A 72,089-nucleotide genomic window follows, 5' to 3' on the forward strand; every position below is an offset into this window, starting at 1 on the left:
GACCAGGGTTGCACCTGCTTAGCTTCCTACTTTTGCCATGTGACATGCACCTTCACCATGTGGGTGGCCCCATGTAGGGAGGGCATAACTTGCCATTTATCTAATCTGAGATAGATACCTCCACCAGGCATTTGCCTCCAGAGAGGGGGGACAGAGAGAAAGAGACTGATCCCATTCATATATTATATATTATGTATTATCCAGTTGGGTTGGGGTCTTTCTCTCCATTGGGCTGTAGAGATAGTTTCATGCCCTCCAATCACTTTCACATGGACAATACAGCAAAAGGTTGCACCACTGATTTTGGTCCCCTACTTTGGTCATCTGGTTCCTGACCAGGGTTGCACCTGCTTAGCTTCCTGCTTTTGCTATGTGACATACACCTTCACCATGTGGGTGGCCCAACATAGGGAGGGCATAACTTGCCATTTATCTAATCTGAGATAGATACCTCCACCAGGCATTTGCCTCCATAGAGGGGGGAGAGAGAGAAAGAGACTGACCCCATTCATATATTATATATTATCCAGTTGGGTTGGGGTCTTTCTCTCCATTGGGCTGTTGAGATAGTTTCATGCCCTCCAATCACTTTCACATGGACAATACAGCAAAAGGTTACACCACTGATTTTGGTCCCCTACTTTGGTCATCCAGTTCCTGACCAGGGTTGCACCTGCTCAGCTTCCTGGTTTTGCTATGTGAGATACACCTTCACCATGTGGGTGGCCCCATGTAGGGAGGGCATAACTTGCCATTTATCTAATCTGAGATAGATACCTCCACCAGGCATTTGACTCCAGAGAGGGGGAGAGAGAAAAAGAGACTGACCCCATTCATATATTATATATTATCCAGTTGGTTTGGGGTCCTTCTCTCCTTTGGGCTGTTGAGATGGTTTCATGCCCTCCAATCACTTTCAGATGGACAATACAGCAAAAGGTTACTCCACTGATTTTGGTCCCCTACTTTGCCCATCCAGTTCCTGACCAGGGTTCCACCTGCTTAGCTTCCTGCTTTTGCCATGTGACATACACCTTCACCATGTGGGTGGCCCCACATAGGGTGGGCATAACTTGCCATTTATCTAATCTGAGATAGATACCTCCACCAGGCATTTGCCTCCAGAGATGGGGGAGAGAGAGAAAGAGACTGACCCCATTCATATATTATATATTATATATTATGCAGTTGGGTTGGGGTCTTTCTCTCCATTGGGCTGTTGAGATAGTTTCATGCCCTCCAATCACTTTCACATGGACAATACAGCAAAAGGTTACACCACTGATTTTGGTCCCCTACTTTGCCCATCCAGTTCCTGACCAGGGTTGCACCTGCTTAGCTTCCTGGTTTTGCCATGTGACATGCACCTTCACCATGTGGGTGGCCCCTCATAGGGTGGGCATAACTTGCCATTTATCTAATCTGAGATAGATACCTCCACCAGGCATTTGCCTGTAGAGAGGGGGAGAGAGAGAGAAAGAGACTGACCCCATTCATATATTATATATTATCCAGTTGGGTTGGGGTCTTTCTCTCCATTGGGCTGTTGAGATAGTTTCATGCCCTCCAATCACTTTCACATGGACAATACAGCAAAAGGTTACACCACTGATTTTGGTCCCCTACTTTGCCCATCCAGTTCCTGACCAGGGTTGCACCTGCTTAGCTTCCTGGTTTTGCCATGTGACATGCACCTTCACCATGTGGGTGGCCCCTCATAGGGTGGGCATAACTTGCCATTTATCTAATCTGAGATAGATACCTCCACCAGGCATTTGCCTCCATAGAGGGGGGAGAGAGAGAAAGAGACTGACCCCATTCATATATTATATATTATCCAGTTGGGTTGGGGTCTTTCTCTCCATTGGGCTGTTGAGATAGTTTCTTTTCATGCCCTCCAATCACTTTCACATGGACAATACAGCAAAAGGTTACACCACTGATTCTGGTCCCCTACTTTGGTCATCCAGTTCCTGACCAGGGTTGCACCTGCTTAGCTTCCTGCTTTTGCCATGTGACATACACCTTCACCATGTGGGTGGCCCCACATAGGTTGGGCATAACTTGCCATTTATCTAATCTGAGATAGATACCTCCACCAGGCACTTGCCTGTAGAGAGGGGGAGAGAGAGAGAAAGAGACTGACCCCATTCATATATTATATATTATCCAGTTGGGTTGGGGTCTTTCTCTCCATTGGGCTGTTGAGATAGTTTCATGCCCTCCAATCACTTTCACATGGACAATACAGCAAAAGGTTACACCACTGATTTTGGTCCCCTACTTTGCCCATCCAGTTCCTGACCAGGGTTGCACCTGCTTAGCTTCCTGGTTTTGCCATGTGACATGCACCTTCACCATGTGGGTGGCCCCTCATGGGGTGGGCATAACTTGCCATTTATCTAATCTGAGATAGATACCTCCACCAGGCATTTGCCTCCATAGAGGGGGGAGAGAGAGAAAGAGACTGACCCCATTCATATATTATATATTATCCAGTTGGGTTGGGGTCTTTCTCTCCATTGGGCTGTTGAGATAGTTTCTTTTCATGCCCTCCAATCACTTTCACATGGACAATACAGCAAAAGGTTACACCACTGATTCTGGTCCCCTACTTTGGTCATCCAGTTCCTGACCAGGGTTGCACCTGCTTAGCTTCCTGCTTTTGCCATGTGACATACACCTTCACCATGTGGGTGGCCCCACATAGGTTGGGCATAACTTGCCATTTATCTAATCTGAGATAGATACCTCCACCAGGCATTTGCCTTCACAGAGGGGGGAGAGAGAGAAAGAGACTGACCCCATTCATATAATATATATTACATATTATGTATTATCCAGTTAGGTTGGGGTCTTTCTCTCCATTGGGCTGTTGAGATAGTTTCATGCCCTCCAATCACTTTCACATGGACAATACAGCAAAAGGTTACACCACTGATTTTGGTCCCCTACTTTGCCCATCCAGTTCCTGACCAGGGTTGCACCTGCTTAGCTTCCTGCTTTTGCCATGTGGCATATACCTTCACCATGTGGGTGGCCCCACATTGAAATGGCATAACTTGCCATTTATCTAATCTGAGATAGATACCTCCACCAGGCATTTGACTCCAGAGAGGGGGAGAGAGAAAAAGAGACTGACCCCATTCATATATTATATATTATCCAGTTGGGTTGGGGTCCTGCTCTCCATTGGGCTGTTGAGATGGTTTCATGCCCTCCAATCACTTTCAGATGGACAATACAGCAAAAGGTTACTCCACTGATTTTGGTCCCCTACTTTGTCCATCCAGTTCCTGACCAGGGTTCCACCTGCTTAGCTTCCTGCTTTTACCATGTGACATGCACCTTCACCATGTGGGTGGCCCCACATAGGGAGGGCATAACTTGCCATTTATCTAATCTGAGATAGATACCTCCACCAGGCATTTGCCTCCAGAGAGGGGAGAGAGAGAGAAAGAGACTGACCCCATTCATATATTATATATTATCCAGTTGGGTTGGGGTCCTTCTCTCCATTGGGCTGTTGAGATGGTTTCATGCCCTCCAATCACTTTCAGATGGACAATGCAGCAAAAGGTTACTCCACTGATTTTGGTCCCCTACTTTGCCCATCCAGTTCCTGACCAGGGTTCCACCTGCTTAGCTTCCTGCTTTTGCCATGTGACATGCACCTTCACCATGTGGGTGGCCCCATGTAGGGAGGGCATAACTTGCCATTTATCTAATCTGAGATAGATACCTCCACCAGGCATTTGCCTCCAGAGAGGGGGGAGAGAGAGAAAGAGACTGACCCCATTCATATATTATATATTATATATTATCCAGTTGGGTTGGGGTCTTTCTCTCCATTGGGCTGTTGAGATGGTTTCATGCCCTCCAATCACTTTCAGATGGACAATACAGCAAAAGGTTACTCCACTGATTTTGGTCCCCTACTTTGCCCATCCAGTTCCTGACCAGGGTTGCACCTGCTTAGCTTCCTGCTTTTGCCATGTGACATACACCTTCACCATGTGGGTGGCCTCACATTAGGAGGGCATAACTTGCCATTTATCTAATCTGAGATAGATACCTCCACTAGGCATTTGCCTCCAGAGAGGGGGGAGAGAGAGAAAGAGACTGACCCCATTCATATATTATATATTATATATTATCCAGTTGGGTTGGGGTCTTTCTCTCCATTGGGCTGTTGAGATAGTTTCTTTTCATGCCCTCCAATCACTTTCACATGGACAATACAGCAAAAGGTTACACCACTGATTTTGGTCCCCTACTTTGTCCATCTGGTGCCTGACCAGGGTTGCACCTGCTTAGCTTCCTGGTTTTGCCATGTGACATGCACCTTCACCATGTGGGGGCCCCATGTAGGATGGGCATAACTTGCCATTTATCTAATCTGAGATAGATACCTCCACCAGGCATTTGCCTCCAGAGAGGGGGGACAGAGAGAAAGAGACTGACCCCATTCATATATTATGTATTATCCAGTTGGGTTGGGGTCTTTCTCTCCATTGGGCTGTTGAGATAGTTTCATGCCCTCCAATCACTTTCACATGGACAATACAGCAAAAGGTTACACCACTGATTTTGGTCCCCTACTTTGCCCATCCAGTTCCTGACCAGGGTTGCACCTGCTTAGCTTCCTGCTTTTGCTATGTGACATACACCTTCACCATGTGGGTGGCCCCACATAGGGTGGGCATAACTTGCCATTTATGTAATCTGAGATAGATACCTCCACTAGGCATTTGCCTCCAGAGAGGGGGGACAGAGAGAAAGAGACTGACCCCATTCATATATTATATATTACATATTATGTATTATCCAGTTGGGTTGGGGTCTTTCTCTCCATTGGGCTGTTGAGATAGTTTCATGCCCTCCAATCACTTTCACATGGACAATACAGCAAAAGGTTACACCACTGATTTTGGTCCCCTACTTTGGTCATCCAGTTCCTTACCAGGGTTGCACCTGCTTAGCTTCCTGCTTTTGCCATGTGATATACACCTTCACCATAGGGAGGGCATAACTTGCCATTTATCTAATCTGAGATAGATACCTCCACCAGGCATTTGCCTCCAGAGAGGGGGGAGAGAGAGAAAGAGACTGACCCCATTCATATATTATATATTTTCCAGTTGGGTTGGGGTCTTTCTCTCCATTGGGCTGTTGAGATATGTTCATGCCCTCCAATCACTTTCACATGGACAATACAGCAAAAGGTTACACCACTGATTTTGGTCCCCTACTTTGCCCATCCAGTTCCTGACCAGGGTTGCACCTGCTTAGCTTCCTGCTTTTGCCATGTGACATACACCTTCACCATGTGGGTGGCCCCACATTGGGTGGGCATAACTTGCCATTTATCTAATCTGAGATAGATACCTCCACCAGGCATTTGCCTCCAGAGAGGGGGGAGAGAGAGAAAGAGACTGACCCCATTCATATATTATATATTATATATTATCCAGTTGGGTTGGGGTCTTTCTCTCCATTGGGCTGTTGAGATATGTTCATGCCCTCCAATCACTTTCACATGGACAATACAGCAAAAGGTTACACCACTGATTTTGGTCCCCTACTTTGGTCATCCAGTTCCTGACCAGGGTTGCACCTGCTTAGCTTCCTTCTTTTGCTATGTGACGTACACCTTCACCATGTGGGTGGCCCCATGTAGGGAGGACATAACTTGCCATTTATCTAATCTGAGATAGATACCTCCACTAGGGGGTATGGAAATGGGAGGGTCATGGGCGGAACAGGGGCGTTCCTAGCATTTTTGCAGATTGTTATATAATAAAGGAGGATATGCACCTAATTTAGGTGTGAAGATTTGCACCACCTTTCAGTTGATGCAAATGGCCACACTTAAAGTTAGGCGCGATTCCTGGGTTTAAGTGCTATTCTATAAATCACACCTAAATTTAGGCACGGCTTATAGAATAGCGCTTTTTTGGCACCATATATAGAATTCACCCCTTAGTGCACAGCATCCTGGCACCTAAATTTTGGTGACCTTTTCAGAATTACCCTCTTACCTTCTCCCATGCTCCTTTTCCACCCCAAAAAGAATGCTGCGCTTAGTAGGATCAGCTCTGGAGTATGCAGTCATCTCCCCTGATCCCATCTGTAAAATCTTTGGGCCCTGTTTACTAAGCCGCGCTGTAGGCATGCTAACGATAGAGACACCCATTATATTCTTATGGGTGTCTCTAGCATTAGTGTGCACTAATTTTTAGCATGAATTAAACAATTTGCTGGCCTACAGTGCAGCTTAGTAAACAGGGCCCTTTGTGTCATGTCCAAACTCTATTGGTCTTGTAGGACAAAAGATTCATGGAAGCTGAGTCAACAAGCCACAGAACTAGCATGTGATTCTGCACACTGAAACTACTAGGGGATAAAATTATTTCCCTGCATGGTTTACTTCTCTCCCTCTTGCTTTTTTTGCTTTCTGATTCTATAAACATCTACATATACTCTTTCCAGCCATCTGATGTAGGCCAGGGGGCAGCAGACTGGTGTAAAGGAAGGTTTCAAGAAGTGTGCATGCTGCAGTACTAATGGTGCTTCTCACCCTGTGCAGAGTTGTTCCCACTAGAAAACGAAAATGCTTTTGAAGGGTTGCTGTTACCTTTCTCCTCTCCTCTGCAGCTTTCATTTTATTTTCAATGTCCTCCCGTGTTAAAGTCTTCTTCTTCTTCTTTTTAATCTTCAGTTTTTCCAGCTTTGCAGGTGGCTTCTTCAGGGGTTTCTCTAATGTCTCGACCTGCCAAAGAAAAAAATAATTATTAATTCCACAGGACAGCGCAACTTGTGCCAGAACTTGAAAACAAATTTGCACCTAAAGAAAGAAATCACTGGGTTTCAGTAGCCCCAGTTTCCCTCTATTGCCTGGGCTCGAGACTCATTGCTCATATGTGAGCACTTTGGGTCATTAAAGACTCTTGATTGCATCAATAGTTTAGAAATGAATCTGGTTTCCCAGTAACTGCAAAGAGGTGTATGCTTCCTGGTTTTGGCAATCAAATCCATTTACCCAGTTAAATTGCAAGTAATTATTCTGGTAAACCAGCCTGTCTGAAAATCACCCTCCTCTGCCTGCTAAAGGTATGCACAGGCCTCTATACTACTACTACTACTATAAATCATTTCTATAGCGCTACCAGTCGTACGCAGTGCTTCACAATTGAACATGAATAAAAGACAGTCCCTGCTCAAAAGAGCTTACAATCTAAATCAGGACAGACAGAAGGACACATAGGGAAGGGACTATTGAAGAGAGGAAGAAGATAAAGGTTATGAGCAAGTGACAAGTTAAGAGTCAAAAGCAGCATCAAACAGGTAGGCCTTAGCCCGGATTATAGTGTGTGCACTTTCAGCTAAATTAAAAAGAGGTGTTTATTTAGATTAGAGAAGGAAAACAGCACATATGCTCAGGATTTCCAAAAGTCTATTTGCTATTCTACTCCTCCTCTCCCTTGATCATTCACACATATAGTAACTATAATAATAGATCCTATAGGGTAAAATTAGCAGGAGAGCATTCCTATTTTCACCAATTATATTTAACATCCTAATGGATCCTCTTCTACTTCTATCCCTCTGCCTGTCGGCGTACCTCAGGGTTCTGTTCTTGGTCCCCTCCTCTTTTCTATCTACACGTCTTCCCTTGGTTCATTAATCTCATCCCATGCATTTTCCTACCATCTCTATGCTGATGACTCCCCCTGATATCTACCTCTGATATCTCACCTTGCATCCAAACCAAAGTTTCAGCGTGCTTGTCTGACATTGCTGTCTGGATGTCTCAACGCCACCTGAAATTAAACATGACCAAAACCGAGCTTCTCATTTTTCCCCCCAAACCCCACTCCCCCCGTTTTCTATTTCTGTTGATGGCTCTCTCATTCTCCCCGTCTCCTCAGCTCGAAACCTTGGGGTCATCTTTGACTCTTCTCTCTCCTTCTCCGATCATATCCAGCAGATCGCCAAGACCTGTCGTTTCTTTCTTTACAAAATCCGTAAAATCCGCCCCTTTCTTTCCGAGCACTCTACCAAAACCCTCATCCACACCCTTGTCACCTCTTGTTTGGACTACTGCAATCTGCTTCTTGCTGGCCTTCCACTTAGTCACCTCTCCCCTCTCCAGTCGGTTCAAAACTCTGCTGCCCGTCTCGTCTTCCGCCAGGGTCGCTTTTCTCGTACTATCCCTCTCCTCAAGGCGCTTCACTGGCTCCCAATCCGTTTTTGTATCCTGTTCAAACTTCTTCTACTAACCTATAAATGTACTCACTCTGCTGCTCCCCAGTATCTCTCCACACTCGTCCTTCCCTACACCCCTTCCCCTGCACTCCGCTCCATGGATAAATCCTTCTTATCTGTTCCCTTCTCCACTACGGCCAACTCCAGACTTCACGCCTTCTGTCTCACTGCGCCCTACGCCTGGAATAAACTTCCTGAGCCCCTACGTCTTGCCCCATCCTTGGCTACCTTTAAATCTAGACTGAAAGCCCACCTCTTTAACATTGCTTTTGACTCGTAACCACTTGTAACCACTCGCCTCCACCTACCCTCCTCTCCTCCTTCCTGTACACTTTAATTGATTTGATTACTTTATTTTTGTCTATTAGATTGTAAGCTCTTTGAGCAGGGACTGTCTTTCTTCTATGTTTGTGCAGTGCTGTGTACACTTTGTAGCGCTATAGAAATGCTAAATAGTAGTAGTAGTAGTAATGTTTATATTTGGGGAATATCTACCACAGGAAGGAATTGATTTATATTCTGTGCTTATCAGTCTCTCATTCCCTATCTTGTACATCTTCTTTGGATTTCTACACCCCAAGTACATCACTCTGCATTTCTTCACACTAAATTTTAACTGCCAGATCTTAGACCATTCTTCTAATTTTTGTAGATCTATTCTCATGTTTTCTACTTCCTCAATGATGTCCACTCTGTTGGATATCTTTGTATTATCCACAAACTTTTCTTTCTAATACTTTGGCAATGTCATTCATAAATATATTAAAATAGAATTGGCCCCAGTACCAATCCTTGAGGCACTCCACTACTCACCTTCCTTTCCTCCAAGCAATTTTACTCACTCACTCTGTTCCCTTTTATTTTGGCATTCACTCTGCTCCCCCCCCCCCCCTCAAAGCAAATGCCATTCACACCATCCTCTGTCATCTGTCAGTCAGCCAGTTTCTGATCAGTTCACCACTTTGGGTCCTAACTTCAGCTTGCTCACTTTATTCAGGAGCCTCCTGCGAGAAGCCGTATCAAAAGCTTTCATGAAATCCAAGTAGATTAAATCTAGTACGTGTTCTCTATCCGGTTCTCTGGTCATCCAGTCAATGAAATCAATCAGATTCATTTGGCAGGATTATCCTTTGGTAAAACTATATTGACTTATTTATTTTCACAATTTCTACTCCACGCTCTTTATAATTCTAGACGGATTGCAACTTGAATCTTGCAACCTGTTGAATTCCAGAAAATTCACTATCCTTTTCTTGATCAGTGCCTCCACTAATTTTCCAACCACCAAAATGAGGCTTATCAGCCTTTAGTTTCCCACTTCTTCCCTGTGTCCACTTTTGTGAAGCGGAACCACATCCACTCATCTCCAGTCCTGTGGAACTTCTCCCATCTCCAAGAATCTATTAAATAAATCCTTAAGAGGTCCCACCAAGATTTCTCAAGTTCCCTCCATATTCTTGGATGTATCCCAACCAGCCCCATGGCTTTGTTTACCTTCAGTTTTTCATTTCTTCCTTGAATAGTGCAATATCTACTCCATTTCCATATATACCCTTAGCAGTCAACTGCAGTCCTTTTACAGAATTTTCTTTGATGAACACAGAAGAGAAATATTTTCATCTGCTTTTTTCTCATCTTTCTCCACATAGGATCTAATTCTATATATGTCTCCTAAAAAATCGGCGCTAATTGAAAACACTCTTAGGTGTGTTCTATAAGCCGCGCTTAAAATTAAGCACTGTTTACAGAATATGCATAATGCCATCCACATGACTAAACTTTAGGTGCAGCTTATAGAATACGTGTAACAATGTGCATGCAACTAAAATCTAGGCACAGCAAATTATGCTAATGAAAACCTATAAATGCTCACATCTAAATTTAGGCATAGAATGGATTATTCTATAACACTGCACATAAAAGTTAGGCACACTCACAGCCCACCCATATTCTTTCCATGGCCATGCTCCCTTTTGAGAACCATGCAGTATGATTTGCACGCACTGCTTTATATAATACATTTCAAGAACTATGTGTGTAAATCCCAATTAGTGCCAATTAATACCAATAACTGCTTGCTAACATCCAATTCTTGGCACTGATTGGCTTGAGAACCAACTGAGTTGCGCACGTAAATCAGACTATCCCAGATTTGCGTGGGGGATAGTGGATATCATCATCTTTCAGTCTTACAATTCCTTTTTTCTTCAACATATCTGAGAAAAGTCTTGTCACCTCTCTACATCTTTAGCCATTTTTAATACTGCCTGTACTTTTGCTAGCTGTATTTCCGCCTTTGAGTTTTTCCAGGTAATCTTTTCTATGTTCCTCTTGCTGCGTTCTGTATTTCTTGAATGCTGCCTCTTTTGCCTTTATTTTTTCAGACCCTTGTTTGGAGAACCATATTGGATTCCTTTTTCTCTTGCTTTTGTTTACTTTCCTTAGGTAAAGATCTGTTGCCATATTTATAGCTTAGCAGGACAATGATGCTAAGCACAAAGCAAAAGCAACAATGGCACATCTCTGCAAGAAGAAAGTGAATGTTCTTGAATATCCCAAGCAAAGCCAAGACCTGAATCTAATAGAAAATCTGTAACAAGACTTGAAGACTGAAGTCCACAAATAAGCCTAAGGAAATCTGAAAGAGCTTGTGCTAGTCTGCCAAGAAAATTGGGCAAAAACTGCACCATTCATCTGTGCACAGTTGACACTTGAAAACTTATACAATCAAGACTTTTTGGTTTCTTATTCTTAATTACTTTTTTAATATATTGCTCATTCATAAAGAATGTGTAGTGTAGATCACAGTGAAACAAATTCTTACTTTAATGCATTTTAATGCATTTTGAATTGCAATTTTTACAAGAATGTGAAGGATGTGTAAAGGAGTGAAAATTTACAAGCAATGTACAATATCATTCATGTACTGAGTTGTTTTCTTATTTCCACAGTTTTACTCCATAAAGTATTTCATTGTCTCTTTTACCTCACACTGCCTTACCTTCAAGAATGAAATAGTTTTTTATTCAGCATGAGTAAATTTTAAACCCACACACATATCTGTGCTATATTCACATGCTCCTCAACAATCTTCACAGAAATTTACAAAACATTCTCTTTAAGCCATGAGAGAGCTGTAACATTTCAGCCTCCTCCACTTTCTCATTCACCCCTTCGAGTAATCATCGGTTCTCTATACTACACTCTAGTTTTGTCTAGCAACACCAGTGACTTGCGTCATTCTGCAGCACAAGATTCTTACCAGCAAACACAGTGGGCCAGCTCAATAAGCCATGTATTAGAACTATGCGATGAAGCTTAGTGCATGGTTTCCTAATGCATCTGTAAAAAAACATTTTCGTTGACAGACAGAATTGAGTCAGACAGGCAGACAAGTGGGTCACATCATCTGATTGTATCAGGATGGAATTGCTCTTGCAGACCTCAAAACATGGTGTAAAGTTCTAAGTGTGCATGGTCCTTCCTACATGCTGCAATCTCTTCATCTCCTTAGTTTTGTCTCTTCTGCTCTGCTGAACAGATGTGCAACAGAGCACGTCCATCAAAGTTTTTCTTTTATTAATTGTTATTTAACTTTTCAGTTTGCTGTTAAAGTTCTTCAGTGTTATCAGCCTTTGAATAAGGGGCTCATTTTTGAAACAGAAAAATGTCCAAAAAGTGGCACAAAATAGCATCCCCCCCCCAAAAAAACCCCCATCTAAATCACAATTTTCAAAGCCCATTTTCTTTGTGATTCATCTGATGTGCATCCAAATCACAAGGGGGCAGGATTTGGGCATTCCTAATATTTAGACATTTTTCTGCCATAATGGAACAAAGCAAAAACATTCAGGGCTAAAACCTAGATGTTTTGGGCTAGACCTGTTTTAATAACAACTAAGTCACAAAATGGTGACCCAAATGATCAAATGACCACTGGAGGGATTAAGGCATGACCCCCCCTTACTCACCTAGTGGTCACTGACCATCTCTCACCCCCCCCCCCCCCAAAGATATAAAAGAAACAATACATATGACAGCTTCAGGTGTTATGGTCAATCCTATTAGATCAGCAAGCAGGTTCCTGGAGGAGCCAAAACCCACCAAAAACCTATTGTACCTACATATAGCTGACACTTGCAGGCATAAGGGCTATGGCAGTGGTGTGCAGTTGAGTATAGTAGGTTTTTGGTGGGATTTGTTTCTTGGACTATCTTCCATAGGCGTCACTACAGTGTGGCAAGAGGTAGCAAAGGGTGGCAAAAAAAAGGGCATGCCACCCCAGTTCTTGAATTTGCAGGAAATGCCCCAACACTTAATCGGCTGCCATCAGCCCTAGCACTCGGCTCCAGTCCTGCTAAGTCGAATGGCAATAAAGTTAAGAGAAATATGGGGCCTTCCCTCTTGCCTGTGTAACTGTTGGCTCTGCCGGTCCTGATCCTGCCCTCAAGCTGACATCACTTCCTGTTTTTGAGAGACGGGACTGGGACCAGCAGAAGCCAATAGGAGCGCAGGCAACAGGGAAAGCTCTGTGGTTTCTGTTTCCTTTATTACCATTCGACTTAGCGGGAATGGAGTTGAGTGCTAGGGCTAATGACAGCTGAGTGAGGGTCAACAAGGAACAGAAGAAACCAATCCCTGCAGGTGCAAACAGACAAAACAAACACAGTGAAGGTGGCAAACTAACAGGAAAATGCTCTCTGGTGCTTCAGAATCTTTCAGATTTTGAAGCACCAGAGAGCATTTTCCTGTTTGTTTGTTTGTTTGTTTGTTTGTTACTCTCGCTGTGTTTGTTTTATCTTTTAGCTGAGTGAGGATGCCACTGCTGAGGGAATATGTTTGTGGAGGTGGAAGAAGGGGAGATAGTGGTCATTGGGGGGAATAGAGTGACAAGGGAGAAGCTAGACTGGGAAGACAGGGGGTAGTGGAATGGGATGGGAAGATGGCTGGATGGCTGGCTTACGGGAAGGAGAGAGAAGAGATAGAGAGGTAAAAAAAAGGGAGGATGTTGGGCATGGGTGTTGTAGGGTGAAGGAAAATACCGGATATGGGGTTAGTAGGAAGACAAATGGGAGATGCTGGACATGGGTGGGGGCAGCAAAAGGCAAAGGGAGCACTGGACATAGAAGGAATAAGGAGATGGGGGAGATGCTGACACAAAAGGGGGAGAGGGACACAGAGGGATGCTGGATCATGGGCGTAGCTTGGGGGGGGGGCGAGGGGGGGCATTGCCCCCCCAATGCAGGACCAGAACAACGCGCTCTCAGTCCCTACTTCCTGCCCTCCTCTCCCCGACAGCCCTCTTCTCTGTTCCTTCCTGCCTCCCCCCGCACATTTAAATCTTTTATTTTCAGCAGCGACGACAGTGAAGAGCAGAACAGCAAGCAGGCTCGCCTCCAGATTTTCCCTTCCCTCACAGTCAGTGTCCTGCCCTTGACAGGAAATACATCATCAAGGAAGGTGGGACACTGTCTGTGAAGGAAGGGAAAGGCTGGACCGGCGAGCCTGCTTGCTGTTCTGCTCTTCACTGTCGTCGCTGCTGAAAATAAAAGGTTTAAACGCACGAGGGGGGGGGGGCAGGAAGGAACGGAGAGGCAGAGGAGGGCTGTCGGGGAGAGAGGCAAAATCACTGGACATGGAGGGGAAGGAAGGAGCAGAGGAGAATCGCTGGAAGGGAAGGGGACAGAAATTGCTGGACATGGAGGGGAAGGCAGAGGAGTTAGGAGAATTGCTGGACGGATGGAATGGAGGGGGCAGGGGGAGAGGGCATTTGCTGGATATGGATGGAGGAGAGGGCAGGGGAGAATAGAGAGTTGCTGGACATTGATGGAGAGGAGGGAACTAGAACTCAGGGACTGAAAAGAGGGAGCTGGGAAGGGGGAGCTGGGCAAGTCACTGGACATGGATGGGGGAGGGTGGGGGTCAAAGGAGAATTGTTGTACATAGGGGGAGGGCAGAGGAGAATCGCTGGACAGGGAGGGGAGGGGGAGAGAAGAGAAATCGCTGGACATGGAGAGGAGGGGAGGGCAGGGAAGAGAGGATAATTGCTGGACATGGATGGAGGGGGCAGGGGAGAGAGGAAATTTGCTGGATATGGATGGATGGAGTAGAAGGCAGGGGAGAGAGGAGCGTTGCTGGACATGGATGGAGGGGAGGGAAGAGGAAGGAGATGCACATGGATGGAGGGGAGGGCAGGGGAGAGAAGAGAAATCGCTGGACATGGAGGGGAGGGCAGGGGAGAAAGGAGAATTGCTGGACATGGATGGATAGAGGGGAGGGAAGTCAGGAAGGAGATGCACATGGATGGAGGGGCGGGAACAGAGGAGAAATGCTGAGCATGGATGGAGTGGAGGGAAGAGGAAGGAGATGCACATGGATGGAGGGGAGGGCAGGGGAGAGAAGAGAAATCACTGGACATGGAGGGGAGGGCAGGGGAGAAAGGAGAATTGCTGGACATGGATGGATAGAGGGGAGGGAAGTCAGGAAGGAGATGCACATGGGTGGAGGGGCGGGAACAGAGGAGAAATGCTGAGCATGGATGGAGTGGAGGGAAGAGGAAGGAGATGCACATGGATGGAGGGGAGGGCAGGGGAGAAAGGAGAATTGCTGGACATGGATGGATGGATGGAGGGGACAGGGGAGAGAGGAAATTTGTTGTATATGGATGGATGGAGGGGAGGGCAGGGGAGAGAGGAGAGTTGCTGGACATGGATGGATGGAGGGAGGGGAGGGAAGTCAGGAAGGAGATGCACGGATGGAGAGGGAGGGAAGAGAGGAGAAATGCTGGACATGGATGGAGTGGAGGGCAGGGAAGAGAGGAGAAATGTTGAACAAGGATGGAGGGAAGGAAAGACAAAGGAGATGCACACGGATGGAGGGGAAGGGAGGGAGGAGAAATGCTGGACATGGATGGAGGGGAAACTGCTGAATTTAAGGGCTGGACCGGAACACTTTGAGGGCAGATACTGAAACTTGAGGAAGGATAGGGACAGGGCTACAGATGATAGACAGGATGCATAAGGACACAGGAGGATGGTGGACATGGTGAAAGAAAAAAATATCAAATGGAAAAAAGACACTGTATAAAACAGAAGACACTGGGACCAAAGCGAATAGAAAAACTAAATGATCAGACAACAAAGGTAGAAAAAAGTATGTTATTCAGAATTTATTAATTGGAATATGTCAGCAATTGGAAATGTGCATCTGTGATATTTTGCATGTAAGTTTCAGTTTTCATAGTATTGTTGCATGCCGAGTCTAACTTCGTGAGGTAACTTTCCAGTTCAGTATTTTGCCTTCATATTTTTTTTATTTCTTGTTCCATGTGTCATATCTGTTGTGTCATGTGTTTTTCATGTGTGATCATGGTGCAGTATTCTGCTAGCGTGTAGTATTTGCAGCCCTTTTTGTTTTTTTTTTTCACTAGGTAGTGTACTGGTGTTTTAGAGCCCGGTGTAATTACAGTGGTGCCTTTCCACGCATAAGGTTGTTGCTTGATCTGTCCTTGGAATTAGTGCTGTTATGGTTTGGTAAGGTTATGAGTGTGTTTTTGCACAAGTTTGTGTATAGTGTTTTGCAGTGGAGAGAATGTGTGTTGGTCTTACTGAGGTGACACCAAAACATCAGAAAGGGTTTTAGAGCCTAAATCATGACACTACCTATTGAAGGCTCTACATATAGAGCTTATGCATTTCTAAGGTCTACACTGGCATGGTATGGTATGGTATGGGAAAGGGGGTGGGGAAATACTACTGGAGAGGAAGAGGGAGTGCTGGGTAAGGAGGAAGGAAGGAAGGAAGGGAGAAAGAGCTGACCTTTTTGGGGAATAACCATAATGTATATGTATGAGATCTCATACATATTCATTATAGTTATTCCCCAAAAAAGCCAGCTCTTTCTCCCTTCCTTCCTTCCTCTGTATTAGCATATTCATTTGCATATATATATATATATATATATATATATATATATATGCAAATGAATATTCTAATATGCCCCACTCCATCCTTTGCCCCCCCAAATGAAAAAGTCAAACTGGATATAAGGAAAGAGTAGGGTGATGGGGACAAATGCTGAATGGAGTGGAAAGAAAGTAAGTTGAAGTGTTGGATGAAAGAGGGGAGGGAGGATATGTTGAATGGAGGGGGCAAGAGAGAGAGAGAGAGAGAGAGAGAGGACATACTGGTCAGAAGAGTGAAAATAGAGAGTGGGTTGTAGAAAACTGAGTGTTATACTAGCCACTGAAACTGGCCATTTTAGTGCTTAGTGTACACTAACAGAGAGTCCTAAAATGGATACAATACTAAAGGTGAAGACTGAACCAAGAAGAAAGGTCTCTAGGGCATTGTGCAACCTGTCGGGGAGGGCAAAGCAGAAAAATCCACAAACACAGCCTGTTCTGTAGAGAAGCATAAATTTCACAGGGGCATTCTGGGTCGCGTAGTGAGAGAAGCATACAGGAAGCAGATGGCTGGCCTTAAAAGTTTGGAAGGGGATGGGATGTAAAAGCAGGGGAAACAGAAAAGAAAGTGATAAGCAGAAGAGTAAATTAGAAGAAATACAGATGTAAGATTCTGCCGGTAAACAGGACAGACTGTCCAAATTATAGAGTATAAAGGTAGGAGAGAATAGTTGGGCAGTGGGAACTTATGAGGCAGACTGACTAGTGTCTTGTGGTTGTCTGCTTTTACAACTTCCTTTCACAGGAAAAAGGAGACCTGTATTACGCTTTAAAAATCATTTACTGATCTTTCTGTGCTACAATCTATTGATTAATAAAATTGGCTGCTGCCTTGCAGAATATATTGGTGGTACTTCTATTTTAAAATGTATTAATTTTTTTTTTTCCTTTCTAAAAGAGAACTAAAAGGAGTTAACCTTTTCCTGTGACACAAGATAAGGTTACGGTAATCTGGGGAAAAGCACCCAAAGGTTTAGCCTTCATTGGCCTTCTGAATATTGCACCCTGCTGGTAAAGTGAGGAGGGGGGATAAACAATTGGTGGCTTCAACATTTGAGGAAGATAGGGTGTCTTTCGACTCCTATTTTCTCTACGAGTTAAACTCCTTGCTGGACAAGGGAGGACATACGAGTTAGCCACGCGAAGGTCCAGGATGGACATAGAGTGAAAGTTGAAAAGAAAACATCAGACTGTAAGTATAGTACTTAGTTATTATTATTATTATTATTATAGATAGGTAGTGGTCTAAAAAATAAATGACGAGTACTCCGCTTGAGCAAGTTTGTGCTGCTCATCCATTGCTTGTAATGGATATTAAGACATATAATGATAAATGGGTTAAACTGACAAAGAAAAGTGCCTTTGTAGCTTGGCCAAAAGAGGGCTCTCTGGCTACAGCTACATTGTTGAATTTACTGAATCAATTGGAGCCAGAAAAGAAAGATAAAAGTTTAGTTAAACATTTACAGATTTTTGATTTAAGGCAAAGGGAATGAGATAGGATTAATCTAGCCACTGCAGAAAAGAGCAACATACCTATAAACAGTCATGCCACTGGAGCCACGGCACCTCCGTCAAACTCACCTATCACTGGACAATCATTGTACCCTGTTTTGGGAACAAATCCAGAGGTGCCTGTAAATATTTTATCCCAATCCGTGGCAGATAGATTTAAGCCAGTGCCTTTGGATAAGTCACCTAATCCTTAGGCCCCTAGAAAAACTTCTACACCACTCCCTAGTCCACCTGAGAGCAGCAGGGACCCACCGACTTCCCCAGCAGATATCAGGTGCATTTCAAACCTTGCCCATAAATGATCCCATTCAGTATTTACAGGAAAAATATTATTGGATGGAATTTAGCCCTTATGCACAGAATGAATTTGAAAATGCTTATGAATACAGTGTAAATTATGATCAACCAGCTCCTCAACCATAGTGCAAAATTCTCCTATAGCACAGGAACTGAGAAATACATGGTATTCAGCCAGCATTGATACCCCAAGTGGTTCGGATTACCCCTACACAGGCAGTGGCACAAGAGGAAAAATCAGATTATTTTGATGATCCATGGGTAGACAATGTCACAGGGTGGTCTGAATGAATGGCAGGTCAAGTGATTCCTTTTCCTTGAGAAGGTTCCTTTGACCCTCAACATATGAATACTGCTAGACTCTGTATTAGAAAGGGTATGCCCGACCCACAGTGGAACATGAAATATATGACAGCAGGGCTAAAAGTATGGAAAAAATATGAACGTGGCTACTGGTCAGTTCCCTATGATATTTGGGAAATGGCAGTCTAGCCAGCGTGTAAGGGATAAGCCAAAAAAATACGTACCCTGTAGTTTTACTGATCTAACAACCCTGATCCAACAATTGCTACCTCTGGAAAAGGGAGCCAAATTTGTGGATTGTTGCTTTTGAGAAAAACACCGCAGGGCAGACCAGGGCTGGCCCAAGGCAAGATGCCACCTGAGGTGGAGCTGACATGCTGTCCCCCTGGGCTGAGATGCCGCCCCTCCTTCCCCTTTGTGGCGTTCTACCTCATGGTGCCGTTCCAAATCTGGCAGTGATTCCCATATGCTGCCCTGCTGCCACCAGCATCTGCTTCTTCCCTTTACTGCGGCTGCCTGAGCTTCTGAGGAAACAGGAAGTTACATCAGAGAGGTGGCCACAGTAAAGGGAAGAGGTGGGTGCTGGCGGCGGCAGGGCAGCAAATGGCAATTGCTGCTACTTCCAGGTTTGGAATGTCACCATGAGGTAAAACACCGTGAAGGGGGAGATGCTGCCTTTCCGAGGTGCCACTCCTAATGAGTGCCGCCTGGCCTAATGGTCGGGCTGCCCCTGGAGCAGACCCTCTGTTTGGGTGGTATTAAAGCCCTGTTAGCCAAATTGCCTGGGATAAATTCAGACACTGTATTCCGTAATGCAGGAATGAGTGTAGTCACTATGGCAAACTCCATGCATGATGATGTAGATCCCCTATGGGTGAGGTTCATAAAAGAGGGTGGTACAATAATAAAATCATGGTGTAGGGTCCCACGGTAAACACTCACCACTTAGGGAAGGTACAAAGAAAGATGGGGAAATTCTATATATTATACAGTGTGCAATTCAAGATGTTAAACGAATTTCCCTAGATGTTACAAAATTTTAATGATGACAATTTTGCACACTAAATGTTGGATTTAAATAATTTATTGCACAAGATGGTTTTAAAGTGCAATGAATGTTTCAGAATAATAAGCAAGTGTAACACACAATAACTTTCAACTCTTGTATAATTTCAGGAAAACATACGCTGTGAAGCGATCAATTTCTGTTCAAACCACAACTTAACACGTCAGATAAGTACATTTATCAATTTTTCCTCTCTTTACCCAAACTTTCACCAGTTTTCATACACTTAAACAAGGGAATTGATTCTTTGTGTTCAATTCTTTGTTTCAGAACCCAAATTTCTACTTAAAGTGACTCAGATGGTTTATGGACTACTGTCAGCAATCAGGTAAGTACCCATATTTATACATAGTCCCTTAAATTACTGAAGGAGATGATGGCTGGAACACTTAGCTGCTCTGTAGACCTTTCTTGTATGATGGTAACTTTGGTCTTTTGTGGTAGTTGGTGCACGTGTCGCTCCTGCGATGGTCCTCCTGCGTTGCCCAACAGCCTCTGTACCTGTACTCTAGTTAACCAAAAGAAATTGAAACCCTGTCTCCCTATCTTGTGGGAATTTTTATAAGGATTTTTGTTATTTTCAAAACAGTGGCCAACCTGCCTAGATTAAATCAACAGATAATTAATGTTCCCTATTGCAGAACCTGCCTTGTTACTTTTCCCTGCCTAATGAGGAATGCTCTTCTGCTTATATTGACACACCTTAGGGTCAATCATCCCTTTCATACTTCTGACAAAAATCATTTAGGAAGAAACTTCAATCTCACCAAAATTTGTGTTTTTTTTATTTCTTACACCTCACTGATGTCAGGTTCACTTTCTCACTTTCCACACCTTTTACACCAATGCCCTATTAAGCAGTGGTTCCACCAAGGACAACAGTCTCGTCCAGTCTCTTAATCAGCACAGATTCTCACTACAGTCAGGTGCACTGTGGTCACAACCCTGCTCCCCAGCAAGTCAGTGGAAATACACCAGAGTTCATGCACACTCACTGCCACTAGCCACCTTCACTTGTTACCAGCCGGTTATTATACATCTTATAGCCTATTTCAAACTCAGGCAAGCCTTTCTGTATAACCACTTAGCAAATTAACACATATGCACTCCCTCAGTGCCAGTCAGGTGTACTGTGGTTATCAGCTTGTCTCTTATACAGTGGTGGAAATAAGTATTTGATCCCTTGCTGATTTTGTAAGTGTGCCCACTGACAAAGACATGAGCAGCCCATAATTGAAGGGTAGGTTATTGGTAACAGTGAGAGATAGCACATCACAAATTAAATCCGGAAAATCACATTGTGGAAAGTATATGAATTTATTTGCATTCTGCAGAGGGAAATAAGTATTTAATCCCTCTGGCAAACAAGACCTAATACTTGGTGGCAAAACCCTTGTTGGCAAGCACAGCGGTCAGACGTCTTCTGTAGTTGATGATGAGGTTTGCACACATGTCAGGAGGAATTTTGGTCCACTCCTCTTGCAGATCATCTCTAAATCATTAAGAGTTCTGGGCTGTCGCTTGGCAACTCGCAGCTTCAGCTCCCTCCATAAGTTTTCAATGGGATTAAGGTCTGGTGACTGGCTAGGCCACTCCATGACCCTAATGTGCTTCTTCCTGAGCCACTCCTTTGTTGCCTTGGCTGTATGTTTTGGGTCATTGTCGTGCTGGAAGACCCAGCCACGACCCATTTTAAGGCCCTGGCGGAGGGAAGGAGGTTGTCACTCAGAATTGTACGGTACATGGCCCCATCCATTCTCCCATTGATGCGGTGAAGTAGTCCTGTGCCCTTAGCAGAGAAACACCCCCAAAACATAACATTTCCACCTCCATGCTTGACAGTGGGGACGGTGTTCTTTGGGTCATAGGCAGCATTTCTCTTCCTCCAAACACGGCGAGTTGAGTTCATGCCAAAGAGCTCAATTTTTGTCTCATCTGACCACAGCACCTTCTCCCAATCACTCTCGGCATCATCCAGGTGTTCACTGGCAAACTTCAGACGGGCCGTCACATGTGCCTTCCGGAGCAGGGGGACCTTGCGGGCACTGCAGGATTGCAATCCGTTATGTCGTAATGTGTTACCAATGGTTTTCGTGGTGACAGTGGTCCCAGCTGCCTTGAGATCATTGACAAGTTCCCCCCTTGTAGTTGTAGGCTGATTTCTAACCTTCCTCATGATCAAGGATACCCCACGAGGTGAGATTTTGCGTGGAGCCCCAGATCTTTGTCGATTGACAGTCATTTTGTACTTCTTCCATTTTCTTACTATGGCACCAACAGTTGTCTCCTTCTCGCCCAGCGTCTTACTGATGGTTTTGTAGCCCATTCCAGCCTTGTGCAGGTGTATGATCTTGTCCCTGACATCCTTAGACAGCTCCTTGCTCTTGGCCATTTTGTAGAGGTTAGAGTCTGACTGATTCACTGAGTCTGTGGACAGGTGTCTTTCATACAGGTGACCATTGCCGACAGCTGTCTGTCATGCAGGTAACGAGTTGATTTGGAGCATCTACCTGGTCTGTAGGGGCCAGATCTCTTACTGGTTGGTGGGGGATCAAATACTTATTTCCCTCTGCAGAATGCAAATAAATTCATATACTTTCCACAATGTGATTTTCCGGATTTAATTTGTGATGTGCTATCTCTCACTGTTACCAATAACCTACCCTTCAATTATGGGCTGCTCATGTCTTTGTCAGTGGGCACACTTACAAAATCAGCAAGGGATCAAATACTTATTTCCACCACTGTACATACACAGGCAGAGCATCTTTCATGCAGGTATATCTCCCCTGTACCTTCAGTCTCTCAGCTTTACTGAATTCCACTCTCTCTGTATCACCAGGTGTTTCCACAATGTGATTTTCCGGATTTAATTTGTGATGTGCTATCTCTCACTGTTACCAATAACCTACCCTTCAATTATGGGCTGCTCATGTCTTTGTCAGTGGGCAAACTTACAAAATCAGCAAGGGATCAAATACTTATTTCCACCACTGTATATATGCCCCAAACTTAGACTGCCCAGAATTTTTCTTCTCTGTTGCAGATATTATAAGTCAAGAAGGCCAATCCAAAGATGTAATTAGGGAAGACTAACTTAATCATTAACCCCTCGTTGGATAGGAAATCTTCATTCACATTCCGGAAAACAAAATCCTGGCACGTCTTACAAGACATCATTACAGAATTATCATTAACTGATATCTGGAGTCTACATCACAGTTTAGATCATGATTATACTTTCTACTCCCATCCACATAATACACATTCACGTATTGATTTTTTCTTAATAACTCTCTAGTAGACAAGGTTCAGCAGGCTGATATAGATACAATCTGTCTTTTGGATCATGCCCCAATTACCCTATCACTACATGGTATGGATTACTCCCCTCATAAATCCTCATGGAGATTTAATACCTCACTACTAGACAATCCTAATTTCCATTATCATATAGTAGAAGCCATTAACGATTTTTTTCAGTAGAACACTCTAAGTGATATCAACTGGATTACACTTTGGAACACCTTCAAGGCTTATATTAGAGGTGTAATCATATCATACTCAGCCTCCCTAAATAATGAAATAAATAAATACATCACTTTATATGAAAATACCATTCGCTTTTTAGAATCGACATACCAAGCTAATCCATCTGATATGCAAACATTCCTGCTATTAAATAAAACCAGATTTAATTACAACTCCTTATGAAGTAAAAAAGCAATTTTCATGCAAACTGCTCAATATTATTCAGAAAACAATAAGCGCGGCCATCTACTAGCTAATTGAAATCCAGAACAGAGAGGAATAACATTTCAGCCATACTAGATAGCAATAACCGCTTATTTACCAATAATAAAGATATTACCAAATGCTTCTGCTCCTTTTACACTACTCTGTACTGCACTGAAACTTTTCCTAATAGTGATGGTGAATTATTTCTAGCAGACCTTGAGCATTCTATCCTAGAACCCTCTGACAGTAGTACACTGAGCAAGCCCATAACACCATTGGAAATTGACCTGACTCTAAAGGGCATGGTGAAAAAAAAAAGGGTCCTGGCCCTGATGGGCTTACCACTGAATTTTATTCTGCTTTTAAATCAGTTCTATCCCCAATAATGGCTTCCTTTTTTCAAGACCTCATACAATCTAGAGACATAAGAGGCTCCTTCATTGAAGCCACAATAATAGTTTTACCTAAACCTGTCAAAAATCTATTATTAGTGCAAAATTATTGGCCCTTTTTCTAATTAATATAGATGCCAAAATTTATGCTAAACTAATAGCAGAATGTCTGCAATCTATACTCCCAAAACTTATTAGTCCTGACCAGTCAGGTTTCATGCATGTTCATCACCATAGGAACCAACTTTTCAAAATTATTGGGGGTGCTAAGCCCAATGAGAATAACCCCTCCCTGGACACATACAAGGAATTTTCTCACTATTGGGGGTGCTCCAATGTTCATCACTCCTATAACAATACAAGGCTTTTCACAGATGTTCTTTTGCAGGCTAATTTCTGTCCTAACCCCATTTTGGCTATAGGGTTAGATGCTGAAAAGGCGTTTGACTGTGTAGCATGATCTTTGTTATTTCAAATGTTACACTGGTTTGGTTTTTCCAATGATATCATCAATATGATCAAAGTACTATGTTCTTCCCCTTCCACTAGAATACAAGTGAATAATATCACATCTAATCCTTTTAGCCCTACCAGAGGAACTAGACAAGGATACCCCCTATTCCCTCTTCTTTTCAACCTGGTTTTAGAACCTCTCTTAATAGCAATTAGATCTTTCCCATCAATATCGGGGGTGGATTTGGGAACCATTACTGCTAAAGTATCTGCATACACTGACAATATCCTTATTTATACTTCTTCCTCCTCCATACCTACCTTAATGAACATTATTGCTCATTATTTGGTTGTTCCTGGATACAAGCTCAACACAAACAAATCTGAAATTTTGCCCCTCAATTGCTCACAGATTAAAGATGAGATAAATCATTTCAGTTTTCACTGGTTTCCCAAACACATAAAATATTTAGGTATCCTTTTTGGCCCCACTATTGCAGACACTCTAGTCTTAACTACTTATTAAGTTAGCAACAGATCTCACCTCTAAATGGGTCCCACTACGTTTGTTGTGGTGGGGACGTTCAGAAATTAAGATGATGATAACTCCAAAGTTGAATTACACTGTCATTAGTATGCTGCCATTCTTGCTACATGCTAGTGTTTATAAATTCTTAGATAAAATATTATTTGCATTCGTATGGGCTCATAAAACACAACGCATTGCCCTTAGGGGATTAAAAGGGCCCAAAATGCATGGTGATGTTAATTTTTCCAGTTTTCACAAATACCACTCTACATTCATTCTGCGTCAATCATCCACCTGGATCACCATCACAGACAATTCAACTGCACCCCTTTGGTGGAGATGTGAGGCTGAGTACTGGAACGTGATACCACTACAGTTTTTACCAATTTCTCAAGTAAATAAAGAATATTCAAGTGAGATGTTACAATCTACTCAATCCATATTCAAAGAAATTGATACCTTCAAGCAAACACCTTGGTTATCGATGAATCGTATTTACTTATGGTGCAATAAGTTGTTTAAAATGAAGAATGAATCAATTTTGTGGCCTATTTGGCAAAAAGTGGGTATATACTCACTATTCACCATCTTATGGACTGATCATCTTGGTTACCTTTCCAATCTCTTTGTCAACGATATAACCTCCCTTCTCATCAGTACTTCGCTGGCTACAGCTAAAACATTGTATAACCTTGCAACTCAACATCTCTAACCTAACCATCTAATAGCCCTAGCTGCAGGGAGCTTTGCAATATCATAGATGCAAGTACTAAGCCAGCCTCCAATTGGTATAAGTATTTTCAAAGTTGGAAGTTTGCTTCAACTTCGAGCTGTGAACTTGCCTAGTCCAAAGAGTTGGACAAAACTATCCCTCCAGATCAATGGAAATCTCTTTGGCTTGGCATCTTCATGTTTACAAAATCAGCCTCTATAACCCAATCCATTTACTTTTTTGTTCACAGAGCACTATGGACACCCTCTAAACTTGCTAAAATGGCTAAATCTGAAGTAGGGGATGTGAAACACTTATTATTTGATTGTATCTTTCTGAAGCCTTATTGAGAGGCAATTTGAAAAACTATATGTCAAATTTACCCATCATTGATCCAATAAGCTACAATCTCTTGTTGTTGGGTTCAGATAGCCTCTCGTTGCCCCTAGAAGATCATGAGGCGAAACTATTATGCATCTTAATCAGTGCATTTTGTCTAGCAAAAAAGGTGCAGGTACTCAAATCCCAGGCCACCCTTCAGGGGTGGAGTGATCATTGAGGGACTCACCCCACAATAGCTAGGACCCCTGCAACCAGTCATAGAATCTATGACAAGGCAGAATTTGTATGTAGAACCTGAGATCTTGCATTAAAATATGAGAACCATGGGTCAAGTTTATCAGACAGTGGAAAAGGTGGCGGTACTCAGTACCCCCAAGTACCCCCTCAAAAAAAGCCCTGATCTTAATCCAGCTGGCTATCAAACTAATACTACAACACAGGAAAGACTTTTCCAAGCTGGATTATATTCAATAGTGGAACACTTTATGTTTAGTTGCTAAATATGAACATTTTGTAGCTGAGAAAAATAGATCTCTAAAGTCTTTCAATAAAATCTGGAGCCCTTTACGTGATTACTCTAAGCCTCCTTAATATGTTTAAACTTTTCCTTATACATTAAGGTACTTAAATTACTGCTAAGATTTTGTTTATGTATGCTCAATTTTGTAACATTGTTTTCAGTGCTGACATTTGTGTGCTTTGTTGTTCTTTGTTACTGCTAATATTGCAACAACAACAAAAAAAGAACAAGTGCATTTCCATTTCAGAGGGAACAGAATCAGGATCTTACGTATTTGGCCTTCTAAAAAATATAAAGAGGCCCCAAAATGACAGTAGCTGTATCTGCTCATTATGGGGCCCTTTTTACTAAGCCAGGTAGGCGCCTTCGTGCTCCAAACATGTGCCAAATTGGAGTTACCACCCGGTTACTGCGTGGCCCTTGTGGTAATTTCAAATTTGGCATGCATCCGCTACGCACGTCTGAAAAATATTTTTTATTTTCGGGTGTATGTAACGGATGTGCGCAGTTCAATGGCTGATGGTAAGGTCTCAGACCCAAAATGGACGTGCGGCAATTTTGATTTTTCCCTACGTCCATTTTCGCAAAAGGGCCTTTTTTACAGACCCGCTAAAAATGGTTCGTCGCGCGTCTAAAACCCACGCCACTAGTGTAAGCCATTTTTCAGTGCGCTTTTGTAAAAGGACCCCTTACTTTTCAACTTGTTTCCAAAAAAAACAGAGCACGGACTATAAAAAATTCCATCCAGTCTAACATTCTTCAGTAGAGGTTGAAGCAACCGTGAGAAAGGCAAAGAAAAGGCAGAGGTTTCTCTAACATTTCTTAGCAAAAAGATTCTCATTTGCTAGATCATTTGGAGAACAAGGTTTTCTAAGTAGCTATAATACCTCAGCTCTACATGTTTTGGTACATACATTCCATGGTTTAAAGGGTGCCTAGCGTAGATGTAGGCTTCCAGTTTGCATGAAGATGACCACTTCAAGTTAACAGATGCTCCTTATATGGGAGACTCTCTATTAAAAGTGAAGATGAACGACACAATTGATATGACTAAACAATTGTCTTTAGTCATATCAATTGTCATCCTTTCTGAATATTGACCAGGTAGTAACTGCAAAATTTTAATACAGATTAGTAAAGGTGCCTTAGTAATGATGTATATCCCAGAAGCATACTGCAGGTAAAACAACATTCACTTTTCACTGACCTACTGCTTTAACATGTTTCATAGCTGTTTGTAAATTTTTTGCTTGTAAATTATTCAAACACATTTTCATATATTTTAGGATTTGAAATGAGAATTCTCTCATGTACTAACCATGACATCATATGCTTCCCCATTTCTAACAAATCGAGTTTGACTCTGGATTATGCCTTGCAACATAAGCTCTTTTAGGATGTCATTTGATGTCTGTCGCTCCCTTTCTTGCACATTTCCATATTTATTGATTAATCCATCACCAAATAACATGGCATCTGAAAATAAATAAACAAAGCCAAATTTGCCTACCATAGCAAAAACAATGATACAGTACAAATGGTCATTATGTTTTGATTATAGCTCAAGGAATGGACTTATATCAGATCATCATCAGACTCATAAATAAACTTCGTTCAAAAGAGTTGCTAAAACTCATATTTTAAAACAAAAATTTAGTAAGTGGTTTAATCTCACACAACTGTATGGTGTAAGGGGAAAGTCTTATAAAGCCACCGGGACTCAATATCTGCGGCTGGTATAATCATAGACAAAACCCCAGTCAACCAAATATTTCTTTCACATTATGCTCACACTCCATGTGCACATATATTTTTTGTTGAAAATTTTCAATATAATTTTCTGTTATAGCATTTCATACAGACGTTACTTTTGTTTAGGCAGGCAAAAACTCATATTTTGTCATTGAGATTCCATCATCATCTTCACATTTTGATATAAATATTGTCTTATTTCTGCCTCCATGTGCCTTCCTGTTTTCCTTCAACCTTACTTTGTCTCCTTCTGACAAGCCCCATAAGATGATATTTTCTATTTGCACTGCATGAAATAAAATTGAATATTGAACATTACTTCCTGGGGTGACATCATTTGCAGGCCACAACAAAGAGAAACCAAGGGAGCTGTGGGGAAAGTGCTGAAGAGGAAGCTGCACTTTTTGCTGTCAGTATCCATGATTCCCGCTGCATCCTCGCCTATCGAGGAGCTGGGACTTGCTGCAAGGGAAGTCCATGAAGAGTTACCTTGGTCTACCAGGCCAGCTCTGATGTGGCAGGAAGGAAATGCTTGCAGTGGAGAAATAGTCAAAAGGGACCAATGAACAAGTTGCTGATGAATCAGATCTCCAGTTCTGAGAGCCAGCCGTCTCTAAGTACTGGAGATTTGAAAGAGCAGTACCCTATAGTCACAAAAGCCCACAGAAGAGTCTTTTAGTCACTACCCCCTCACTGCTGCTGCAGCCTGGATCAGAGTTGGTGCCTAAAACACTGAAGGGGTCCCAGGAGTATCTGTTGGGGGGCCCAGAGGGGGACACTAAAGAGAAACTACTCCAGCTAAAATGAAAAATATTAAGAACCTCTGAAAATGGATTGCTGGTGACTGGAAGAGTTTATGAGGCCAGAGGTCAACAGATTTCCTTGGAGTCAGTCCCTAGACTCCCTCTGGTATTCAAGGGGACCCTGCAGTGACAAGTCTAGTTTTGATACTGGTTGGAATAGGTTTTCATTTTTCTGCATTTGAACTGCCACAGTGAGAGAAAATAAAGTTGCAGATTATGGGAAACAGTAGACTAGAACCAGAGGACTATGGAAATCATTGTCCTAATCTTGCTGTTCACAGGAGGACTGTTCTAACAAAGCTGGATCCCAAATACTATTTTCTGAGAAAAACTCTGCTGCTACTGAAACTGAACTGTATCCAGTCTTCAAAGACTAAGGCAGATAGATATCAAGGTATGTAAAAATTGGTCTTTTACCGCACCTTGATTTCCTATGGGAGTCACCAACTGGCAGTAGCTCAGGATTAGAGGTTAAGAACTCTCATTTTAAACGAACAACCCTGCTTGTGAGCCACTCCCCCTCTCTATGCCACCTGGCATCTTTCATTCCCCACCTGTCCCTGTGACCCACCAACCTTTTGTGGGCAGCAGCCCTGAAACATGCTGCCACTGGCTGGCACAGGGCTTCATGTTCTGCCCCCATATTCATGGAGGCAAGGGTGCAGTGTTATGTTTATTTAATATGAGTATTATTTGTATTTAATTTCATTATCTGTGTATTAGATAACACTGTGTACTGAAGCGTCCCACCTCCTTATAGTTTGCAGTATCCTGCGATTGACTCCTTGTGAACTTTCCCTATTGGCTTATAGGTCTGAGTTAGAGCCAGCCCTCCCTCTGCCCCTGCGGGCTGTGTGAGAGAGCCTAGTCTTGCTGGCATGCTTTTGTGCACAGCAGCTGTTATAGGGGCTGATCCCTCCTGAATCTTCTGTGATTCCATCAAAATTCTTCACCTCTTCCCAAGACATTTGCCCAAGTGCACATTTCTTAGGGCATCTCCCCAAGTCATTCCCCATTTATTTTCCCTAAGTTTCTCCCCCCTTAATCTGCTTTGCGTGTTATATCTTTTCCTCTCAACTGGGCTGAGGTTCTGGCCATCTCCTTGCCTTTGGAGTGGCTAGATACAGATTCAATGTGCAGAAAGCAACAATTCTCTTCTAAGCAAATGAACTGTAAGTTGGATTTTGTTTATTATAAGTGGTACAATAAAGATTTGCTTAAGAATTGAGAGTCTACTGGTAAAGCTTCTGCTTGGCGATGGTTTAAGCTAGCTGTTGAAGCTACTCTATATTTTGCCTAGAACAGCACGCTTCTCTTTGCCACATCCTGCCCTTTTTCACACAACATCTTGCTTCTGGTAGGCAGGACACAACAGAGGAAAGACCTGTGCCAGCCAGCACCAGCATGTTTCATTGCTGTCACCCACATAAACAAGGTTGGCGGGCTGGGAGGGGGGGAAGAGGAAAGGGAGAGGGAGAGAGAGAGATGATGGATCTCTAAGGTGGGGGGAGAGGGAGCGGAAGAGATGCTGGGATTTGGAGAAAGAGGCAAAGGGAGCGATGCGGAATCCAAAGGGGGGTGACAGAAAGGAGGAAAGAGAGAAGAACAGTTGCTGGATTCCTGGAAGGGGGAGGGGTAGAGGTGCTGGGACTTTCTGGAGAAGACGGAACAAGGAATAGAGAGAGAAGTAGACCCAAGGAGGTAGTGGTGGTATGTGGAATAGGAGAAAGGGAAACGTGTTGCCCCTCTCCCACTTTTCTATAATTGTATTTTAGTTCCTCCTCCAACCATTTTTTTCATATCTTGTCAGTATTTTCTTTATCCCTCTTTTTTAGCCTGTGAGCTGACCAGATGGTTTGTCCACAGAGCAGTATTGTAAGTCTCGAATAAACTTCAAACTAGAGAGAGAGAGAGCCATGGCTCTGGTGGGGAGGGGGGGGGGGGGAAGGATGAAAGATTCTGGGGTTGAGGGGGCAGAGACAGAAGGAAAGGAAAGATGCTGGCCCTTGGAGGGGGGAGTGGACTGTGTGTTAGGAAGAGAAGAGTGAGGGGAGAAGCTGGACATGAGGAGGGAAGTTACATCAGAGAAGGTGGAGCAGGCAACCTGTTTTCATCAGTGCCGCTGCCAGCAAATTTGGAGGACCACATGGCTTTGGAGAGGGAATCCCACAGTGGCCAGAAGGGACATCCAGGTAATTATACCTAAAAATTGTCAAAGAGGTAAATCCATATCATTTCAATGTCCACATTTTTTCCAGGACAAAAAACAGCAAGACAGGCGGTCCGCCAAATCCAATGTGGAAGGTAAACATTTTATGTTGAACTTCTAGGAGCGTTTAATCTATTAATAAAGACTGTTTTTATTTACAAGGTCTGCCTTGTTGTTTTACCTCATATTTTTTCCAGAACAGCATTGCTCCACTCTGTATCATTAGGAGGGAAAAACAAGCATTTTAAAGAATAGAAAATTATCTGGCAAGTCATCTTTCCTTGCCAAGGTCCACTAGAAGTGCCTGTGCTGCAGGGGTCACCTTTAAAGAAACTCTAATCATAATATTGAAATATGCTGCAGGTAGCAACATGAAATCTAATGTGGTATAGCTACCAAAGCAAACCAACGACAGTGGGAAGGTGGAGATGGCTTGAGAAACACCAGGTACGCAGGATGATCATAAATTGCTAAAACACTTTATTTCTTATACTCGCAATGACATCGTGCTACATTCGACATGGCACCGTGTTTTGGCACTAAGTGCCTGCCTCAGGGGTCACAAAATACTGATGTGTCCAGAGAAATATTAAAATATAGCAATGGAATATTGCTTCAACAATCATGTAGTTGGTCTTTAAAAAGACCTTTGTAGTTGTGATACTCCTATGGCAAACTGTTTACACCAGGAACGTAACTACGGGGGGCCACGGGGTCTGGGCTCTCACAAATTTCATCCAGGCCCCTGGTTTGGCTGGCGGGGGTCCCCAACCCCTGCCAGCCGAAGCCTTCTTCAGTGCCGGTCTTTGGTGCAGCCGCGTTCGCTGCTCTGCTCTTCTTTCTTCTTGCTCCTCCTGTCCTGTGCACGCTGATGCTCCTTTACGTGAAACTGAGAAGGAGCATTAGCGTGCACAGGACAGGAGGAGCAAGAAGAAAGAAGAGCAGGGCAGCGAACGCGGCTGCGCTGGAGACTGGTGCTGAAGAAGGCTTCGGCTGGTGGGGGTTGGGGACCCTTGCCAGCAAAGGTATTTGTTTGCAAGGGGAACTGGCAAGGCGAGGAGGTGAAGCAGGGGGGCGAGGAGGCGAGGCGGAGGCAAGGAGGTGAGGCGAGGTGTATGGGGGCAAGGAGGCAAGTCATGGTGTGGCGGGGGGCACTCAAAATGTGCCCCCAACCTCAAGCTCTGGCTCCCTCCCACCATAAGGTCTGGGTATGCCCCTGGTTTACACTGTTTACACAGACTACACAATTGTTGAAGCAATATTCCATTGCTATATTTTAACATTTCTCTGGACACATCAGTACTTTGTGACCCCTGAGGCAGGCAATTAGTGCCGAAACATGGTGCTGTGTCGGGTGTTGCATGATGTCATTGCGACTATAAGAAATAAAGTCTTTTACCAATTTAAGATCATCCTGCATACCTGGTGTTTCTCAAACCATCTTCACCTTCCCACTGTCATTGGTGTGACTACGTTCTAAATGGGATTTTTTCGGTTGTCTTCTTCTTTCATAGCTACCAAAGGCACAATATAAAGCAACCTACAGTGGACTTCGAGAATAATTTCTATGGTTAGCTAAACAGTTATGAAATTAAAATGAAATTTTCATAATTCATTCTTAGCTTCAGTTTGATCAATCTCAAACTTATTTGGCATAGAAAAATAAATAAATAAAACAATATTCTAAAAGATCCTGCAAATCAACTAATTCTAGTATATCTATTGTACATCTTTACTTTCCTTCCTTCTTGAAAAGTATTTCCCAAGCATTAGCACAGTACCTGCACTTACTGCTTGCTCGCTTTCTCTGGCTGGTAACACGCATGTTACGATACCAGGGATGTCTCCTATGGCAGGCTCATCTTCAAGTCCTACTCCACTGTCCATAGTCCCTGTTGACAATGCTGACCCATCCCGCACACTTGGACCAACCTGTCTGCGAAATGAATCATGATTAACCTGCAATGGAAGGAATGCATGAGATAGAAAACAGGATGTGCCTGTAAAGTATCATGACTGTAGAATAGGGCTGTCCAACTGTAATGGTATCAGTTTATTATTGAAATATGTAGCATGATATTTTGCTGGATCATATATAACAATATAAAAATACAGCTTTGAGATCAGCTAGCCTGAATTTCATCTCCCCTTCCCCTTTTCCTGGGGACTTCTGATAGCAGGACTAGTTAATTACAGACATTTAAGAGACAAAAGGGTACTGTGCTTCAAATAGAAATAAAACTCTCTCTGCCCTCCCACCTAAAAAGACTGAACAAAAGCATGACTAAGGTGGATACTTGAAGAATCACATAGACATCTCCACCAGCAGACAGATAGTCTGGAAAAGGCATAACTCCAGCTATTGATAACAAAGACTTCAGAGGGGAAACCATAAACAAGACATTTGCTTGTCAAAGGTATACCTGCCCCTCCCATCAGCTTTCAGACATGTGCAGAAAGGAAGGACTTGTAATGTGTATCTGCTCCAGAGACTGAGCAGGAAGCCTTTTCACATCAAAAGACCATTTGTCAGCAAGATCCAGACAGCAAGTCTTGTGATGTCATAAGACATGAGACCAAGATACCATAATGCCTTGCAAGTTATCCAGTGCAAACCAGGAAGCAGGTGCTGGGACTCTGTGATCATATCCTCCTGCAGCTTGCAAGATATAAAAGCAAAAGCTGTTTCCCCAAGATTCAGATTCTCTCTTCAGCTGCAAGCAACTCAGATCCACTCACTGCAGAAGCCCTGCTCCTGTCCTGCAAACATGTGCTTACCTCATGCTGTAAGGACTTGTAAGTAACATAACTTTTGATCTAGACCTGCTACTTTACTTTACCTTACTTAAGCACAGATTATCTGTAAAGATCTCTTTAAAAACCTACCTCTCATGTGCAATTGTATATTAAATCAACCTTTTTGAAGCTAAAAATACGGTCTCTTTGTGTTCTGAGTATATGGTATCTTTTATATATACTTAATTTATTTAATTTATTGCAATTATCACCTTTGGTGATTGGTGGAGAAATTAATATCCTAAAACTTATAAATACAGCACCTGCTCTTAAATTATAAACAGTAGCGAGTGCTCTAGAGCTCTTTCCCCCAAGTAAATCATTTTTTGTAACACAACCTTGGTCCTCAAGGGCTGCAATCCAGTCAGGTTTTCAGGATTTTCTCTAATAAATATGCATACGATCTATTTGCATGAATAATGAAAACCCAGCCTGGTGAGGACCAAGCTTGGACACTCCTGCAGTACAGCATCATAGGGCATTCTCCCAAACAAATTATTTGATTGACTTGTCTTCTCCCTGCTTTCCCTTTCTCCCCTCCTGCCACTCAGCCTGTCTTCCAGATACAGTGACAATGCACACAGTACATGCTCAATGTGGTGATTCCACCATAAACCTTGCAGGAGGACCTTCCCTGTGGCTTGTTTTCAGTAATTAAAGATGCTTACTATTTAAAGCATCTCAAAGTCTAAAATTTTTCAGTGCTTACCATAATATAACAGATGTCTCTCTTTTTCTATAAGAGCATCACAATGAACTGATTTGGTTGTTAGAGCATTCATTTTATTTCAGGGGCAAAGTAATAAAATATCAGTAAAAATCTGTACTGAGTTTTATTGTGGCTTGTTTACTTTCATATGTTTAAAATTTAGTACCAGATGCAGTAAGCTAAGGATATGCTTATGCATCAAGTGTTAAAAAATCAGCATTAATGGGAGGGGGGGGGGGGGGGGGGGAGAAAGTGCCCTAGAGAACAGACCTGTGCTCAGCTCTCTGTTTCTTGCAAGCGATGCCAAAGAAAAGATCGATGAAAGTTCCCCCCCATGGCTTCAGTGAAGGAACTAGTACTCAGTTCCTTAATCAATGTAAAATCGATGATGTCGCTGAACACTTACCAATTACCAGGGTATTCCTGCTCTAAATGAGGCATGGTGTGGCTGGGCCTTCCTCATCTCGGGAAGTAGCATTTTGCTATTCCCCGAGAGTGCCTTCCACAAATCCTGCATTGCAAAGGGAAAGTCACCTGGAAGAGTGTGGCGTGGGTTTATGAGAGCTTTGTGGTGGACTCCCCGGGTTTGGTGCCACTGACTGTGTTGGTGTCCTCTGGTCAGGGTGCAGCATTTGCAGGGAATTGAGTGGAAGGCATTGGTACCACCTTTAGGGGTGAGCAAGAGGGGACTTTTGGATCTGTGACGATGGAAGCTCTGTAGAACCTCAGATAGTCGTGTTTGAACCAAGAAGACCAACATCCTTTATTCTTGAGGAAATATGGAAGACAATAGTGTCACTGGGCCAGACTATAACATCTCAAATCTTGAGTCAAGCTGGTAAAATTAAGAGTTTGGAACAGAAAGTGGATATGTATGTATGAGTCATATTAAACTGTGTTTCAGGGAGGAGGCAAGATGGCGTCCGAGTGAGACGTGAAGGAACTAGCTCCTGTCCCAGCTTCTATCTTTTGTGGGAAAAAAAAACATATTCTTCAACACTAATGCCTAAAAGGAGAGGAAGACAACGCGCCAGCCCCGCGACGCCAGTCTTACCTGTTGCTGGAATGATGGATCGATTCCTTATTCCGGGTGGAGTGTCGGGAGCTGCCTCGTTGTTGCAGAGTTTGGGGAGAGGGTTGCCAGCTCTGCAACTTGAGCTTGAGACATCGTTTAGCCCCGAGCGGAGAGCACCACCTCCTATGCCGGCAGGGAACCCGAGGACGGACCAGGAAACCCCAGAGGAGGAATCTACGGGGCTTCTTGGCACGGGCGCCGACTCGAGTGAAACGCCGACTTTCCCCGCAATGGAGAACGCGGGTGTAGCAGGAGGATATCCCAGTCTTGGGGAAAATCGTGAATCACATCAGAGGCAGCCAGGGGAGACTTCCATTACAGACTTGGGCCTACTGAGTAAGTCCTTTTTACCTAAAAAACCTACAGTGATATCTTTAGAAAACATATGGGAAGCTCTGGTTGGTCTCGAAGCTTCTTTCTCGCAGAAGTTTTTACTTCTCAATCAACAACATAATTCTGAATCAGAAAAAATAAAAATGATGGACAACACATTAATAAAAATGGGAAAAGAAGTAGAAAAGAACTCACAATTGATACAAAACACTCAAAAGATACAAGCTGAGCTTATTAAAGAAAATCTTTTTCTACATAATAAAATTGAAATCTTAGAAAACACTCAAAGGTCTAATACCCTCAGATTAACAAATTTTCCAAAGCAATTGTCAATCTCACCATTAATAACTTTTAGAAAGTATCTTACTGAGATACTAAAAATTCCAGAAGGATCATATCCTCCAATCTCAAAAATATATTATATTCAACCTTTTCTTAAGAAACAAGTACAAGAACATGGAGAAAGATCTGATCAACATTCAGTGAATTTGGATTTGAATTTAACACAAATTTTGCAAGATGACAAAATAGGAATGACAACTGCTACTCTTAAAGTTGTTTTTATTTTACAACCGGATCGAGACTGGGTATTAAAACAATATTTTCTTAACAAAGACCAACTTTTCCTTGATTGTAAAATAAGAGTTTACCCAGATATCTCCAGAACAACTCAGAAGAAAAGACAAGAGTTCTTAAAACTGCGTCCGAAGGCAGTTCAACTGGGTGCATTATTCTGGTTGAACTTTCCTTGCAAGTGTGTTTTAAAACTTAATGCTGTTAAATATGTTTTCTATGAATCAAACCAATTAAATTCTTTTCTGGAAGCTAAACTGGCTGCTTTGCCAGTGACACAGCCAAGTACGGTAATAACATCGACTCCGCAATAGTATGTAAAATCCGGTCACTCTCCTCAGATGTCTTTTCTTTTTTTCTTTAAGTGATAGATGTTGTTAATCTACCTTAAATATTTGATTTCCTGAGAATTGTGAAATGCCTCCAATTGTTGGACTAAAGATGAGTAATAGATCATTCCTTAAGAGAAAACAAAGTTTAACTATTATTTTGATGTATCTATTTTTGACTTAAAATCATCTTTTCGACTTTCAAATGATATGTTGAAATATATTTGAAAAATTCAATAAACAAATTAAAAAAAAAAAACAAAAAAAACTGTGTTTCAGAATTCATTTGAAACTCTTATTTCAGTGCAATGAGTGGATACTTTTGCTTCTATACTGGTTAAGGGGCCACATTAACCTTGAACTTAAATGTTAAAATTTGGAAAATCAGATTCACAGGAAGAATCTTCATTTAATTAATTTTCCTCAGATACTGGGTATATTAGCACAAGAAGGGATAGATTCTATATATGGCGCTTGAAAAATCCATGTGGGAAAAAATATACCTAGGCGTATTCTCTAAAGTATGCCTACATTTTATAGAATAGGCTTAAATTTCTGTGTGGTATATAGAATATGCCAAGCGCCTCTCCACATGACAAAATTTGGTCACAGCCATTTACAGTGGGGGAAATAAGTATTTGATCCCTTGCTGATTTTGTAAGTTTGCCCACTGACAAAGACATGAGCAGCCCATAATTGAAGGGTAGGTTATTGGTAACAGTGAGAGATAGCACATCACAAATTAAATCCGGAAAATCACATTGTGGAAAGTATATGAATTTATTTGCATTCTGCAGAGGGAAATAAGTATTTAATCCCTCTGGCAAACAAGACCTAATACTTGGTGGCAAAACCCTTGTTGGCAAGCACAGCGGTCAGACGTCTTCTGTAGTTGATGATGAGGTTTGCACACATGTCAGGAGGAATTTTGGTCCACTCCTCTTTGCAGATCATCTCTAAATCATTAAGAGTTCTGGGCTGTCGCTTGGCAACTCGCAGCTTCAGCTCCCTCCATAAGTTTTCAATGGGATTAAGGTCTGGTGACTGGCTAGGCCACTCCATGACCCTAATGTGCTTCTTCCTGAGCCACTCCTTTGTTGCCTTGGCTGTATGTTTTGGGTCATTGTCGTGCTGGAAGACCCAGCCACGACCCATTTTTAAGGCCCTGGCGGAGGGAAGGAGGTTGTCACTCAGAATTGTACGGTACATGGCCCCATCCATTCTCCCATTGATGCGGTGAAGTAGTCCTGTGCCCTTAGCAGAGAAACACCCCCAAAACATAACATTTCCACCTCCATGCTTGACAGTGGGGACGGTGTTCTTTGGGTCATAGGCAGCATTTCTCTTCCTCCAAACACGGCGAGTTGAGTTCATGCCAAAGAGCTCAATTTTTGTCTCATCTGACCACAGCACCTTCTCCCAATCACTCTCGGCATCATCCAGGTGTTCACTGGCAAACTTCAGACGGGCCGTCACATGTGCCTTCCGGAGCAGGGGGACCTTGCGGGCACTGCAGGATTGCAATCCGTTATGTCGTAATGTGTTACCAATGGTTTTCGTGGTGACAGTGGTCCCAGCTGCCTTGAGATCATTGACAAGTTCCCCCCTTGTAGTTGTAGGCTGATTTCTAACCTTCCTCATGATCAAGGATACCCCACGAGGTGAGATTTTGCGTGGAGCCCCAGATCTTTGTCGATTGACAGTCATTTTGTACTTCTTCCATTTTCTTACTATGGCACCAACAGTTGTCTCCTTCTCGCCCAGCGTCTTACTGATGGTTTTGTAGCCCATTCCAGCCTTGTGCAGGTGTATGATCTTGTCCCTGACATCCTTAGACAGCTCCTTGCTCTTGGCCATTTTGTAGAGGTTAGAGTCTGACTGATTCACTGAGTCTGTGGACAGGTGTCTTTCATACAGGTGACCATTGCCGACAGCTGTCTGTCATGCAGGTAACGAGTTGATTTGGAGCATCTACCTGGTCTGTAGGGGCCAGATCTCTTACTGGTTGGTGGGGGATCAAATACTTATTTCCCTCTGCAGAATGCAAATAAATTCATATACTTTCCACAATGTGATTTTCCGGATTTAATTTGTGATGTGCTATCTCTCACTGTTACCAATAACCTACCCTTCAATTATGGGCTGCTCATGTCTTTGTCAGTGGGCAAACTTACAAAATCAGCAAGGGATCAAATACTTATTTCCCCCACTGTATGTCATGTTTTACTTGGTGTAAATCCTGATGCCTGAATTAGGTGCAGAGTAGGTGTATTCTATAACAATACGCACAGATTTTAGAAACGCCCATGTCATGCCCAAAACCTCACCCCCTTTTCAACTATGCAACTTAGAATTTAGGAGCACCACATTACAGAATATGCTTAGCAAGTTGTGCAAGTAAATTATAATGGCAATTAGTGCTGATAATTGCTTATTAACATCCAATTAACAGCACTGATTAGCTAGTTAACCAATTAAGTTATGCACATTATTATAGAATACGCTTTGATTTCCATGTGGAAATTAAGGTACCAAATATAGAATCCGGAGGGAAATGTTTAAAAGATATCTTATTGGGATTCTTTGTGTTCCAAAAGAGTCAATGCCTCCTGCCTCTAGTTTTGTTTAAATCTTCCTCCATATAAGAGAAAACCTGGAGATAGAGACTAGGATCATTTATTACCAATATCTGAGAGAGTGAGTGGGGGTGGGTTGGGGGTAGGGTGAGTGGGGGTAGGTGAGTGAGTGGGTGGGTAGGTAAGTAGATGGGAAGGTGAGGGAATAATTGGGTCAGTGGCTGAAATATAACAAAAAAAAAAAAAAACAAGAGGATATGGGATCCCAGGAGTCATTCAGACCTTTTGGTCCTGGGTTAGAGGCTGGTTAGCTCAGGGCTCCCATATCAGAGGGTTTCTAACTCAGGGGTCCTTAGGCAGATTCCTCTGGCTTGGAAATCTTGGGCTTAGATGTGCTGGGATCTGAGTTCCCTTTCTGGGAATCCCCTGTCTATGGGTTCCAACTTGGGGAGCCCAGGTCTCAGGATGCTGTGTTTTTGTTTTTTTATTTTCACTTTCTAAGAGGCCAATTTAAAGGGCTTTTTTCAGCATTAATACTCATATTAAATATAGGAGTAAAATTAGCATCAGAAAATATGCCTTAAAATTTAGGCAAAAAGTGAACTAGGGTTTTGGCATATTTTATTACACTGGAGCCTTTGCTTGTTTTGCAGTTCTCAAAAGTTCAATGATACATGTTGACTGATACATTAAAGTAACAGAAGAAAGGGTTCAAGAGTACACAAACAAGAACAGCAAAACAGAATCACAAATGGGCCTTCAAGAGTAGAACAATCAGGAGTCCTTTAATAAATCAATTCAACATAAGCTGTGTTTTGGCGTGTATACGCCTGCGTCAGGGGTCTGACAAAAGACATTAAAAACAATATAAACATATTGAAAAGTACATCAATACTGCATATGAGCTGGAGTTGATGCAAAAAGTAAACATACATCCAAATACATAAATAAATAATATAACATGTTCCATAAATATACATGCAAATATAATATGTATAGATAAGAGCAAAACACTATAAAGTGAACATGTTGAACTACGTTAGAGATCTTTGAAAAGTTCTAACTTTAGTGCTTCTGCCTTTTGAATTATTAGTGCAATTTAACCCTATTTTAATTTTTCACCTCAGACTTACAGGAGCACAGCACATCATAATTTATTATATGATTTTTGTTAGGGGTAGTTTAGGTTTTGATTTCTTATGTTTTATTATAATATATTGAACTGATGTATGGTTCTGTATTGTATGATGCTGCATTTGTACTGATGTTTTATTTTGTTTGCTGTAAACATTTTGGATTGAATTTTTGTTTGAGGAAGGTAATACAAAACAAGTATATTTTACCATAACATGGTAAAGTATAACATAGGCACCTGATGAGGCAATTAATTTTCCACCACTTACTGATAATTTATTATTACTGGCTTTGGATGTAGATATATTTTAAAGGCAGGATATTATTAAGTCGGACTAAATAACAGTATTCCTGTTTCTCCTAGAGAGAAGCTAATGAGATTTTTCCTTTTGTTCCAAATGTTGACTGTTTAAACAAAGGCTTTATATTCCACAGTGAATGTTTTAGCAGAAAAAAAAAGGACATTATGTTCCGATCTGATGAATGGAAGACTCAAAGCAGGGACTAAACTGGGGACTGTGCATTCAAGCCACTGAACTGGCCTTCACATTTTCTTGTAACATATTTCTGCTGAAAGTAAAAATGTCATGTCCTATATCAAATGAAATACAAAATACTGTATAAAATAACAAAAATAATGTAGGGAACTAGACAACAGTAATCATGTTTAATAAGTCAGGTTCCATAGAAGCCATTATGTTTTTAGAGTGTGTGTGACACTGTTTCTTGCACCTTGCAGGATCTAGGATGAGGTGAGAAAAGTCCTGAAAGCTGCCAGCTCAGAGGAAGAGTGACTAACACCATTTCCCCTTGGTGAAAACTCACCTATAGAATACATAAGTCCTTTTGGAAACTTTAACACGCTACCTTTTAGAAATCTAACTAGTTTCAAATCAGAAAGGATTGACTGATCTTCACAAACTGAACTTTTGTAACCTAGGGGAAATGGGACTTGATATACTGCCTTTCTGAGGTTTTTGCAACTACATTCAAGGCGGTTTACATATATTCAGGTGCTTATTTTTTTACCAGGGGCAATGGAGGGTTAAGTGACTTGCCCAGAGTCACAAGGAGCTGCAGTGGAAATTGAACTCAGTTCCCCAGGATCAAAGTCCACTGCACTAACCAATAGGCTACTCCTCCGCTCTCAAGCACTGATGATGCATTAGTCAGCTCCAGACCTTACACCAGTTTCTTTCCTGATATACCTTTTCGAATAGTTATATTACCGACTGGTATACGGGTACTGGAGGGAATCCCTCTCTTTACATTCGACTTCATTTATTCACTATTTGCCAGACAATCGAGAAGTTTGTTTTAGTATGCAGACTTTACCTTTGGTTTCTTTCCTCGGTTCCGTCCGCTCCGCGGGTCTCCGGTTGTACGCACAGCTGTAGATTCGCTGCAACCCATCTGTGCGCTCACAAGCGCCACCAGCCGGCCAATGCCTGCCCCCAGCTCCCGCTTCTTATAGCTTCCCAGGCAGCCGTTGCTAGGGACTCCGCTGTTGCTAGGGGCGGTTGCTACAATAAATGACCTCATTATGGCGCGCTCGGAATCTTTAAAAGTGAAGGACGTGATACTTGTGTCCGCTCTCCCAGGGTGGAATCTCCCATGTATGCGTCAGCATGATCTCACCCGTGGGGAATATAGCAAGGGGGGCGGGGGAAAGAGATATTAGAGGCCAGATTTCATACTGCCCGGGAAAATGTACTGGGGGAAGTTTGCAGTAGGGAGACAGTAGATCAGCAGTGTGAGAAAAAAAATCGTTGAACATTTTGTATAATTAGATCGGGCAAATCTGTGAGTGTCCAGAAAAAGGAGGACGGATTGAGCCAGCCGGGTTTTACTTCCATTGGTTTCAAGCAATGGAAGTAAAACCGGGCTGGCTCAATTACTTCCATTGAAAGCAATTGCTGTCCATTGAAAGCAATGGAAGTAAAACCCACTGGCTCAATCCGTCCTCCTTTTTCTGGAGCCATATGGTAACCCTACTCAGAATTATAATTTCTCTTGTGGCTGGAGGCTGAATGGATTTGTTTTGTCCCAGACCCAAAAGTTCCACAATTTAGTAAGAAGGAAAATTCAGTCCTTCAGTTTCAAAGATTCTTTGAATTCAAGATTGTGAAATGACCTTGAAATGACTGAAACAGCAATCATGGAGATGAAGTAGTAAAGGGGCTTTGTGATTTCTTGCTAGCTTTTAGTACCAGGCAAAAGTCAATTGTAACTGGTGTGTCAAAAGAAGGAGGTACAACAGCACTATTATCTTTAATCCTCCTTCCCCATCCCATGGCTCAATATCTTTCAACCCTTCCTCTCCAGGTACTAGTATATCATCATAAATCTCAACTGAATCAGCAAATATGGACTGATCACATATCCACTGGGACACAGGTGTCCTGGAGATGATGCCTTTAAGGTGAGGAGGAGCAAGGGGGGTGCAAAAAGACTGCTGCATTTGGGGGTGACCCCTTTGTCCTTAAGATTCAGTTGAGGAGACTTTCCTTCCAGCCCTCAGTGGAAAGGAGTTTGTGCTACTTAGGAAAGTCAGGATAGGAAGGAGAGAACATGAGAAAAGAGAAGAAAAGTTATTCCCTACTACTGACAATCTCTGCCCCTTCCAGCAGATAACCATGACAAGACAGTATTAAGAAACCCCAAGTGTTTTGCCTGGCCAGTGTAATCAAACACTGTTGCATTTGAACTGTTGACTTCAAGGAGATGGGCAGGAAATACCATCACCCTGTGCATACCCACAAAATTGTAACAGGGTGTGAAAGATGGCGCTAATATACCCATTAGGTCATGTGAGTTAAGGTAAAAAATAAAAATATGTACAGCACAATAGATATCTCAAATAATTCAAATAAAACTAAATTTTGAAATAATTGAAAACTTTATAGTCACTATGATAATGTGATGAGACCCTGTTACAGATAATGCAGCCTTAACAATTAGCGCATAGTAATTTCTGTGCTAACCACCTAATGTAAAAGGGGGATGGAATACAAAGGACACATGGGTAGTTACTACAGGTTAACTGTTAACATGGCAGAATACTGTTGCTATGCAGTTAACAAAACTAACCCTCCTGTTTACTAAGCCACAGTAGTGCCGACATAGCCCATACAGGGGGTTAAGTTTTATGTTAAACTGTACCTCCTGTACACCGCCTTGGGTGAATCTGCATAAAGGCGGTTAATAAATCCCAATCAATCAACAAATAAATACTGATCGGTTAATGTTACCTCAAGAAGTGTCACTAACTACATCATGTTATCTGCAATTCAATGAACATTACTTTGCATTAACTGACTGGCAAAATATTGGGAGCACCCCTAACAATTAATGCAGAGATTTGTAGATACCACGGGTTAGTGTTGGCAGTTAGCTACATTGGCTTCCACTTAAAGAACGTATTACATTCAAAGTTTGTACCTTTGTTCACAAAATCATTTACGGAGAGGCTCCGGTCTACATGTCAGACCTCATAGACTTACCACCCAGGAACACCAAAAAGATCAGCATGCACATTCCTGAATCTCCATTTCCCCAGCTGCAAAGGACTAAAATACAAATTAACAAATGCATTCAACTTTTCATACATAAGCACACAGCTATGGAATGCACTACCATTTGGTGTGAAAAAAATTCCTGACTTAACCAACTTTCAGAAAACACTGAAGACCTTCCTCTTCATCAAAGCATACCGCAACGATCCATCATATAAACCCTAATGCAATACCACTTTTTCTCTGATCCCGAATTGTAATCTCTTCATACTTGTTTGATTAATTTTACTATGTTATTCATGTTCTTTATGTATCACCACTTGTATCTTTAACTCTGGATTGGCGATAGCCATGATGGAACAATGTAAGCCACATTGAGCCTGCAAATAGGTGGGAAAATGTGGGATACAAAGGCAGCAAATAAATAAATAAATAAACCCACAATAACTGCAAGATCCTTATCACACTTCAGTAAGCAGGGGCTTTAATGAAGTATTTAATCTGAATGGTTTCTACCTTTTTTTTTCCTTCTCATTACTGTTCTGCTTTTATTTTGGCTGTGTTCTGATGCTTTTTTGTGGTTCCTCTTTCCATTTCTCTTTCATCTTATTTAAATGCTACCTTTTCCCTTCTGTCTCTCCAGCAACTGTTGACACTTTTAGTGCCACTTCACTCTCTTATCCACATCTCTCACATCTCTCCCCCTCACCATTTCTTCTTTCCCTCATCTCCATCTCATCACATCTTGTACTCCCCCTTGACCCTCTCTGGTCTTACTACTACCACCACTAAACATAAAGATACATGTTGTACACAATGCCGTACAGTCACACATAACAGACAGCCCCTGCTCTGTCTAGCATACAATCTAATTGAGGACAGACAGACAAGACATATATGAGCTTGGAAAGAATCCAGGGAAAAGCTCTGTGACTGGATAAAGCTCCAGAAAAAAAAGTCCATATAAGAAAAACATGAAATAGGAAGATAGTCTTTTCTCCTCCAGAGTCAGAAATCTTAATAAAAAGACACCAGGTTTCTTACTGTTCATCAAGGGACTGAATGAGACCCCATCAGCACACAGGAGAAAACCTCCAGAATTTGGAAAGCAAGAGGAAACATTCTTTAAACAAGGAAAAACAACTGGCCAAAGTTTTTATTTATTTATTTGTTACATTTGTATCCCACATTTTCCCACCTATTTGCAGGCTCAATGTGGCTTACATAGGACCATAGTGGTGTTCGCCAGTTCTGGAATAACAAATACAGGTGTTATTGTAGTAGAATAGGTTCATGTAAGGTAGGTAAATTAGGGAACTTAGGGAGGGAGAGGGGAATTGGGGTGTGTCCATTGCGATTTTTGGTTTTGTTGTGTTGCAGGTTCTCAGGTTTTTATGTTGAGTTGGTGGAATATGCCTTTCTGAACAGCTTTGTTTTCAGTTCCTTGCGGAAATTTAGGTGGTCGTACGTTGTTTTTACTATTTTTGGCAGTGCGTTCCATAGTTGTGCGCTTAAATAGGAAAATTTGGATGCATACGTTGATTTGTATTGAGTCCTTCGCTGTTTGGGTAGTGAAGATTTAGGTATGTTCGTGCTGATCTCGTTGCGTTTCTGGTTGGCAGGTCTATGAGGTCTGTCTTGTATCTTGGGGCTTCGCCATAGATAATTTTATGAACCAGGGTGCAGATTTTGAATGCAATACGTTCTTTGATTGGGAGCCAGTGCAGTTTTTTCAGAGGGGTTTGGCGTTTTCAAAACGTGTTTTTCCAAATATAAGCCTGGCTGCTGTGTTTTGAGCGGTCTGAAGTTTCTGAAGTTCAAGGTCAAACTTCAAGTAGCTCAAAATTGGACACAAGAAAGGTAAACTAAAATATAAAGATAAAAGATTGATCATTGCAGCACATGAAAGTGGACTACAGACATAATGCATTCACAGCGCCTAACTTGTTATATTAGGCACTAATTGATGTCAATCAGTAATTGGCTATAATTGAAGTTAACGGGTGTTAATTGGGACTAATTTGCAGTTATGCATTGCACATTTTTGATATGACATCTAAGTCCAACTTTGGACGGTTTGATAAAAAGGTCCAAAATTCAAATAGGGAATGTAGCCATTTTCAAAACAGAAAAATGTCTCTTTTTTTGAAAATGGCTATTTGCTAGATATTTTTCTGCTCTGTGTATTTATCTTTTTGGTCCATTTTAGAAAAAAAATGTCCAAGTGAAAAATGCACAAAATCAAGCCAAATGGGGTGTAGGAGGAACCAGCATTCTTAGTAGACTAGCCCTACAGACATCCCAGGAGAGCAATGGGGCACTGCAGTGGACTTTAAATAAATGCTCCCAGGTACACATCTACTACTACTACTATTTAGCATTTCTATAGCGCTACAAGGTGTACGCAGCGCTGCACAAACATAGAAGAAAGACAGTCCCTGCTCAAAGAGCTTGCTCCCTTATCTTGTCTGCTGAGTCCTCCAAAACCCACTACCCCCAAATGTATACCACTACAATAGCCCTTATGGGTGACAGGGACACCTATATGTGGGTACAGCAGGTTTCTGATGAATTTTGGAGGCTCACAGTTTTCACCACAAGTGTAACAGATAGGGTGAGGCATGGGCTTGGGTCCACCTGTCTGTAGTGCATGGCACTCACCATTAGACTACTCCAGGGACCTGCATGCTGCTGTAGTGGACCTGAGTATTATATCTGAGGTTGGCATAGAGGCTGGTAAGCAATTTTTTAATCACATTTTGGGGGTGGGGGTTAGTGACCACTGAGAAAGTAAGGGGAGGTCATCCCTGATTCCCTCCAGTAGTCTTCTGGTCATTTAGGGCACTTTTTTGTGGCTTATTCGTTAATAAAACAGGTCTAGACCAAAACATCCAACTTATAGCTCTGGATGTTTTTGTTTTGTTTCATTATGGCAGAAAAATATCCAAGTGTTAGGAATACCCAGATCCCACCCTTAACATGCCCTTGACATACCCCCTTGTGATTTGAACGCACTTCTGATGGACTTCATAGACAAATGTCTAAAAATTGGTTTTGAAAATAGCAATTTGGACATTTTTGTGAAAAAATTATTTTTTAATGCAGATTTATGCTACTTTTTGGACGTTTTTCTCTTTTGAAAACCAGCCCCTTGGCATTCTGTCATCTGTAAAGCCATTTGTGCACAACTGCTAGGGGGAGTGTGGGTGTGGGAGGGGCATGGTTGGGTTAGTGGCCTTCCTAGCACATAGGGCCAGATTCAGTAAATGATGCCAAAACTTAGTCGCTGCTATGATCAACACTAAGATAGTATTTTGCAATGGACGCTCTGCAAAGAGCACCCATTACAGAATACTAGCATGGTGCATTTCTCATGCCTAATTTTGACCGTGAGCACTTATGCCTGCCAAAAGTTGGTGTAAATGATCACACTCAACTGATGGCAGTTAGTCATGGAAATGTATGTATTCTATAACATCACACCTGGAGTGGAGGAGTAGCCTAACAGTCACTACAGCAGGCTTTGATCCTGGCAACCTGGGTTCAAATCCTATTGCAGCTCCTTGTGACCTTGGGCAAGTCACTTAACCCTTTATTGCCCCAGGAACAAAAAATGTAGATTGTGAGCCCCCTAGGGACAGAGAAAGTACCTGCATATAATGTGTACAGCACTGCGTATATCTAGTAGTGCTATAGAAATGATTAGTAGTATACCTAATTTCTGGGAACATCCTTGACCCTCCTATGGCCACCTTCCCTTTGGAGCTGCACACATTCTATAGAATAGGGCATGCGGATCCACATATAACTGCTAATTAATTGCTTTTAACATCAATAATTTTTTTCCTGAAATTCTATTACACATTTTTAAATAGAAATGCAATACAAGGGAAATCCAACAACAACAGGTTAAATGGGGGGTGGGGGGACAAGATGGCATCTGAGCAGGACATGTAGTTGAGGACTCCTGTTGTCTTGGCGTTATTTTTCTTTGTTACTCACCCAATTATTGATTTTCTATGCCAAAGAGAAGAGGAAAACAGAGGGTTTCCCCTTCAGCCATCTCTGTGACTTCATCTCGTCTTCAGACAGTAATAACATCATTTACCGTCCCTGCAGGATTGGCTGTATCCGCTGCCGGGCTGGAAGAAGAGCCTGGCTTGGACAGCGATGTTTCACGGAGCCCTGGAGGATCTTGCCCCCCCTTTCCCTGTCTGTATTCACTGATGGTGTCCTTGAGGGCACGAATTGGAGGGTCCTGGAAGTGAATCCAGTGAGTTATGCCTGACCCTGCAGTTAGACCCGGAACTATTGGTGATGTCATCGCCGGTGTCAGGAGATGTGTGGCAAGCCCGGGGGGATGGGGGGGGGGGTGAGAATTGCAGTTGGCAAGCCATGGTGATGAGAGTGTGGAGCAACAGGAGAGCCAAGGTGATTCTGGACCTATAGCCTCTGGGAATCTGGCCATAGGACTCTCCCTCAAGCTGCTGGAGAAATTGACGATAGTCACTATAGATGCACTATGGTTTGCTATGGAGAACCTTTATTCAGTACAAGCTAATTTTGTGACTGTTTCCTTAAATTCATCAGTTAAGTTACAAACCCTTGAGACACTGGTTCAACAGCATTCTTCAAGATTGGAGCAGTTGGAGAAATCATCTTTGGATGCTAAGAATACAATGGTACAAAAGGCATATGCTAATTTTGTGACTGTTTTCTTAAATTCATCAGTTAAGTTACAAACCCTTGAGACACTGGTTCAACAGCATTCTTTCAGATTGGAGAAGTTGGAGAAATCATCTTTGGATGCTAAGAATACAATGGTACCAAAGGCTGGTGATAAAACTTTGTTTTTGAGAAAGATTGAGAACCTGCAGAATTATAACAAGAGTTTGAATTTGAGGTTTCTTAATTTTCTAGTTTCTAGATTGTTGAGTCCCCAGGAACTCTTTAAAAATTTTCTGATAACAATTTTGAAGATACCAGCCACTAGCATCCCTCCTATTCAGAAGATTTATTATTTGTTGCATACTGATTCTGAATTAAAAAGTGATGAAAAGCCCCTCCGAAGGGACACCACCTTGTAAGTGGTGGAGGGGCTTCCGTGTTTCAATGACTCAGAGGGCTATGTTGAAGGGTTACCCATATCAAACAGGCCTCTGAGGAGAAACCAGACAAAGAGTGTCCCAAATTAGGGAGAGGGGAAAGATGGTGACCTGAAGCTCGTACACTCAACGGCCCAGCTGTCCTCTGAAGTTCAGTTTTTGTTCACTTGAAATTTCCTCTCTGCATTAGCAGTTGCCTTGACAATGGGGGGTCAGCCACCGATGACCAGCATTTTGTCCCCTGTGCAGCAAGTGTGGGACCGCTGTGTGACGAGCTGTGTGACGAGCTGTGTGACGGGTTGATGAGTCTTTTGATTAGCGCCGACGAAGGAGCGTCGATGCTCTTGGACCTGGAAACAACTTCATCGCTCAAAAATCATTTAACCACCATGCCCAAAGGAGTGGAGGAGTGAGTCAGGAGTGTATGCTGAAACGGAAGTCGTTTACAGCTGAACTCGTGTCGGCGGTGCTACTCCTAAACCCATAAGAGTTATCAGCTTGGAGTTTTTGGCTCCCGTGGAGGTTGCATTGAATGTCATCTGGAGGGTGCTCCAGGACCTGACGGTGGTAGAGAATGACTTTGCTTCAGATATAGTCTTGTTAATGAGCCACATGGATAATCTAATCGAATCCTTTGAGAATATACAGCAAATGAAGTTCTACTGAAGTAGGAAACGGTTAAGATTTGAAAATGATAAAAGACCAGAAAAATTTGAACAAAATGAATATTGTTACAGATGATTAATATCGAGATTGTTGTTTTCCCAGAGTTCCGGGTATGACTCCTAATGTTTTTTTCCTCTGAAATGATTCCTCTTAATATATTAATTCAAAATGAGTGAAGCCTGTGAAACTGGGACTACTTTAATCAGCGGGAATTGGATTGGAGATTCAAGGGTCTGTATTGTTAAACAATTTCTGGTTTTAAAATGGAAAAAAAAATGAAATCAGGTGTATTACTTTCACTAATATTGGACAATAAGTATGTTTCCAATGAAATTGATGGACTATGCACCGTTATGGTCTTGAAGAAACCAACCAGATGATCAATGTGGAATAATGATTTAGATAAATAATAACTGGGGATAATCGGGTTAATACCACGTTTTCTTTGTTTGCTGTTGTTTAAATTGATCTCCTTGTCTTGTTTCACTCTCCCTATTTATTTTGTGGTCTAAGAAAGAGAAAGATTGTATAAAATCCATTTATCTTGTTGAGATTGTTTTCTTCTAATATTGTTTTAATGTACAATCATCTCTGTTTTACTGTTTTGCAAGTGATCCTTGTAAAATGAAAAAATTATAAATAAATGATTAAAAAAAAAAAGTGATGAAAAGGACCTGAACTTATCTGAATTATTAGAATCATCGCAAGTAGAAGTATCTGGAAGGGCTACTTTGCTTGTTTTCTTTGGTTTATTTTTTACAGGATAAGTTAGAATGACACCTTTTTAGGTGATAAAGAGGGGCATTTTCGAATGGGGACGACCATCTCTAAGGGCGCCCATCTCTAAGGACGGTGCTGCGAAGGAGCGTGGCAACGTGTATTATCAAAACAAGATGGACTTCCATCTTTCGTTTCGATAATACGGTCGGGGACGGCCAAATCTTGACATTTAGGTCGACCTTAGAGATGGTCGTCCTTGGTTTTCGGTGATAATGGAAACCAAAGATGTCTATCTCAAAAACGTCCAAATCCAAGCCCTTTGGTCATGGGAGGAGCCAGCATTTGTAGTGCACTGGTCCCCCTCACATGCCAGGACACAAACTGGGCACCCTAGGGGGCACTGCAGTGGACTTCAGAAATTGCTCCCAGGTGCATAGCTCCCTTACCTTGGGTGCTGAGCCCCCCAACCCCCCCCCCCCAGGTCCGCCTGCCTGAAGTACAGTGCACCCACTACACCTGCTCCAGGGACCTGTATACTGCTGCGATGGACCTGAGTATGGCATTTGAGGCTGGCATAGAAGCTGGCAAAAAAGTATTTTTAAACTTGTTTTTATGGTGGGAGGGGGTTAGTGACCACTGGGGGAGTAAGGGGAGGCCATCCCCGATTCCCTCCGGTGGTCATCTGGTCAGTTAGGGCACCTTTTTGAGGCTTGGTCATGAAAAAAAAATGGACCAAATAAAGTCGGCCAAGTGCTCGTCAGGGACGCCCTTCTTTTTTCTATTATCGGCCAAGGACGACCATCTCTTAATCACGCTCCAGTCCCGGCTTCGCTACCCTGCCGACACGACCCGTGAACTTTGGTTGTCCCCGCGATGAAAAGCAGTCGAGGGTGTCAAAAAATCAGCTTTCAATGATGCCGATTTGGACAACCTTGTGAGAAGGACGCCCATCTCCCGATTTGTGTTGAAAGATGGGCGTCCTTCTCTTTCAAAATTAAGCGTGAAAGTATCAGTTTTTCCAGATGTCTCAAAATGGACGTAACTTAGGAGAAAGCACTTTCTATCATATAGACAAGCTACTCTTTCATTGGGGCAGTTTTTCAATTGCGGTTTCCTTGCAAATGTTTTGTTACCTATGAAGGGAAAAGATATATTTTCTATAAACCTGCCCATTTATTGTTTCTTCTTTTTTTTTTTTTAGGGTAAGGGGATTTCTGTAGCTTCTTCAAGTGCATCCTAGCTGCTAGGTTATTTTATGTAGTCTGCAGGGTACTGCTCCTTTTTGTTTATTTATTTTCTCCATTTCCTCATAGAGTTTTCCTTAGTTCCTCCACCTTAGTCTGTGAACTATAATGCTTTGTTTATTCTTGTTTAACTATTGCCTACCTAATGACATCAATAAGCTAGTTCAGAACTTTCCTTTTCCTTATGTTTATTTAGCTAATGATGTTAGTTGGCATGTTTAACTTTGTTATTATTTTCTTTCAAAGTTGTTTTTTTTTGACAAATAAAATACCCAGAAAAGGGGTAGAAACGGGGAAAAAAAGACTACATATCAGACATACTGCATCAGGGTCCAAGAATATCACAATAATAACTACGAAAAGCAAACAAGAAGTAAATAAAGATCAAGATATTAGTTTACACACAGATCTGGGATCCACATTCAAATTTGGGTGACCTATAGTGAATCTAGGGATTAATACTGTTAGTTACACACCTGACAGCAGTTAGGCAAAAGCGCTTACACCAGCCATTAAGCTAGCGTAAGTGCTGCAGCCTTCGACTAAAGTTAGAAGCGTAATCTCAGTCTTAGGCTAGTATTTCTATAACAGCAATTAGATGCATAATTGGCATTATAGAATTCATGCTTACCTCACACACTTTAGGTGCCTTATTTTAGACAACTTTGTGAGAATTACCCCCTATATCAGTTGCTTCCAAATCTTTTGTGGCTGTGACCCCATAATTACAGTCAAATAAAATTGTGTGACCCCCCTGGAGGTGCAGAATAATGATGCACCCATGGAGATCCCACCTAAGTCACGACCACAGATCTGGGTTTTGGGTCCACACTTGAGGTCCCAACCCACAATTTGGGAATCTCTGCCTATATGCAGAAAGATCACACTCTTTCACAGTGTGCCTTTTTTCCATATATCCCTGGATTCTATAAAGGGTACCCAAATTATCTATTTGTTGTGGAAATATTTTTGCATTCAATGAATAGTTAAACTCTGGAATTCATTGCTGGAGGATGTTAGTGTATCTGGATTTTAAAAAGTTTTGGACAAGTTCCTGGAGGAAAGGTCCGTAGTCTGTTATTGAGACAGACATGGGGAAGCCACAGCCCTGGGATTAGTAGCATGAAATGTTGCTACTATTTGAGTTTCTGGCAGGTACTTGTGACCTGGATTGGCCACTGCTAGAAGCAGGATACTGGGCTAGATGGACCATTGATCTGATCCAGTTTGGCTTTCATGCAACTTAATAGGTTAATGAGCCATTAACAGTCAATAATTGGATGCTAACAATCAATTATTGACATTAATTGGCACCAATTTAGATCTACGTGTGCATCTCGCTGTGCACTATTTTATAACACAGGGCGCCCAAACCCCATAGTGTGCAATCCAAAAGGGGATGTGGACATGGGCGTTCTGAAAAGTTGTGCACAGTGTTATAGAATACTGGGGATATGCACTCAACGTATGCACCAGGATTTACCACCAGGTTTCAGCTCACTGAAGTCCTTGGGCCCAAAGTTGAGCAAGGGAGCCCATGCTCAGTGCTGTGCTATAAAGAGAGCTCAACCCGGTGTGTTCTTTATAGAATAGCGCTGCGCGTGGATTCTTCCTAGCGCCTAATTTTCCGCACCATTTACTGAATCTGACCCATAGCGCACACTTTTCACAACATTGTCCATCACAAAACAAGCAGTGCTGCAGATCACATAGGAAATTAATTGAAATGAAAAATTATGGGCTGCCCATAATTATGATTAGACAAGATGAATTTAAGATAAATGATCTTCTGAAGATTCTGGAAATTGCTATCATGGGGGGAGGGGGGATGAATTATTGTATTACTAGGATCATTTTTGTTTTTGCATTGGTTTGAATGATTTTTGCTTCTTGGCATAGTTAGGAATTCTACTGTATTAGAAATAAATTATTGTTACCGTAATGTATATTGTTTTGATGATTGATATCTATAAACTGCCTTGAACCTCTAGAGGAATAGATGTGGGTTACAAATGCCTGATTAAATAAAAATAAAATTATCTGGAGAAACTACTGCATATTCCTGGAAGGGCCACTATTTCTCAGCATATACGGTAAACCTCCATTTTAATGCGTCATTTTCCTTCTCTCTCTTATTCCTCTATCTCTCCCTTTTCCATCTCTTACGCTGATTGTCCTTCCCAGTTCTTACTTCTTTTTCTGCCTCTTGCCTTCCTCATTATCCGTATGCTATAGCTCTTTTGTGCATGCCCAGACAAACTTGGAAGTGAAGCATACATCAGCGCCATTCTTCTGCACTTTTAAATATAAGCTTTTTAAAAAATATTTTCATAAGAACATAAGAGTAGCCATACTGGGTCAGACGAATGCTTCATCTAGCCCAGTATTCTGTTTTTTCAAACAGTGGCCAAGCCAGGTCACAAGTACCTGGCAGAAACCCAATTAGTAGCAACATTCTATGCTACCAATCACGGGGCAAGAAGTTGCTTCCTCATGTCTGTCTCAATAACAGACTATGGACTTTTCCTCCAGGAATTTGTCCAGACCTTTTTAAAACCCAGATACGCTAACCGCTCTTACCATATCCTCCGGCAATGAGTTCTAAAGCTGAACAATTCATTGAGTGAAAAAATATTTCCTCCTATTTGTTTTAAAAGTATTTCCATGTAACTTCCTCGAGTCTTTGTACTTTTGGAACAAGTAAAAAATTGATTTACTTCTACTAGATCTACACCACTCAGAAATTTGTAGACCTCAATCATATCTCCCCTCATCCATCTCTTTTCCAAGCTGAAGAGCATTAACCTCCTTAGCCTTTCCTCATACGAGAGGAGTTCCCTCCCATTTATCATTTTGATCGCTCTTCTTTGAATCTTTTCTAATTCCGCTATATCTTTTTTGAGACACGGTGACCAGAACTGAACACAATACTCAAGGTGAGGTTGTGCCATTGTCACGTCTGTGGTCGTGACCCCTCTCCGACTCACCGTATTTCCTATGGTCAGTTTCTGAGCTGGCTTCTGTCTGTTCTTTGTGAGTTAGTTCTGTCTCTGTGTCTGTGTGCTGTTTCCCGTTCCAGACTTCAGCCTAGTCCAGTCCGGATCTTCCGGCCTGCCAGACTTGCTTGTTTTGTTTGAACCTGCACAGCACCCTTAGTTGCCTGGTGATTGCAGCAGCTGAGCCTCAGCTGCTGCTGGGTTTATTAACCATTTTGAAACTCTCTGCTTTGCCTTTGCATTGCGTCTATGGCCCTGGTATGTTGGTGCTTGTTGCACTTCAGCCTGAGTTTGTTTCCTTGCTCTTGTTCTTGCCTGAAGTCTTGCCTGTTCTAGTTAGTCTATGTTTAGTTTAGGGTATTACTTGTTTACAGTATTGCTTGTTTCCCAGTCTTGTGTCTTGTTTGTATGTCTTTGCCTAGTTCTGGGTTTATCTGTGTTTGTTCCCTGCTTCAGTGGCTGCTGGCAGCTTTCAGTTCAGTCTCCTGTCTAGCTGTGTTTGTTCCCTGTTTCAGTGGCTGTTTTCAGCTTTCAGTCCTGTCCTTTAGCCTATCCTTTCCCTGCCTTGCTGTCCCTGTGCTGCCTAGCTGTTATCCAGTCCTGCCCTGTCCAGTAAGTCCTGCCGGCCACCTGAAGCCTGGAGCTCAACTCTTGGTGAAAAGTGGCCAGGTGCAGGTGAAGACTAACTGTTTGTCAGAGATCTGCCCTGTCTCTAGCGTGGGGTGATTTTGCCTGCCACTGCCGCTCCTCGGCAGTGGTCCAAGGGCTCACAAACCCAGTTCCAGCTTTGTAAACGTGAAAGCCATGGAGTGAAACAAAGGCATTATAGTATTTTTGGTCTTATGCACCATCCCTTTCCTAATAATTCCTAGCATCCTGTTTGCGTTTTTGGCCGCCACCGCACACTAAGCAGAAGATTTCAGTGTATTATCTACAATGACACCTAGATCTTTTTCTTGAGTGCTGACCCCCAAGGTGGAGCCTAGCATCAAGTAACTATGATTTGGATTATTCTTTCCGTGTATCACCTTGCGTTTTTCCATATTAAATTTCATCTGCCATTTGGATGCCCAGTGTTCCAATTCCTAAGGTCTTCCTGCAATATTTCACAGTCCGCACGTGTTTTAACAACCTTGAATAGTTTTGTATCATCTACAAACTTAATCACCTCATTCATCGTTCCAATTTCCATATCATTTATAAATATGTTAAATAGCACCGATCCCAATACAGATCCCTGTGGCATACCACCCTCCTCCATTGAGAGAAATGACCATTTAAACCTATCCTCTGTCCGATAACCAATTCCTAATCCACACCAGAACCTTGCCTCCTATCCCGTGACTCTTTAATTTTCTCAGGAGTCTCTCATGAGGAACTTAATCAAAAGCTTTCTGAAAATCTAGATACACTACGTCAACTGGCTCACCTTTATCCACATGTTTATTCAAGCATTCAAAGAAATGAAGCAAATTGATGAAGCAAGACTTCCCTTAGCTGAACCCATGCTGACTCAAAGAAATGAAGCAAATTGGTGAGGCAAGTCTTCCCTTGGCTAAACCCATGCTGATTAATGACAAAAAACACAGTATGGGCTGTCAATCCCAATGAGGTAATCTAATACTGCACAAACTGATAAACAGCCAGTCAAAATCCTAAAGGGTTGTGTAAGGTGAGCACATAACAATAAAGAACTGGAAAAAACCATCAGAAACCAAGGTCTGACTAATGGGACATTGATATCTATATAAGATTTTATGTCCGTGGTCTAGTCTCTTTCATAGGGTTAATTTTCCCACTTTCTTACAATCAAAAAATGCCCATATTAGAGCCTATATTTCAAAACATTACTGAGTATACACACTTCTAACAAGCCAAAACAAAGCACAGATTAACTTAGCTTGTAACATAGATGGCTTGATAACCCCAGTTCAACTGCACATTTTTTTCAACGGGGCCCAAAACGTTTCACCCACTTCAGGGCTTCATCAGGAACCACCAGTTTAATCATAGTAGGGGTTTCGATTTCCCTGACCACCCCTAGACCCCTTTTTAAAACTCAGCGTCACATTGGCCACCCTCCAATTTTCAGGTACTACAGACGATTTTAATGACAGGTTACATATTACTAACAGCAGATCAGCAATTTCATGCTTGAGTTCGTTGTGTACCCTTGGATGTATGCCAAGCGGTCCAGGTGATTTACTACTCTTTAATTTGTCAATTTCACTCAGTTTTACTGAGATTTCTTGCAGTTCCTCCACATCATCACCCTTGAAAAACATTTCCAGTACAGGCAGATCTCTTACATCTTCATCCATAAAGACTGAAGCAAAGAATTCATTCAGTCTCTCCGCTATCGCCATGTCCTCCCTGAGTGCCCCCTTTGCCCTTTCATGATCTAATGGTCCCACGGATTCCCTCGCAGGCTTTCTGTTTCTGATGTACCTGGAAAAGTTGTTACTGTGAGTTTTTGCCTCTGCGGCAAGTTTCTCTTCATATTCTCTTTTAGCCGCCCTCATCAATGCTTTGCATCTAACTCACCAGTGCTTATATTGCTTCTTATTTCCTTTATTTGGGTCCTGTTTCCATTCTTGGAAGGACGTTCTTTTGCCTCTAATAGCCTCTTTCATTTCACCTTTTAAACATGCTGGCTATCGTTTTCTTCTCTTTCCACCTTTGTAAATAAGTGGAATGCATCTGGTCTGGTTTTCCAAGATGGTAGTTATAAACAATGTTCATGCCTGATTTAAATGTTCTAACCTTTGCAGCTGATCCTTTTAGCTTCTTTTTAACCATTTTCCTCATTTTATCATAGTCGCCTTTAATAAAATTAAATGCAGCTACAGTAGATTTCCTTTGCAGGTTCATCCCAGATAGTAAATCGAACTTGATCATGTTATGATCACTGTTTCCTAGGGGACCCAACACTGCTACCTCTCACACTATGCCCTACGTGCCACCAAAGACCAGATCCAAAATGGCTCCCCCTCTTGTCAATTCCTGGACCAGTTGCTCCAAGAAGCAGTCGTTTATTACATCTAGAGATTTTATCTCCCTGGCACTCCCTGATATAACATTTATCCAGTCAATATCGGGGTAATTAAAATCACTGAAAAGGCTTATATTTAAGGGCAGAAAACAGGTGCTGTGTGCTTCACTTCAGTCTTGCTCCTACTCGCACACATTTGGTTTCTCAGTACCAGCATTTACAGGCTTTCATGGGTTTCCTTCTGCTTCTGAAACAAACCTGGACAGGACAGGAAAAAAATCATAAGAAATCCTCTCTTCAAACCCCCCAATACCAGCTCCAAGTTGACAGTAAGTTTCTAGTGGTAAGAGTAAGGTTGGTTTGTGTGCTGTTCTGTGAAGATTGGGAGGGCATAGCATATGACCTCATTAACATCCATTTGACTACATCTGAAAACAATTTGTGGTTATCTTTGGCATGCATATTATTTCCTGCGCTAAAGCCTGCTGAGCATTCTGCACAGATTAACGCTAACGCTAGTCCAGCGCTAATCAGCTCTAGTGCTGGTGTTAGGTTCTGAGCATCTGCTTCTGAGAATGTATGCTTGCATGGGGGCCCCTCCTCCTCTTTTTTGAATGGGCAGATGCTTCAAAGCAAAATCATGTGTCATAGAGAGAGGAGGAGGAGAATGGGAAGGAAAAAAAAGCTCCTATCAAGATCTTGAAGGCCAAATTTCTATCCTATCCCCATGCCCACACTTCAGTTTTTGCAATTCAGAGACTGTGAACAAAGGAGTAGCAAGGGCCACAGACTGCTTCCACCAGACCAGGAGACTTGGCAGGTACGGCTAGTGTGAAAGTCTCCTGAAGGATCCAGGAAACCCAGACAGTCTGGTATAACATTTTAATGGTGCTTGACAATCCCGGGTTGTCTGGTGTTACACTTTACCGTGAATTTGTTGGAGTGGTCAGGGTAACATTTCCTGACATATTTGAATGTTATAATTAGGGCTTCTGGATAAACACCGGAATAAAAGCAATTCCCATAGCACTGTCTTCTCTGGCTTGGCTTGTATCCTCTTGCGTCTTTTCTGCGCTGATGAGCCCAGAGTGACACAAACATATATATTTCATTCCATCAGATAAAGTACCCAGCAGTAGTGCCTGTGATCAGAAGTGGAGCCAGGATGAGGCAAGTTGATGGCACGGGGTGGAGCGAGAGCGGACTTCCAATGGCGCACATTTTCACTGCAACAGGACAAAAAAAAATAGGCACCGGCAGAACTCCGTTTGGGGGAGCGGCCACTCCCCTGGCGACCCACTTAGCTAGGCCACTGCCTGTGATGCTAAAACACCTACAAACACTGATTTTTTGGTACCTTCAAAGAACACTTAATTAGCTGGAAAGTAAATACCTGAATTTACATGGGTCAACATTTAAATTCCATGGCCAGTGACTTTTTAAAACATGGAACATGGTGTTTACATAAAATCTAGCATTCGGCGCCATTATCCCGATAGTGAGCAATGCCGAATATCTGGATAGAGCAGGCTGTGCGAGTGTTACCTGGATGGAAAGATTATGTCTTACCTGATAATTTTCTTTCCTTTAGTTGCAGTAGATGAATCCAGCAACTAGTGGGTTGTGTCCATCTACCAGTAGATGGAGATAGAGATTACTGACTTTCAACAGTGACATGGGATGGATAACTCCTCAGAGAGTCAGTATGTCATCTACCAATGCAGCCCACCAAGACAGGTCCCAACAGTCCCCCAGCATCCACTGGGATGGGCCTGTTTGGTCCTCGAACCATGTTGCAGTCCTCTGTTTCAGCCATGTCACTTACGTCCTGGCCTCCAAGACCAAAGCTGAACATGACTGACCAACTGTCCATTCTGCCGTCCGTTTTCTGTGTTTATAAAATTTGATTTGTTTCGTTTTTGTTTTTATTTTTTTTCTTGTTGATCAAAGTCACCCACACATGTAGAACAAGAAACACAGCAGAGAGGGAGGGATGCTGGATTCATTTGCTGTGACTAAAGGAAAGAAAATTATCAAGTAAGACAATTTTTCCTTCCTTAGCATCAGCAACAGATGAATGTGGGATGTAGCAAAGCAGTCCCTACCGAGGGGGAGGGGATCTGAAGACCCTATGGCAAGCACTGCTGTGCCAAGATGAGCCTCGTGGTGCACCTCCACATCCACATAATAATGCTTAAAGAAAGAATGCAGAGAAGCCCAAGTGGCTGCCTGACAGATGTCCTCCAGGGGAAAAATCTCAACGACGCAATGCTCCCAGGACCTGATGACCCACCAGCACATATGCTGACACAATCACTTCCTTGATCCAACGTGTCACTGTCGCCTTAGAAGTGGCAAGACCCCTTCTGGGCCCCGCCATCAGCACAAACAAATAGTTTGACCTGCGAAAGTCATTAACTTTCTCTTTGCTTCATGTACAATTTTTCATTCATAATACATTTTTTAAATGTGAGATTGAATAAAAATGCTACCAACAATAAAGAACGACAACGTGGATGCAGCAGCTTATGGGTTTGTTTGCTTTGTTTTGAGTGTAAAGGCAGCTGCATGGCAGAGAGGAAACAGAGACTAACCTAATTGGCTTCATCTTTTTGAAGTCATGTTGTCTCCTGTTCTCAATCAAACCTCCATGCAGAAAGTCCCAATTACCTGAGAACTACAAAACTAAAGGAACTTGTGGTCCACAATACAAGTGTGCTTAATATACAGAAACAACATTGTTTCCATGCAAATGGAGGCAGAACATAGAGATTTCAAAAGGGCGTAGTGGAGTGTGGTTTAGGCAGTGCTTGTGCAATCCATGGTTGTTTAAGAAACATGATAGTGAGCCCCGGGTAGCAGGTCATTAGAGGAGTGACTGGAGGACCCGGGAGGAGCTCAGAAGTTATAAAAGGGAAACCCAGAGGAAAGACAATTGTCTCTGGTTCTGCTCTTGACAGAGTAGCTAGGTCCTTGGTTGCCTGAGTTCTGTGTTACTTATAGCCCCCTGCCAGGTGACCCATTGCAATTGGGGTGGGGGGGCTCCTGCAATGCTGTAATTAACGAACTGAACATAGGTGGTTGGTGGCCCAACTGTTTGGGGAGGCTAAAGGGGGTGGGGTTAGGGGTGGAGCCAGGGGCGGAGCTTATATCCATAATTGTCTGACAACACACAGAAAAAAAATAAGTAAAAATAAAAGTCACAATTAATACCTTTTATTAAATTTAGATATTAGATATGTATCATATGTCAAAGAATAAAGTGGTTGCTCAAAGCATTTACTAACCACAATTGCTCAACTGCAAAACACTATACACAAACGTGTGCAAAAACACACTCAGAACCTCACCAAACCATAACAGCACTAATTCCAAGGACAGGACGAGCTACAACCTTATGCGTGGAAAGGCAGCACTGTAATTACACTGGGCTCTAAAACACCAGTACACAACCTAGTGAAACAAAAAAACAAAACAAAACCAAAAAGGGCTGAAAATACTACACGCTAGCAGAATACTGCACCTTGATCACACATGAAAAACACATGACACAACAGATATGAAGGCAAAATACTGAACTGAAAAGTTACCTCAAGAAGTCAGACTCAGCATGCAGCAATACTAGAAAAATTGAAACTTACATGCAAAATATCACAGATGCACATTTCCAAAAGCTGACATATTCCAGTTAATAAATTCTGAATAAAATACTTTTTTCTACCTTTGTTGTCTGATCATTTAGTTTTTCTATTCACTTTGGTCCCAGTGTCTTCTGTTTTATGCAGTGTCTTCTTTCCATTTGATTTTTTTTCTCTCGCCATGTCCATCATCCTCCTGTGTCCTTATGCGTCCTGTCTACCATCTGTAGCCCTGTCCCTATCCTTCAGTGTCCCGATCCAGCTCTTAAATTCAGCAGTTTACCCTCCATCCATATCCAGCATTTCTCCTCACTCCCCTCCATCCATGTGCATATACTTCCCTCCCCTTCATCCATGTCCAGCACCTTCCCTCTTTCTCTCCTACCCTTCCATCATCCCTCTTTCTCTCTCCATCCTTTCACCCATTACCCTCTCTCAATCCTTCCGTCCATTGTCTCCTATCTCCCCTTCCTTCTAGACAGTTCTCTCTCTCAACCCTTTTCCATTCAGCATGTCCTCTCTCACCCCATCCTTCCAGTGTCTTTCCTCTTTCCCTCCCTACCAGTATCTTCCCTCATTCTGCCCCCTCCTTCCAGCATTTTTCCTCTTTTTCCCTCCTTTCATCCAGCATTTCTCAGTCTGACTGCTAGGGTCTCCCCCAGTTTCTCCCCACCAGCTTCTCTCTCCTGCCCATGTCCACGCTTTCTTTCCCCATCTTTCCACTCATCTCTCTCTCTCTCTCTCTCTCTCTCTCTTTACCCCTCTTCCATCCAGCATCTTCTCACTGGCTCTCACCTGCTCTTTTCCATGTCCCCTCTTTCTCTCACCATCTCTCTCTAGCTCTCCCCTGCTCTTTTCCATGTCCCCTCTTTCCCTCCCTATCTCTATCTGGCTCTTCCCTGCTCTTGTCCATGTCCCTGGCTCTCCCCTGCTCTCCCTCTCTCTCCTCCTACCGTTTCCATCCACGTAACGTTCTCGTCTCTCCCTCCGGGCCTCTTTACAGCAGCACTGACATAAGAAGAAAAAGAAGCGCAGGGCTGCAGCAGCCTTCAGACATGCGCTGTCGGCTCTGCCGGTCCTCTGCCCCCGGAACGGGAAATTGACGTCAGGGGGCAGAGAATGGCAGAGCAGAAAGCGCATGTCTGAAGGTTGCTGCAGCCCCGCACTTCTTTTTCTTCTTATGCTGGCTGTGGAGAGAAGCGGCGGCAGCAGATCAGCGTAGGTGTTGTTCCTGCCGCTGCTCAACAGAAGCGGCGGCAGCAGAAGATTTCGTCGGAAGTCTAGTCTTGGCAGATAGGCAGGCAGGGAAGGTCACAACTGGGCTGGGGAGGCTTAGCCTCCCCAAGCCTCTTATACGGGGCACCTATGGGACTGAAGTTATAGACTGTGAACTGTTACATTACATCAGCCATTTGAGGAGTCAGAAACTCGGCGAATAGGGGAATCCAGCCGTAACCGGGTCTTGGGTGGAGTGTGGTCTACCCCTGGCTGAGATGAGACCTTCGGGGTGGCAGCCCAAAGGGAGAAGACAGTTACATTGAGTCTAGACCGGATGGTATTGAGGTACATCAGGAGAGTGAAATCTGTTCTGCGTTCCAGTTAGACTGCAGGACAGGCATAAGGGTTGTGCACATATGTTAACCCAGTAATGTACTATTGCTGTGATCATCTTGTAAGCAATTATGAATTACATCTGAACTGTATGAAGATCAATGCAGTGAAACCATCAGTTAAATAGTTAAATGTTCCAGTTACTTTCAGTCTTCTGAGCGTCGTGGGATTCCTGAGTGGATGAGCTGACAAGACCAGAGTAAGTGACTTGGGGTGCCTCTCAAGCCCCTTCTAACCCAGGATAACAGGACCAGGTTACACTTGGGTAGGGCAAATATTTACACATGTATTCCCTATTTCACAAAGAGAATACAAGTCTATGGCAAAAAATATTCCCATCAGGTTTTACACCAACTCAGCTCCACACACAGATTTTGAAAAAGAGCTTGTTTTAGCCAGGGCTTTACACAAAGGATTAAAGGGCCCTTTTACTAAGCCGCCTAGGTGCCTATGCACACCCAACCCATGTCAATTTGGAATTACCCCCCCCCCCCCCCCCCGGCTACCGCGTGGCTCAGGCGGTAATTTCATTTTTTACGCGCATCCACTATGCGTGCCGGAAAATAATTTTTATTTTCTGGCACGTGGCGCTAACTGGGCAGTAAAAAGCATTGTACGTGCGTAGACCATTACTGCCTCATTAACATGTGAGACCTTACCACTAACTGAATAGGTGGCGGTAAGGCCTCAGACTCAAAATGGACACATGCCAATTTTCATTTTGCCACAAGTCAATTTTTGGCCAAACAAAAAAAAGGCATTTTTCACAGATGCACTGAAAAATAGATCTGCGCACGTCCAAAACACGCACCTACACTAGCGCAGGCCATTTTTCAGTGCACCTTAGTAAATGGACACCTAAGAGTGCCATTCTCCTTAATCCCCTGTTTAGTTATATCTCCACATTAAAACTTTAGCTTCATTAGTTAATTGGCAGAAGCGTGCAACATGAAAATGTTTGTTGTATTATTTATGGGAATGTTCATTCTTTTGGGAGGTTTGGTGGCGTTGTTTTTTCATTATGGGATCAATGTCATTAAGAATGAACGTTTTTTGAAAAAAGAGTGCATTATTCATGAAGCGTGTGCACTATTCACAACGGTGTAGTTCTATAAATGGGGCTGAAAAATGGGTGCTAGAAAAGATCTTTATAGAATACCATTTAGCGCCAGTTCGTGCGCCCACCTCCAGGTGTCAGACTTATGCCTGCTGAAACCTGGTGACCCATTATTCTATAATGCTTTGCACAAATTTTTGGAATCTGATCTGCTCATGCCCCTTGCACAGCCTTGACCCCTTTTGAGATCTGTGCAAGGCCAGTTAGGCACAGTTGGTGGAGAAGCACGTGGATCAGAAATCCACTCGTAAACCCAAATCAAGTAACCAATAATTGACCCAATAAAGCAACTAAGTTGTGTGCAGCTCACCAATCTGTGCCAAATTCTGTCGCCGATCTTTTGGGCACCATATATAGAATTTGAGGGAAGGAGTGCACACAATTTGTAAAGAGGGCACACTCTTCCTGAAAGAGTGTGCCCTCTTTACAAATAGTGCACACTTGTGAACAGTGCATAAATCTTTGTGAATAGTGTGTACTTGTTTGAAGGCAAGCACACTATTAATGACACATGAAAAGACACCAAGTTTCCTGTCACTTTTGTTTGAAAATGACATGCAATGACACATGCAAATCCCTATTATTTGTCAGTGCTGACACTTGTAGGTCTGTAAAATGTGTAGAGGGCCTGAGATGGAACAAACGGAGCCAGACTGCACAGGAAGCAATTTTATTGAGGGACCCACCACGGCCCGTGTTTTGGCAAATGCCTACATTAGGGTTCATGCACCATAAATATCAAGGCTGAGTTGAGGCATGTGATAACAGTTTTTGCTATTGAGCTACAGGAAGCACGTCTTTGTATGCTGTTTTGCTATAACCATGACTGTAGATTTTCTAAGGAGGTTACCACACACCTCAACTCAGCCTTGGTATTTACGGTACGCCTGACACAAGTGAGAATAGGGATGTACAAGTCAGAACGATCCAAACAGCTGTCCATCTCACAGGTATTTTTGAGCAGGATACAGCGTGTTCAAAAGTATGTGAGATGGATGTCCAAAGGCTGGAAAACAGTGGTGTAGGAAGGGGGGGAGGGGCGGTCCACCCAGGGTGCACGTCGCTGGGGGGGTGTCGGCTCCGCTGGTTCCCTGCTCTCTGTGCACTGGAACAGGTTACTTCCTGTTCCAGGGCAGAGAGAGCAGGGAACCAGCGGAGCCGACACAGCTCCCAGCAACGTGCACTCAGGGTGGAGCGGCCCTTCCACCCGTCCCCTTTCCTACGCCAGTGGTAAGAATGCGCTCCAGGGGGGGTACGTAGGTCGCTACGGCACTGCTGGAAATGTCCATCATGAAGATCCATTTTACAAACTGAAACATCCAAATTTTGAACGGGGGAAAACAAGGGAGATAGATGTCTGTATACCAGCATTCTTTGAAAATAGCCACACAGACATCCATTCAGAGCAGAATGTCAGCCTAGTGGTTAGTGCAGTGGACTGTAAACCAAGGAAAATAGGTTAAAATCCCACTTTAACTCTTTGTGCAATTGTGAGCCCTTCAGACTTTCAGGTGTCTTATATATTTTGGTATAGTTGATATTTTTTTGTTTCTGGAGGACTCATTATTTAAAAAGAGTTGAAATGGGATTTCAACCTGGGTCTCATTGGTTTACAGTCCACTACACTAACCATTAAGCTATTCCTCAGACCTGTTTTCTGTTCTATTAAGAATGTCTATAGTATCTGAAGCTATCATAGAAACTGGTATCCTATTCCAGTTTCACTTTCAGGAGATGTTATTCTTTAATCCCTCCAGTGGACAACTGCTCAATCAGAATACCTGGATATTCCTGAAACTGGTCTAAATAAGGACGTCATTCTTTTTAGACATGGATGTTTCTTCCCGTTCAGTAATCACTGTTGGATGTCGAGATTTCAGGCCAGGGGCGTATCTGCGTGGGGCCACAGGGGCCTGGGCCCCCGCAGATTTCGCCCTGGCCCCCCTCCCCGCCGTCAACCCTCCCCCGCTGCTTACTTTTGCTGGCGCCGAGGTCCGACCCGCAATCGCCGTTTTTCGTCTTCCTCCGTGGCCATGCTTCCAGGAAGTAACGCTGCAGTGCTGATTCGTTGAATCCAGTTCGACGTCTGACGTCAGACGCCGAACTGGATTCAACGAATCAGCACTGCAGCGTTACTTCCTGGAAGCATGGCCACGGAGGAAGACGAAAAACGGCGATTGCGGGTCGGACCTCGGCGCCAGCAAAAGTAAGCAGCGGGGGAGGGTTGACGGCGGGGAGGGGGTGGAGAGAGGCGGCGGCGGCGGCGGTGGCGGCGGGGGGGGGGGAGGGAGGCAAAAATGTGCCCCCCCTCTCTGGCTCTGGCCCCCCCTACCGCCGGATTCCAGATACGCCCCTGTTTCAGGCCCTCCCTAGTTCCACCCAAAACATGTCCACAACACTCCCCCTTGCTATTTCGATGTACTGCAGTGTTGGATGCCCGTATTCTGCCTTTGCAAAATCAGGATTTGTATGTTTCAAGCACATGGACATTCATTTTGGCCCTGTGCTTCAAAAATGAGTGCCTCTATGCTATAAATGGGGCCATCTCTACAGTTCCCAAGCATTGCACTTTACAGTTCAGTACCAGTACCCAAATATTGCTGTCAGTATGTAGCATAGAACTCCTATGACAATTGGTAGCCCCTTCACATGTGCACCGGAAAACTCAAAATCAGCTCACTGATTATTATGTCAGCAATATAAATGTATCCAACATCGAAAGTCATAGCTAGGTGGGTTGCTAGGGTAGCAACTGCTCCCCCAAATGGACTTCTGGGGGCGCCTATTTTTTAATGCAGTCCTGCTGGTCCATCACGCCTATGCACACCTGCGTGCGCCTGTGCAGTCTGCTGACTGCTTCCACCGACGTCTCAACCTGGCTATGCTTCTGCAGATAATGCACCTGTAGCCAGCCCCCACTCACCATCAGGAACCCATCACAAACTGAACTTCATTGCTGAAAGGGTGACCATAGCACATGAATATGGGCCATCTCATCACTTTGCTGAGCCTCCCTCCTTTGCTTTTAATTGATTTAGCCTATAAATCAAAGATTGAGTCTGAGATGGATGGGAGTTGGGGTGTTGTTGGGTTGTTTGCTTTAATTGTTCTGTTTAAGAATCAAATTCTTGGTTGGCAACAAGGGGCCTGGAACTTAAGAGAACAGTCCACAAAACTGAAGGTTCACCTATGACAATGAAATACCCTGCTACTGGCCCAACTTAAAGGGTTAATGCTAAAAGAAATAGATTTACTGTAAGAATCTAGTGTGCCCAACTAAGTGCAAGAGATTGGCTTGTGTATTTAAGTATTTATTCTCAAGGTGGGTACTGGGTAATGGTGTACAACTGTAAAAAATGTATGTACAATACTGAAACATGCAGATAGAATTCTTTGTGTACTTATACAAGTGCAAGCTATTAAATGTGCTTGCAATGAACATTGTTGCAGAATAAGGGGAAAGGGAAATGGGACTTGATATACTGCCTTTCTGAGGTTTTTGCAACTACATTCAAAGTGGTTTACATATATTCAGGTACTTATTTTGTACCAGGGGCAATGGAGGGTTAAGTGGCTTGCCCAGAGTCACAAGGAGTGCAGTGGGAATTGAACTCAGTTCCCCAGGATCAAGGTCCACTGCACTAACCACTAGGCTCCTCCTCCTCCTCCTCCTCCATGTTAAGAAAGGCTTGAAAAGACTGCCATGGACATAGAATTAAAAGCAATGTTTACAGTTATAGGTAAAAAAAAACTCTAGTCTGACCTTTCTTTTGTAAGCATATGAGGCCAGAAACAGATTAACATGAGTGTTACCGCAAAGCACTATGGACCTGTGATACTGCTGTTTGCCATTCTGCCTGTGTGTGAAGAATCAAGGACAGGATGATTTGTTCCCTGATGTTTACTGGCTCAAACTGGTGCTTGAACTAGCCTTTATCTTCAAAGTCCTAGCAATTGAGACTAAACACTGAATTCCTCAGCTGAACTCTGTCATGCTGCTTCTATGATGCTACACATCAGACTCTCATGTGATAGTGCTAGCTTGACTGGTCCTGCCTGCATTGATGAGCTCTTATACAACCAATGATAGAAACTGTTTCAAGAACTCAGGCATATATTGTACACAGACAGCACTGATAACTGAAACTTACTAAGTGCCTTTGCTATGCATTTTGCCTTGCTGTTTTGGCACTTTGCCACTCTCACCATTGTTTTGCTGTAGTTTTTTGCCCAAGACATTACTGGACATATTTTCTCTGACCTGCTGTCTTAGGTACACACTTAAGAACATAAGAATAATCATGCTGGACAGACTAATGGTCCATCTAAGCCAGTATCCTGCTTCCAACAGTGGCCAATCCAGGTCACAAGTACCTGGCAGAAACCCAATTAGAAGTAATATTCCATGCTACCAATCCCAGGGAAAGCAGTGGCTTCCCCCATGTCCATCTCAATAACAGACTATGGATTTTTCCTCCAGGAACTTGCCCACACCTTTTTAAAACCCAGATACGTTAACCACTGTTACCACATCCTTCAGCAATGAGTTCTAGAGCTTAACTATTCTTTGAGTGAAAAAACATTTCCTCCTATTTTTTTAAGTATTTCCATGTAATTTCATTGAGTGTCCACTGTGTCTGCCCTATCTGATGGCAGCAATTTCCAAAGTTCTCGACCCTGCTTTCATCACAGATTTCTCACCTAGATTTGCTGTTAACTGGTATCAGCACTAGGACGACGAAATTGGAAACCAGGGTATCTTCCATGGGAGACGTAGTGAGGACCCTCACTGTATGATTCTGGAATTTTGCATGCAGGTTTAGTCTGTGGTGCAGTGTTAGTTTTAAGTTGGGGTTGTTCAGAGAGGGAAGTGGGATGGGGTGGGGAGGAGGCTGGAATAGGTTGGGAGGGGTAGCTATTTTTACACACTTTGTGAGTGGTCTACAGCTACTCTTACTGGGACGCAACCTGAAGCTGTTTGGAAGTTTCTGGGCTGTGATGGGGATTGGGCACCCTGGTCATCCAGTACTTTGGTCATACGCATTAATGGACAGAGAAATGAATGTTATGCTATGTCTGCCCCCTGTTGTCGTGTAGCCATGTGGAACATGGGGGGGGCATCACCTCCCCCCATAAAGTGTTTGAAAATATTAATGGTGCTGTGGAGGCAGGGAGTAGATATTGCTTGTCTGCAAGAAACCCTACTCAGTGATCAAGAGCATATGAAGCTTAAGAGACATTGAGTAGGAGGAAGGAAAGGTGGGGTGGTGGTGCTCTTCAAAAAATCTTTAGCATACATAGTAGAAGTCATTACTAAAGATAATAAGGGCAGATATTTGTTGTTAAAACTTGGGTGCAGGGAAGAGAGCTTTATCTGCTAGTGGTGTACAGCCCTACCCCTTATGAAACCAACATCCAGAAGCTTCAGCTCAACCTGGAGTACTTATCTAACCAAAATTATAGAAGCAACAATAGAATTTTGGGAATTTCAGAAACTTCAGAGTGCTCTGATATGATTGCCTTTCCTTCCTCTTGGCTCCCCAAAATACTAGATCTCTCCTTTAAGCCTCAATTTGAAATCGAGTAGGCTCAGAGAGGCCCTGATGATCTATTTCCCTAAGCTGTTCCAAACAGTGGTGTAAAATTAGTGCCAGAACTGCATGGGGAAATACCTCCCCTATGATCAAAGCTAATAGCACACATTTACCTTTGGTCATCACCTCCAGGGTTCCTTTCAGGTTTTCCTCTACTGCTAAACATCCAAGGCCCATCATAGCGAAAATCCTTTGTCACCAACATGCTCTGAAAATTCTCGCTACTGTGAATTCTGAACAACATGTCCTTTTTCAGGGGAAGAAAATACTTTTCATTCTGAATCTTGTGAAAACAACTGTACTTAAAAGACAAATATTCCTGAATATGAGACAACACCATAAAGATCTAGGAGCTAAATTTGACCTGCTGTACTCCGCATGGATGATCCCAACATATGCTAATAAAACAACTATCTATATTGACTCTGCTCTTCTACAAGATTTTATTGATAGACATAAAGGTAGGGAATATAATGCCATGTCTTTAAACTGAATTAATCTATCTTGGAATGCTGGTATTGAACCTTTGATTTGCATTAACAAATTTCACTGCAATTTGCCTTTAGATGCCTAAAATGTATATAAGATTATTCCAGGTCAAGATGATATGTTGTTTTATACTTGATTGACTCTATTTCAGATATACTGACTTATTTTCTTGAAGACATCAGGAAATACTCCCTTAGGCTTGATCCTCTGATCCATGAGCTACCTCATATTCATCCTGTTCTCACTGTCCACAAGGCATCCACAAAAAAGTTAGGAAAAGGAAGGTACTACTGATAGGTGATTTTAATATGTCAGACTTTGACTGGGGCATCCCTGCTGCGGGGTCATCTGGAAGCAAAGGGATCTTGGATTCTCTACAGGAAGAATTGTTTCAGCAGTGGGTAACGGAACTGACGCGGGATGGAGCTATTCTAGACCTGGTGCTCACAAACGGGGAGAATGTTTCTGATGTTACGGTGGGAGATCAGTTGGCATCTAGTGATCACCGGTTGGTGTGGTTCAATATTAAAACAAAGGAGGAGAGGGCTTACTCAAGATTGAAGGTCATAGATTTCAAAAAAACTAACTTTGTCGAGCTGGGGGATTTTCTCAAGGAAGAGTTAGTTGGATGGGAACAGCTGAAGGAAGTAGAACAGCAGTGGGCAAAACTGGAAGGAGCTATTTTAAAGGCAACAAACCTTTATGTTAGAAAATTACATAAAAGTAAGAGGAAAAGAAGGCCGCTTTGGTTCTCAAACATAGTAGCTGAAAAGGTAAAGGAAAGAAGGTTAGCTTTCTTACATGACTCAGAAAGAGGGAAGATAGGCAAAAATACCTGGAAAAGCTAAGGGAAGCCGGTAAAGTTGTTAGGAAAGTGAAGAGGCAAATGGAAGAAAAGATAGCTGATATGGTAAAATTGGAGGACAAGACATTTTTCAGATATGTAAGTGACAGGAGGAAGTGCCAAAATAGCATTGTGAGGCTCAAAACTGAGGGGGAGAAATATATAGAAGCTGATAAGGATAAAGCTGAACCGCTTAACAATTATTTCTGTTCTGTGTTCATGGATGAAAGGCTGGGGGAAAGAGCACAGATTGTGCCAGACAAATCTGATTGATTTCTTTGACTAGGTGACCAAACAGTTGGATGTGGGAGGAGAGCTAGATGTGGTGTACTTGGATTTTAGCAAAGCCTTTGACACGATTCTGCACAGGCGACTGATAAATAAATTGAGTGCCCTCATTATGGGACCTAAAGTGACTGACTGGGTCAAAAACTGTGTCAATTTAAAAAAGTGTGGGACAGGCACATGGGATCCCTTAGAAAAAGGAGGAGTTAGTGGTTAATGAGGATGGGCAAACTGGATAGGCCATTTGGCCCTTATCTGCCATCATGTTTCTATTTTTCTATATATGGCACCTTAAAAATCAATGCCAAAAATATTCTATAAACTATGCCTAAAGTTAAGTGCAGTTTGTAGAAAACACCTAGCATCTGTCCTTGCGTCTAAATTTAGTCATGGGTATTTACACCAAGTAAAACGGTGTAAATGCCTATATCTAAATTAGGCATAGACCAGGGGTATTCTGTAACAACGCGCATAGTTTTTAGAAACGCTCATGACCTGCCCATTCCACACCCATGGCCACACTCTGTTTTTCAATTTGTGTCTTAGAATTTACATGCATCACTTTACAGAATACTCTTAGACAGTTGTGAGTATAACTTCTAATTAATGCCAATTAGTGTCAATAATTGCTTGTTAAGTGGCAATTATCAGTGCTGATTGGCTTTTTAAGATAATTAAGTTGCATGTCCTAATCAGAATATGACCTAACTCAAGTTGCACTATATAGAATGTGGGGTATGTGTCTTTTAATTTCATATTGGTAACCTGTTTTGATGATTTATGTTTAAATTGATGTATGGATCTACCTAATTTTCTTGAAATATGTTATTATAAGTCTTCTTTAACTTTTCCAGCTATATCCAGATTTGAAGTTTATTATACGATC

The 72,089-nt window shown here is 42.7% G+C and overlaps 1 protein-coding gene across 1 annotated transcript; it reads right to left on the reverse strand.

The window, feature by feature from the left end:
- Positions 1-6,637: 6,637 nt before the first annotated feature.
- STMND1 (stathmin domain containing 1) lies at positions 6,638-41,929 on the reverse strand (the record flags this gene model as incomplete). The annotated part of the gene is made up of 4 exons (XM_030189209.1): positions 41,723-41,929; positions 32,644-32,821; positions 27,417-27,574; positions 6,638-6,772 (listed from the first exon to the last, which is right to left on the reverse strand). Coding segments are annotated over exons 1-4 (678 nt in total), but the record flags the coding sequence as incomplete, so codon positions are not given.
- Positions 41,930-72,089: the final 30,160 nt, after the last annotated feature.

This window comes from Microcaecilia unicolor, unplaced genomic scaffold (genome assembly GCF_901765095.1).
Source record: "Microcaecilia unicolor unplaced genomic scaffold, aMicUni1.1, whole genome shotgun sequence".
NCBI lineage: Eukaryota > Metazoa > Chordata > Amphibia > Gymnophiona > Siphonopidae > Microcaecilia > Microcaecilia unicolor.